Here is a 60948-nt window from a genome sequence, read left to right on the forward strand (position 1 = left end):
AGCAGTTGCAAATGCAGAAACCACTGAGGAAATGAGAGGCATAGAGTCTGCATGATTGTGAAACCATAAATATGTTAACGACAACTATGATGAAATAGGTGCAAAGAAAAAACAATATTGTGATATACAAGAATATGAATGCTCACAAGATGAAACAAATATAATATCAGCTCTAATAGCAACACTATCACCAAAAAAAAAATTAATAAGCAAAATTAAAAATATCTTACAGTGCCTCACTTGTAGAAAATTGGAAGCTAGATTTTTGTTCCCGGCAACATCTCTTGTTACATTCTCAGGCACACTAACAAAGACTAAACCATCATCTGCTAGTAACTCAACCATGTATATGTCCCGTCTTATTTCGTGGAAACTAGACAGAAAACAAAAGTTTTAAAAGAAAAGATGTCTGTCAGTAGACATTTGCCTTTCTCACAATGAATATGGAAAGAGAGATATATATTTACAAGCATACATGGACTTATTAGTGTGTTTTCATGCTATACAATATCTAAGAAACAGGTTAAATATGTTTTTAGTCCCTAAATTTTAGCATTAAATTACAATTCGTTCTTGTTTCAAACTTTGATACAGTTTAGTTCCCAAACTTTAAAAATAAAATAAATATAGTTTTTGACGTGTATGTCAAATACGTTTGAGTTGTTTACATTGTTTCGATAAGTTCCAGCTCAAATGTCAGTCTGAAACACCATTTAACAAGCCCAAAAAAAGACTATATCCATTTATTTTTTAAGTTTTTGGAGCAAAATGTATCAAAGTTTGGAACAAGAATGAATTTCAATTTTACGTCCAAGTTTAAAGACTAAAATCATATTTAACCCATTAAGAAAATGAACATCGACTAAATACTTACCTCTTTAGTAAACCCCCTGAAATTGATACGCAAGAAGAGTTGAAGCCAAAAACAGGCTTCAAAAATTTAATTAATATTTGGAGATTGTGTTCTCTTGTCCTCATGCTATATGTACTCAACATCACAGCAGGCCTCGTAGTATCTGAATTCCATATATGGCTATGTTATCAAAGAGCATTGGAATATCAAGACAAAAAGGTGTGTGAAAACAATATATGTTAATATTACTATATAAATCTAAATCCTGTTTTCTTAGTGGTTGGTGGATAGCATGTACCATAAAGGAAAGTAACTGGTGCAATTGGAGAAACTTGAGTCCCTTGTCTGGTTATTATAGACTCTGAATTGAAGTTAATTGATATTATAGCAGTAGAGGATATATTAGTAACCTGAATTAATGGCCAAAAGAAAGTGTAAGCAGAGGAAAAACACTTAGAATAAGCATAAGATATAGACAGTTAAACCTTATCATATCAATGAATTACTGACCCTGAATCCAAATCTTCTATCTCCAAGGCTTTTTGAATTATTTAGATGAAGTGAACCCTGGCTAATGTTGATAGAGTTCAAAATTTCTGTAGAAGAATTCAGAACTGGTGCTGAGAAGTACAAATATATCTTTAGCCTGTCAAAGTCATTAGTTGCCTGTACTGTTCTCGTTTCACTGTTAAGTTGAAGCAGTTCTTCTGGTACACGAGTCCTGATGTTGACAAAAACTTTTCTCCTGTCTGTGATCATGGTTGCCATAGAGGAAATCAAGTTCTGAACATTAAAAACTAACCAAATTTGTTCTATAGTATTGTTTACTTATATTTAGAATGCATAAAAATCTTCGAAGCTCCTAGCCTCTACAATACTGATACACAATAACATAATTTTCAGTTCTATTAGATTAAAATTCAAGCACCTGTAGAAAAAGACAGCACACTATCTTTGAGGCCACAAGCACCAAAATACATGAACTTTTATCCATAAAGTAATCAAACAAATGACACAATGCGCATTGCTGAGGATATATACTATGGTATGACACAGGAGCGACTTAAGGGTCTGGAAGGCCTAAAACAAATTTAAGAAAGAAGGATTTTTTTTGAGGTCTTTTTCTCTTAGAGGTCTCAAACAATTAGTACTAAAATAGTTTTTTTGAGGTATTTTTTCTGTGCCTAAACTAATTAGTAGTATTTTGTTTTAAGCCTTTTTTTCTTGGAGACTTAATGCAATGGCTTTACCTGCTTGGACCTTGAGTCGGCCCTGCTATGACATAATAAAAGATTCACTTACCAAAATGTATATAAACACTAGAATTTGGCATTCTCATAAAGTTGTTGCCAGCAAGGTCAGTGCAGAAGTTCCTATCCATTACAAGGATTGCCCGGCCATATTGAACTGTAGATGACAGACTAACGAGTAGAGAATATGTGAGATTTGGCTGTAAAACTCTAAAGGAAGATGGTATGACCTGGCCAGCACCATAGACAAGAAGCTGTACAGAAATAACAAAGCAATATGTTAAAGACTGAGGCAGTATTATAAGTGATCTTCAATAGATACATAGTAAAATAGACAACTTAACTTCAGAAATATAAGCAACCTTGGTTAGCCACCTACTTACATTGCATGCATTTACAGACTTGCATCCAAAACCTCCTCCACCTATACAGGGTTCTGTAAAAGATATGTTTACCGACACATTTAAGGAACTTGTAAAAGATGTTGAGGCAGTAACATATGCCGTTGGGGGAGTTGTATCTGAAAGAAAATAATGCAGCCATATATTAAAACCATATTTTCAAATAAGCTCAGGTTAGACATCAATGTCACTACATGAAACATGAGAGACTACGTCATATTTATGATAAAATTACATCGCATATAGGCAAAAAATACCTATTATGTTAATTAGTCAAGCAGAAAGTTCAAGCAATATTTATACTTTCCCTCCTTTCCATGATTCTGTAAACTTGTTTTTCCATGTTACTAAGATGCAAGCAAAAGGTAGTTAAGCATTGAGATAATGAGATGCATTAACTATCCTACTCAAAATGGGAAAAGAGATTTTGCTAGTCATATTTGTGGCATAAACTGTTAAGCTTGAAACATTAATGTTCTCCTATTTTATGCTACCTTATTTAGTGAAAATACTCTGGACTTAGGTTCTTTCATTAACCACACATAATCAGCAACTAAAAGGGGTAAAATCCCAGAAGTGAAAGTGAACAACTAATAACAAGCATAAGGAATTAAGTATGGTTTCTTAACCAACAGTCCAGTTATAGGTGGCACAGCCAAGTCCTTCATGTCTGGTGCAAACTTCAAAAGTATGATTTCCATCCCTCAAACTTCTGTATGAAACTTTTCCATTTTTACATACTGATGTGATCTCATCATCCAGCTGCAACATGGTATTTTAGAACAATCAGAATATATAAAACAAAATTAACACCATGAACCAGCATTTTAGTTCTAGCGCTGCATAAAAACACAACAGAGTAGTTTACTACGACATGATAATCTGTCATGTGAATCTAACCCCTTTAACCTTACAATTATTGTACGATGTGGTACCTCACATGTTTTTGTTACCGTTCAATATTCACGTCACAAATAGTTAAAAAACTGTGCTACATGTGAAGATTGGTCAAAACCATAGACATGTGATGATGTGTCAGTTGAAGATCATGCAATAATTGCTCCCTAAAAGGATTTAAGAAATTTAATGCACACGTAAGCTGTACTATGTTTCCCATGTCATCCCCCAGAAAAAGAAAGCTCTCGAATCAGAAAATTGATAAATTTGGTGATTTAATTTCTTCTTCGATCTGTATCTCATGTATAAAAACATACCCACTTTCTTTGTCATATTAATAAAGAACTACACTAAGTAATATAATCAACATTTCACAACAACAAAATGATTGAGTTGCTGGTTAAATCAGGGGATGTTTGGTTGCAAGTCAAAAAGACGTATAATTGATTTCTCAACGTAAAATATATGTTTGTTTGATTTTAAAATTAAAAGATTCACGTCCAGACAGAAGTAAATAATATCAGCTTCTGCGTCTGCTAAATCGATTCCATCAAAATCGAATTTTTTCAACGCAGGTCCAAACATACGCTTAAGCTGTTCTTAGAAGTAAAGGACTTGCCAAATTAGCACACACAAACACACAAACAAACCTTGCATCTGAGGGTGCAGTTTGAGCAATGGCCCCCACTAGAAGAGTTAAGAACTTGGAAAGCAAATGTTGCTGACTTAGAGTGAGAGAATGCATGAGGGACCTTCAAGAACTTCACATAAACATCAGAGGCACCACCTTTGGTAATGGAACAGAGCAATGGTAAAAGGCAAGAGAGTACGGAAAGAAATGAGAGTCTAAGCAGACCCATCTTAGAACAGAGTAGGAGTAGATGCCACCTAAGTGTGAAAGTGTGACATTTTCATGTTTGTCTGGTGAAAATGTTTGAAGAGAGTGAAGAAGAGCTTGGCATGCAAAAGGGTGCACAGAGATAGAGAAAGAGAGATAAGAGGAAGGTGTTGTGCACTAAGAAAGTGGCTTCAACCATGGCCATTGAAATCATTGATGATGATAATTGCATTAAGGATAAGCGAACATGAGCTTGTGCAGTACAACACTCGATGAATTTCGTGGTCTTTGTCGTTGCTGTGATAGAGACCCACGTTGTGACAGTAAAGGGTAATTATGAATTATGGTATCACTATTGAAAGACACAGAAAAGTGAAAAAAATAAAGGTACATAAGAGTACTTTTACTCAATGTTCCATCATGTTATTGTTTTTACTAAGGAAAAATAATTATTGATACTCATGTAAGAGTAAAATAGTCATAAGAAAAATAAATTTTTATATTTGAAAAAAAAAATAACGGAAATGTAGTGAAGAACAGTCTCAAATGGATGTTAAAAGGATCTGAATGTCAAAATACTATTGTTGTTCTATTAAATACCATTTTGAATTAGTGAACAGAAAAAGAAAATGTTGGTCAATTTTGTGATGGCCCTTGATGTGATGCAAGAAATGAAGACAAAATGCGAGTGGTGACCAGATCTTTCTCTATTTTTCACATAGTGACAACATGGTTTGGGTGAGATAATAAACTGTGTGCTGATCTCAACCTTATAAACGTTATCTCTCATTACATTTTAAATCTTATCATAAAGTTCTGCACTCTCATGACAAATACCCACTGCTATAACAGAATCAATGCATCAAATACTGAGAGCTACAAAACAAGAAAATGGGGTTAAAGAAAGAAAACGAAAACAAAGAATTACACACAACAGAAAGCTGCAACTCACATAATAAAACACTCCATTCCACAGTTTGTCTTTAGACCAGAAACCAGATCATATTTAACTGATTTGAAAAACATTCATCTGTTAACTAAAAAAAAACTTCATAAAATACATGTACATTAATATATATATATATATATATATATATATATATATATATATATATATATAACAGGAGTGGAAAATTGATTTGAATAATTTTTGTTGAAATGAAAAATCATACTTTTAAGTTTGAATGTTCAATTTAACTTCTTTTTTTTTATGATAGAAAAGAGTAATATTTAAAGATTATACAGGTGTTAAATATTTTTCCAATTATTACTATTATAATTTAGTTATTTAAAGTAATTTATAAAGTTTATATATTCATTTTTACAATGGCATACTATGTTATTATTTACAAAATTATATGATATTAAAATATTAATTTAATTCTACAATTAAACTCATAGCCTTGAAATTACTGTTTTCACCAATTTAATTACTTATCTAGTTTTAAAAGCATCGATTCATTCTAAATATTTGGAGTGTGTCACAATACTTTATTTTCATATCCCTGTGAGTTTCTATAACCCAAAAATAAATCCTATTATGTATAGGATCTTTAATAATTATTTTAAAAAAATAAGTTGTTTATACTTGAATTCAATATTCAAAACTATTTTTATAAAATTATCTAAATTAAAAAAATATATTAAAAATACTCTTGTAGTAAAATAATTTAAATGGATCTAAAAAATCAGTATCATAATTTTGTATATCATTTATCAAGATTGATCAGTGAGACGATTGTAGATAAATTCATGACCATGTAATAAGATAAGGTTTTGAAGTTGACGAATATCTATACTCCACGACATCTAATTCATTAATTAATTATTTAGTCGTATGAACATTATTATTAGCTAATAATCAGTTCTTATTCTTCAATTTCTACATTGACTTCTTATGAGTACTTTTAAGAAATGAACTTAAGGCCATTAATTTCTTTATGCTTTTCTGCCCTAAATTAAAAGGGACTGCCTCTTGTGAGTTGGGCCTAGGGCAGGCCTATAGGGAGCCAAACACCCTAATCTGACCTAACTCCACTCTTCTATCTCATTTTCCAGAAAACAGCAGATCTTTACCCCTTTCTTGAGCAGCCGCGAGCCTCTGCTAGGGTTTTGCTCACTGTTACGTTGAGCTAGGAGGATCCGTTGTTCCAATTCTTTAAGCTATACTCGGAGCTGTTGTGCTCGCTAAATCTGGGTTGGGAGTCTTGTACTAGCTTATTCCAGGTAAGGGAAGCTAGGGCTTGATTGTTTTTAAGTTCTAGATCCCTGTTTGGTTGATTTTATGTACTGGATGGTTGATGTGTGTTATTGGTTGTGTGAAAATGCGTGGATTGTACTGCTATAATGTTGTGGATCTGTTTCTGTGCGAGAGAGAGTGGTGAGCTCTGCTGAACTCGCCCAGGCGAGCGAGTTGGTCACTCAAAACGAAAGCTCTTGCTTAAGTGAAGAGCTCTCGCCTGAGCAAGAACAACAACAGCTCACTCCCCTCTCTGTTTCGAGGGCTCGCCTAAGCGAAGGCCACTCGTCTGAGCGAGAGTAGTCTCGCCTGAGCGAGCTGGGCTAGCTTGAGCGAGACCTCGACGTGCTCTCTATTTGCAGTCTCGCTCAGGCGAAAGGAGGTAGCTTGAGCGAGGGGTTCCTCTCGCCTGAGCGAGAGCTCTTTAGCTTGAGCGAGATTGGCAGAATTGAGTGCATATGCGTGTGTTACATGATTAGTTGATGGATGTTTTGGAATAGCTCAAGTTATGATGTTATATATATACTCCATATGTTATATTAGGGCAAAAAGTTGACGTGTTTGGCATGAGATTGGTATGATATATGCTTGGATAGTTGGTCGTTCTCATCAATATTGGCATGAGATTGATATGCATGGAAATGATATGATTGGTTGATGAAACATATACAGGGTATGAGTAGGACGTAATCTCATGACCCTTGTAGCAGGGGCTCGTGGTGGTGCCTCGTCATATGGACATAATTCCATGGGCTCTCCTAGGGGGAGTCCACGGTGGTGCCTCAACTATTGGACCTAATTCCATGAACCTCGAAGTAAGAGTTCATGGTTGTGCCTCAAGATCAGGACGTAATTCCACGAGGGAAACGTGGTGGTGCCTCAAGGCCAGGACGTAACGTGGTGGTGCCTCGTGTAAGGGTGTAATTTCGCGAAGGCCTCGTGGTGATGCCTCACTACTATGACTTAATTCCACTGTCTTGTGGTGGTGCCTCATTATGCGTATCCGGATAGTCTAGTCTTGAAGTTTTGAATGGTTTGGAATATCCTATGTGGTCTCCCGTCATTTATGCTTGACTATGTGATTGAATGTTGAGTGTTATGAAGTAAGAACCTTGTGCACTAGCTTACCCTTTTGCTTGCTTGCATGTTGTGTGTGGTTTCCTCTATTGCTTGATCATCAATTTTATTGATGTGAGCAGATGTGAGAACCACTGGCAATGGTAATGATAATAGGGATGCTGCAGCTTGATGGATTGGACGGGTAGTGGGTCCACTATGGGACCCATCGCTGAAGGATTTTATTGGTTATGATTCTCTTGTCCGTACAATACCTAGTATAATTAATTTTTACTAGTGTATTTTGTTTTAGGCCGTGTGGAGCCTCTTTTATGTAAAATGGGTATGTTTGGCGTACTGTGTATCTTCATACTCCAAACTCCGTAGTTTCTGAATATTCATATATGTGATGTTTTATTAATTTGAGGTTATCAGTTTTTGGATGTTACAACCTACATTTTTTACATTATTTAAATTTAATTTTATGAGTTAAGATATATTTGTTTTAGTGTTTAAAAAGCTCTCGATTGTTTAATGGATAAAATTAGAAGTAATTAATCAGTCGAATATTGTCATATTTCATTTTTAATATAATAAAATAAATTATATTTTTAATACAACAATTTTAATTTTTCGTAAGTTTCGTTTCAACTCGGTTAATAATTAATATAATTCAGTATAAATTTGATCTTTAATATTTATTAGTATGCTTATTGGAAAAATAAATTAAAAGGCAATTAACGTTGAAGGAATCACAAATTTTTTTAAATTTATACAATAACTAACAAATGATATAAAAGATTTTCCTTAAAATTAATGACATATTAATATTAATTTTCTTTCTAATAAACATACATGACAATTGAACTTATATTCAATTATCTCAACCATTACCAAAGTTCAAACAAAATTAACGAAATAAAATTTGTATAATAAAATTATAAATTTTTTCTTATTCTACTAAAAATAAAATATGTCGTTGAATTTAACCAACTATTTCTTCTTTTTCAAAGACAAACTTTTTAAGTGTGAACATAATATACCCATGTTTGCAAGTTTTGTTTTAAATTAATCCAACTCGGTCAATAATAAATAAAGTTTTATTAAAAATATATTTTAACAATTTAAAATAAATAATATAAGATAAATAATATTTCAAATAAAGTCAACCATAATCTTTATTAACAGTAATACTAAATTTGAAGGATTTGTGTCAAATAGGATAAGTATTATATCAAATTGTTCGGCGTGTTGATAAAATATACATATATAAATTTCTTAGTTTACCCTTCATATGTATCTTATGGCTATAAAATATTTATCATTTTACCACTTGATACTACACAATTTATTTATATAACATTCATTATAAGGAAATATTATATTTTTGATGAAATTTTGTCATTGAAAAAAAAAATATTGGTAAAATTAGGAATGACAAATTGGGACACGTCGCGGGACCGATCTGTAAGCATGCACAAACAACGTGAGGCAGATTGAGATTTTAGGTCCGCCAGCTCACATAGGTCTGGCCTGCAACTCATGTAGATCAAGGATGAGATGGGCGAGCCAGCCTGCAAATCGAATAAAAAAGAAAAATCTTACATTTGTGTACGGTTACTAATGTTACAAATTCGTTATAAAAAGTGGTTTTTTTTTTCAGTAGTGTTACAATTTATAAATATGAAAATAATAAATATATAATAGTAATATTAAAATGGCAACTTGTTTTTAAAGTTTGTGTGTATATAACATAAGAATCCATTCATTGACAAAGTTTTGTACTTGAGAGAGTAATTTAAGGAATTGTTAAATCTTACTTATCAACAAACTTTTTCACAAAAATAATTATGTTATTGGTACCAACTTTCGCCATCTTCAAATAGACATCTTGATGACAAATGAGGGGAAGGATGGTTTTGATATTCAGTTCGGGGAAGGATATTGACGTTACACTCAAGAAAGGTGAGAAGGTGAGTAATGAGACATTAGGTATGATCTCAAAGGTTACCCTAATAAGATCAAATTTGGGGTTTGAATAATGCAAAACTCCATAAAACTCTCACAAAGAGAAAACTTAATTTTCTAACAAATTCATGTGTATCAAAATATTACAAAGTGCATCCTTAAATAAGTCTAATTAGGTAAGATCCTACATATTTCACATTAATTCTCAATAACTAATATTTACTACCCATTAATAATGCATTTAATCTCCATTATATGAACCATTATTTTCTATATTTAATTAAAAGTTCAAAAGACTTCTTAGGATCATATCATCCCCTCCTTCTTCATGTACATTGTCCTCAAGTGTTATCAATACACTTCTTCCAAGAAAAACACGATGATATCAAAGATTTGACTTTTATTGCTTTTCCATTTTCCATTTCAGAACTAGAATAGAATCCTTGCAAAAACAATTGATTGATTGAAACTTGATTTGATGCCAAATGATGCATTGTTGTTGAGACATCTCATAAAATACTCTTCCCTGCGTTGTTGATAGATAAGATGACCATAAAATTTGCATAGTCATAAAAGATATTATCTTTATTATCATTTTTTTTCTTCCTTTTCATTGGTCACTTTTTTCTCACTCATTTCTTCTTGTCCCTTTTCTTCTATATTTCTTTTTTCTTGAATCTCTTTTTCTAACTCTTTATTTTCTTTTTCTCTAATCTCATCGTCTTTATTTTCTTTTTCTCTCAATACATCCTCTTTATTTTCTATTTCTCTCAACTCATCCTCTTTATTTTCTTTTTCATTCAACACCTCATCTTTTATCTCTTTTTCACTCAACACCTCAACTTTTATTTATTTTTCTTCACTAATTTTCTTCCACCTCTCTTTCCTTCATCATAGTATGAGCATGTCTTTTTTAATATTCATCAAACATGTTCTCTTTATCTTTAAACCTTAGCTCTCTTTTTTCTCTCCTTTTTCTCTCCTCAAAATTCTCTTTCAATTTCCTTTCCATTTGTGAAACAAACTCATCAACAAATAATTTGTGATAGTCATTCAATTTGTGATAGTCATTGAGTTGAGAGGCACTTTTACCACCAGTACATGCCACAAGTCTAAAAAATTACAAATAATATATATATATATATATATATATATATAGATATATATATATAGATATATATATATATATATATATATATATATATATCTATATATCTATATATATATATATATATATATAAACTCATTGAATATCAATAGTCGAAGTTTTGATACCAAATGATGAGGATTATTCTTAGCCTCAATGAATTTTGGACCTAACTAAGGTTTGGAAGTCACTTATAATATCAATAATGATATATGAAGAAATATGAGATTTAGAGAATGATATTATCAAGGATTGATCCTAGCACTTGAAGAATTGAGAAATATAAATTCTAACCTGTAGAATAGATAATAGAAGAAAAAGACATAAAAATAGGTGCCACAAACAATGAGGTTTGATAAGCCTTGAAGATCGCCACAAGAAATACAAATTCTTGATAAGATCAAAATGGTTTAGGGAAGGACCATAGCAGATAATTTCTATCACTTCAAATAAAACTAAAACATTCTCCTATTCCCTTCTTTCACAAAATTATTTATACCTTTTTTTACAAAATAAAAACAAAACAACATAAATAAGTTTTTGGGTTTTTTATTCAAAGTCTAACAATTGGGCCTTCTATTTTCATTCCAAAAAAATAATACATGTGAGTAACACCTTCACATGTTGGGCCTCATCATGTAATTACACCTCCATTAGATTACCCACCATATTTTGCAAAGTTTGTTAAGCCAATTTCTTGCTCTTGTCATAGGCCCTCTTAAGCCTTGCATTGGGTCTTTGGCTTCCCTTTGATCTTGACTATGGACTTCATGATTGTTAAGAATTTCAACATTGTCAATGATGTCCACATCATCCCCCATTTCTTGAAAAGGATTTGTCTTCAAATCTAATAAATCATCACCTATATCAAAATAAGAGAGATCAACCACATTAAAAGTATTACTTACACATTATCATTTATCTTGGCCAATACTTGAAAAGAACCCTCCCCTCTTAGCATAAGCTTAGACTTCTTTTGTGTTGGGAATCACTCTTTTTAGAAATGCACCCATATTTTGCTTGAGCTTAGACCCAATTCAATTGTAACTTTTTTTCCCTTGGTTGGCATATTTTGCATACCTTTCCATTTTCTTCTCAATTTTGGGCCTAGGCTTTCTCATGCAACTTCTTGACATATTCTGCTTTATCTAGTCCAGACTTATCCTTATATTGAGAATTGTTAGGTAATGGTAACAAATCCAAAGGAGTTAAAGGATTAAAACCATGAACAATTTCAAATGGTTACAATTGAGTAGTACTGTCTATAACCCTGTTGTAAGCAAATTCAACATGTAGTAAACACTCTTCCCATGTTCTAAGATTTTTATTAATTTTAGATCTAAGAAGAGTAGAAAGGATTTTTTTAACCACCTTAGTTTGTCCATATGCCTAAGTGTGACAAGTTGTTGAAAACAACAACTTAGTTCCAATCTTACCTCACAAAGTCCTCCAGAATTGACTAAGAAATTTAAAATCTTTGTCACGTACAATACTTTTAGGAAAGTCATTCAATCTTACCACTTATTTGAGAAATAAGTCAGCAACATGACATGTATCATCTACTTTGTTGCAAGGTATAAAAAGAACCATCTTAGAAAATCTATCAACCACCAGAAAAAATGAATCTTTTCCTCCCTTAGATCGAGGAAATCCTAAAACTGAGTCCATACAAAATCGATCCAAGGATGTTCAGGAACATATAGTGGACTATACAAACAATGTGGCATGACTTTAGATTTAGCTTTCTCATAAACAATAACTTATCACAAAATCTATGCACATCATGTTTCATATGAAGCCAATAAAAATGATCAGGCACGATCATATGTCTTGAGCACCCCAAAATGACCCATCAATCCCCCTTCATATGCCTTTTTAACAAGAATTCTTCTAATTGAACCCTTAAGAATGCAAAGTCTCTTGTCCTTAATCAAATATCCATCATGTTTAAAATATACCTTCGATGGAGTACGAGGACACATATGATAGATATGAGAGAAATCGTCATCATGTTTATAAAATTCATTAATGCACTCAATGCCAAGGAATTTATTTTCAAGAGTAGATAGTAAAACATACCTGTGTGATAAAGCATCAGCAACGACATTGGACTTACCCTCGTATGCTTGATGACACATGGAAATTGTTCAAGGAACTCCACCCACTTGACATGTCTCTTGTTCAATTTACCTTGTCCTTTCAAACACTTTGAAGATTCATTATCACTATGAATGACAAGTTCTTTAGGTAAAAGGTAATGTTGTCATGTTTGTAATGTTCCAACAAATGCATACAACTCCTTGTCATATGTTGGGTAGTTAAGGGCGACATCATTTAGTTTTTCACTAAAATAAGTAATTGGGTGTTCATCTCGCTTTAACACAATTCATATTCCCACAATAGATGCATCACATTCAAGTTCAAATGTTTTAAAAAAATTAGATAAAACAAGAACGAGTGCATCTGGCAACTTTTTTCAAGGTAATGAAAGTTGCCCTTATTTCTCTCCCTAATTAAATTGTGCATGCTTTTTTACTAGTTCAGTTAGAGATGTCAGATTGGTACTAAAGTCCTTAACAAACCTCCTATAACAACTAGCAAGCCCATGAAGCTTCTTAATTCATTCACATTTTTAAGAGTTGGCCATTCTTGGATTGCTTTTATTTTCTCTTTATCTACTTGCACTCCTCTAGAATTAACCATTAATCCTAAGAATGTAACGTGATCTTTATAGAACATGATCGTTTCTAAATTAGCATACAACCTTTCGTTTCTAAGCACGTGCAAAACAAATTTCAAGTGATGCAAATGCTCATCCAAATTTTTTCTATGTACAAAATTCATCAAAGTAAACAACCATAAATTTTCCTAAGAACTCTTTCAAAATGTGATTCATTAGTTTTATGAAAGTACCAAAACATTTATCAAACCAAATGGCATGTACTAATCATATTTCAGACCAACATGTTAATTCTTACATTGTTTTTATATATGGTTAAGTTCACTTGACTAATTTACACCATACACAAGACTTAAAAAGATAATTTTAGTATAACGCATAGTTTTTTTCATCCTTCTAAAATCTTTTTTAAAATAATCACTGTAAAATATCTTCTTTCTAATTTGGTCGCTATTATATTATGTCATTTCTTATCATATACTAATTTTTTTTTTTGTCCTTAATTTGTTTTAGTCAAGCCACTCCTTAAAGGGACCATTTCTAAATAAATAGGAGTTAAAGCAAAAAATAATATATTAAACATATATAAATTGATTAAAATGAATAATAGATTGTATATAAAGACTACTTAAATAAATATTTCTATGGTTTATTTTGTCATTCCAGTATAATTTCTAAAAATAAATTACAAAATTTGCAAATAGAAAAAAAAGTAAGTCATGGTTAGTATTCACAACTATTAAAAAATTACAATAATGTGTAAGGTCATATTTGGTTGAAGACTAATCTTGTAGCACCCGGATTAGTAGAATGACTCTACTAATTTCAAGTATTTCAAATTTGATATTAAGTATAACAACTATATAGTATATGACCTATGTATTACAATATTTCTCATAAGTTACATAATACAATTTTTCCTAAACATAAATGTATTCTAACTTTAGAGGAAATATGTAAAACATAAAAGAAACAATGCATATGATAAAGGATAAGCTAATGATAATTTTAAACATGCATAATTAGAAATTTCTATAATAATATAATTCTTATTAACTTGCAACCAACACATGCACATTTATCTTAAACAAACAAGCCACATACATGATATACTATTCTAGACTCAATATCCAAATTTATGCTTTGACTTGAGCCACACCCTTAATCCATCCATAAGAATCACCTTCAACTCTCACCGTCTATACTACATTACTCTATGTGAGTTTGTAAGTCTAGTAGAGTTTAGGATTACTTCAGGCCAACACGTATCCCTAGTCAATGCATAACACTAAATTATTAAGGATTTAAACTTTCCATTTAGAAGCACTAACCCTATACAAATATACAATTTAATAATCTCCATCTTTCCATCTCATTCCCTCACTTTCATAGTCATAACAACATCAATCTTCCATAAAACCATCAACAATGGGAACTCATTATTCCATTTTCATTCATGCGATCACATAATATTCAATGATAATATTTCCATGGAATAATGCTTTGTCATTATATTCTCAACAATATCAAACCACAAATAGGTATTTGACAACAAGCCAACATATCAAAGTAACAATGCTCATCAAAATTGAGAAACTGAAACATAAGATATAAAGTAATCATTAATATTGATTGGTTTAACTACAGACACCCAAATAACAGATACCAATGGTCAAAGTAAAGATTCATATGTCTAGGACTAGTTGTCAATATGTCAACTCAATCCAAGTGTTAACGAAACGGGAATCCCAATTTTTTCAAGATGACTCAAAACATGAAAACACAACTCACCCAGCAAGAGGTTGGATCGTCCAACAAGCAAGCCTCCAATACCACTTTGCCATACTCAATTTTAGCACTCACTCAGCAAGTAGTTGGCTCGCCTAACGAGTCTCATAACGCAGACACATAAATTTGAACAAAAGATAGTTCCTTTGACTCTAACGAGTATTTTTATCCTTTATCCAAATCAAAAGAAGGACCAATTTATTCAAAATGACTCCTTAGAAGCCAAGAATGTCAGTCCTCATATCCAACCCCAAATTCACAACCTAGAGACCATTTAACAATTTACAACACAAGGTACTAATTTATCAACTTTTCCCCAAATCAAAAGTAATACACCAATTTAACATTCAATTCAAAGTAACAAACAATCAATTAACACCATACAAATGATATGTTCAATGATTAAAATTAGATTCTCTTACCTTGGTTAAACTGCCTTTTTTTTTCTCACAGGTTCTCCTTAGATCCCTATTTATTATAGGATAACCTAACTAGACAAAGAAAATTCTAGTGAGAAATCTAAACATATCACCATGACCACAAAGTAATAGAGATTCACTTTAAGAACATTTGACTCACATGCCTTAAAGTATAACACACATACAAATCAAAGTGCCAAAACCACCTAAAAGGGGTAAATAGTGAACTTACTCTATTATTTATTTTGATCAGGTGGATGTGTAGAGCTCTTCACGAGGAGCAATCTTATGCTCTTGATCTTCAAAAGAATGAAGATTGAAGTTAAAAATCTAGAGAGAATGTAGAGAAGAAGTTTAGAGGAAAGTCTACACAGATGGTGATTTCTATAAAATTGAACTTTCATTAATAGAAAACCTATTTATAACCTTACCTTTTATCATTAAAATATTTTAGTGTCATCTTTTAGACCATTTTCACTACTCTTAGACCATTTTCTAGGTTCTCACAAATAGAGTGTTGTTGAGATTGTTAAACATTTGAAGAAGACCCAACATGTTGATAAAGAGGTTGTGATTGAGTTTGTTAAGTATCCATGTCGTATTATTGAAAACATAATCGATAATTTTGAATAAATAAAAATAGATTGATTGTACCATTACAAGTAGTGGTAGTTTCAAGCAAATAGCTATTTACATTAAACTTGATTCCTTGAATTAGATGGTTATGTTGGTCATTCCATATTGTTATCCATTTTTCATATTATTGTAGTTGATATCTATTTATTTTTCCTTTCATATCTTATTTGTGAAGTTGATTAATGTTTAATGGATCAATTGGAGTACTTTGTCCAAAAACCTAAATTGACACAAACTAATTTGCTTGATGAAATTCTACTATGTCAAAACAAATATGAGGAACAACAACTCGACTTACAAGATATTAAGGTAATGGTTTAAGCTTTACTAATTTTTATAAAATTGATTCAGTAAAGTGTGGTTTGCTCCCATATAAGTACTATAATTTGGTCTTATCTCTAGTTGATGTCAGATCTTACACTCACCCCCTCACATTGAGGACATCATGTGCTTATACCAAGGACATCAAGCATGAGAATTGATGGGAGCCTAATAGCAAATGACATGATAGTCACAAATCTTGACTATGATAGACTTTTGTGACTTTAATGTCATACTATATTTGTATGTATTATGATCCTCTTTTTAGTGTCCATATTTATTTTCCAATTTTATCCTTTAATGTTTTTTAAATAAGAATAATTATTTTATCAACATTACTTTTTAAGTGAGCATTTGTTTAAATTTAAGGGTTCTTCAAATTTCACTTTTTTTAAACTTAACTATTTTTTAAAAATTAAAAATTACCTACAAAATAAATAAAAATTACTTAAAATCGAATATTAAAATTTATTTATATTTAATTTTATAATTACAGTAATAGTAATAGTAATAGTAATAATTTTATTATTTTTTATTACCATTAAAAAATAACACACATATGTACTTTTATTTTATTTCATATATATATATATATATATATATAGTTATATAGTTATATTATTATCATTGTTTTTTATTTTATTCTTAATAATATTGTGAAGTTCCGGTATAAATAAAGATCTCAATACAAATATTTTTATTTATCGTATAATCAATGATAAGATTGACGTTGTTTTGCTATCCTTATTTTTATATAATAAAAAAAAGTATATAAAATAAAAAATAGAAAAGATATATTTTTATTTAAATAAAAGCAATAAAACAATATAATGAAAAGGGTGTGCTTTCTCTTTGATCTTATTTCGATCTCATTTATTTACATTTATCTCTTTTTCATTCTTTTTCTATCGTCTATCTATTCATGCATTTTAAACATAAAGTGTACCGCAATCATTTCCATTTAAATATAATCCACTCTCTTCTTTCACCTAATACCCTTTTATGGAGTTTATATTTGATTTGACGTGACTCATTCCATTTCAATTCCTGCTTTATCACAAACTAGAATACAACACTTTGCAAATCACACCTATAATGAAGTGGCCAAGTGCAGCCAAAAGATTGATTAATTAATTAACTATTGATCAATGAAAAAGGAGTCAAAATATGATACATTTGAAGAAAAGAAAACAAAAGATGATTATTATTCTTTATCTAAATGCCACCTTTAGAGGACATGAAAGAACATACATGATTTCAACAGCAAGAGACACAAACTCGTGGAGCATCTGTTTTTATTCTTAAAAGGTATACCTAGGCTTTGTTTTTATCACATTTCTGAACAATGATTTGGCAGTGTTATTAGTTTATTAAAGTACTCTTCTCCAACATCGCAAGTGTATAATATAATATTGTATTTATGTATGTGCCATCTTTATGTGATCATATTCCATACCTTTACAAATGAAACACTCTTGAAAACATTGAACGAGAATAAAATTATCATATTCATTGATTTTTTTTTTCGACAATAAACCCATTTAAAGAAAATCGCAATTAAATCTGTCTAATATTATTTATCAGAATCAACCTGTTTAATGTTCACTTTGAGAATTTGATCCCTAAATAACTGAATTCGATTATGAGGGAGTCAAATTCTTAACGGTAAACAGTGTCGCTAGACACCAAAAACCAACTTCAAGTTCGGTCTTTAGTAAGTTAAAATCCCAATTGTCAATAATGTCATCAAACTAAGGAAATGTAACGACCAAATACTAATTTTGTTATATTAAGCAAACTAGATTATATATATATATATATATATATATATATATATATATATATATATATATATATATATTTTGAGTTTTTCAAAATAAAGGAGGGAGTTTAGATCCACGTCAAAAGAGGACCTAAGTTATACAAAATATATATAATATACTAGAAATCATTGTTTTCTAAACATAACACTCACTTCTATTTGTTCTATACTATTAGATTGGTGCATTCATCGGCTCATACATATCATCCAATCATAGAGAAGGAAAACACAATCAACAAAAAAAAGAAGAAGATAAATTAATGAATTTTAACAATTGAAAATCTAAATGACTCACCAAATCAATCATCCAGAATTCAACATAATATCATTCAAATCAAATTAATCATTCATTAAGACACTAGAATAAATTAGACTCAATATCAAAATAACAAGTGTTGAGCCGAATACGCATGAAGTCCTGCTGTCAATTTTCTTTATAGTGGATTTGAGCAAAAATAAATATTGTGGCTCCACGGACACACATATACCTAGACATGGTTAATTCTCTATAACATTTCCAAAATAGTTCTCTTTAAAACCAAATTCTAGTATAGATCCTCCTCCAATTCTCACCACCTAAACTTCATTCTCTATATGAGTTGGTGAGTTTAAAAGAGTTAGGATGACTTCAAAATCAGGACTCCCACTCAATACATACACTACATTATTCAACATGACATTTCTCCTTAGAAATGACCATATTCAAACAATTCATACAACTTATATAATTATTTCCCATGTTTCACTATATATTAACATTTAATCCATAACTTATTCAATTAGTATCATATTCTCATATTTTCTAACTTGTTTCTCATATTTCTAAACTTGGCATATCTCCCGATCATCATAGACTCGCTCATCGAATCTTGATTTAGCTTAGTGACACCCTTAGAGGTATGCTTGCCCCCTTAGCAATTCTAACTCTAGAGTTGAATTCTTGGAAATTTGCTAGTGAAGTTAGACTCGCTTATCGACCAAACCTCCCATGCCTCTAGATAATTTTTAAAATTTTTTTTAGCCTAATAACCATTCCACTCGCTCAACGGCTAAGCCACTACGAGCTTGTTTTATCAAGCTCGCCAACGAGTTTTGACTCACCTAATGAGTGGAAGGATTTGAAGCTCTTTGTAATTTCATTTTTCACTTTCGCCTAACGAGAGTTTGGCTCGCTCAACAAGTCTACATAAAACTGTAATCTAGAATATGCTACGAATAAGTCAATTTGGTCTCTCTAAGCATTCTTACTCCTTCCTTAGTTCATAAAAACATAATTAGGAGTTCAAAATGTCTTAGATAGGCCAATTTGACCAATATGTTGCACTTCAAAGAGTTCATTTAAACCACAATTTGCAAGCACATCACATATTACAATCAATTCAACCAAGGACAAAGTATCCATATCACAAATTTTAATCCCAATCAACCAAAAATCACAAATCAACTATTTATGAGTTGCATAAAATTACTACTAGCTCCCTTATTTAGTGTAAAAAAATCTTAACTCAAAACTATTCTTAAAGCTCTAGTCCACAAGATGCTCTAAGTAGACAAAGAAATCCCAATTAGAGATATAAGCACATCATTAAGATCATAGGCAAACAAATATTCACTTTAAACTATTTTGAGCCGCATGCATTAAACCACAAGCCATATGCATTTCATAAAGCTAACTGGCCTAAAAAATAAACAAAAAGTGAACTCACTTTGTTCCTAACTTTGTGATCTATTACATATGTAGAGTTCTCCGAAATGATCACTCTTACGGTCTTTAATCTTCAAATAAATGAATAATGAAATTGAAAATCTATAGGAAAGGTGAGACAAATTTGAAAAAAGAGTTCTAAAGAGATGGTGACTTTTATAAAGTGAAACTCAATTTATAGAAATTGTATTATATAATTTTGATCTTTTTTTTAATAAAATAATCAAGTGTGATCTTTTAAAATTACTACTACTCTTAAACTATTTCCTAAGTTCTTACAAGAAACACACCAAAACATTCGATTTAGGAAGCTAAAATCTAGAAGTTTTTCAATTTTTTTCAAAATTAAAGAAAATGATATAAAGAATCTAAAAAAAAAAATTATCAAAATTCAGTTCTCCAAAAATAGAATTCTGAGTAATTTTCTAGTACTAGTAAAGTTATTTTTATATTGAAGATTTAATGCTTTGAGAATAAAATTCTTAATATGAATACTGAATTAATTTATCCTAATAAATAATATCGACAAATTCATTTATGATTATCTTTTGAATAGGATTATTGCGAAAAAGAAAATCTGTATTCAGAAAGTACTTGCTATAAATTTGTATATGAGAATGATGAAAGGAGGATGTAACGGCGGAGGAAGCAGATATTCTGGAGGAAGTGCAAAAAGGAAACTAAAGGAAGGAAAAGATTCTTAAGATTTAAAAAAAAAAAATTGACCACACTTTATTATTGTTTTCAATTTCACATCTAATTAATCTCCTTTTATTTTATTGGGTTTACTTATTTTGAGATAAAGTAACATCTTTAACCATGACTTCATTATAATAAACTAAATATCGAATTTTTAGATCTTGATTAATAAACTCTTCAAACTTTTTATGGAAGATTTGGATTATGAATCTACCTAAATAAACTATCCACAAAAGCATTGTTTTCAAAACATTGTTATGTACAAATGGAGAACCAAAATATCACCATACTTTGATTTGTGCTTTTCATATTTTCCTTCAAAATATTATAATTTTTTTTTTTGTCTCGATCGTCTTCTTTTCTCTCGTATTCAAAATTACTTATTCTTTATTCATCTTCTTTTATGTCACATTCAAAATGTCCTATTTATTATTACTTATACTTCTTTCTTAGTGTTTCCTTTCTTCACCAAACTTTCTCCACAGTTGTCTAACAACTTTGAACTCTATATATAATATTGTTAACATACATATTAGTCATTTCTTTTATAAGCATACACATATTTGTTGTTAAAATATTATTCTACAAGTATATTATAATAGGAAATATACAAGGAGACATATGTTAATGTTCCTATAATGTTCGTAGTGATTCTTTTTATTGGTCATATGTTTATCAAATAACATTATAATTTTAATTTCTTTTTACAAGAAAAAAAATAAAAGAAAATTTTCAAAAAAAAAAAATAGAAGAAGTTTACTATTTTTTATATAAAAAAATTAACTTTTGCATATCAATTGCAATCATAACTATGTAAAATATATATTTTTAACATCAATTTACTTATAAAAAATAAATAAAATTATATATATATATATATATATATATATATATATAATGCACCTTTTACGTGATTGTAAAAGATAAATAAAATAATTAATATATAAAGTATGATATAGGATTATATGCTCAAACTTTCCAATTATTTGTAATATAATACATATGCATATACCAATTTTTATGTTTGTCATTCACTAATTTTATCACTAACATATTCATTCCTCCTAATTTTAAAATATTACATGTATATGTTATTATTATTATTATTATTAGCATCATGACTATTTATTTATAAGGTTTTGATATAAACATTCATATAAATTCATTTTGCTTCGATAACTATTTTTGTCAACTACTACTTCTTTATCACAACTTTTTATTTATTTATTTGTTTATTTGTTAAAGCTTGTTCTTCCTCATAAGCTACTTTTTCTATATAACGGACTTTCAAACCCATTCATATCTTCTAATGATTCTATTCAAGCAACTCACCATTATTTTCCTAATATATCTTTTATTTATTTATTCATTTTAAATTTCTCATATATATATATATATATATATATATATATATAAGTGTGTTTAATTTAATTAATTTATAAAGTATTTTAATTTTGGTTACTTACGACACAACTTAACAATTAACATGATAGTTTTCGTTGGTATAAACTATTATATTTGCAAGCATACATCTATATATTATATATAAATTCTTTAGGTTAGAAAAAATTCTATTATAATATTTTCTCGCATATATTTTAGTTCTTCTATATTTTTTAATTTTAAATCATATAAAATTAAATGAATATTTTAGTCTTTAAAAACATTTCACTGATAAAGCACATTGATTTATTTGAAAACCATTATTAATTGGTGCTACCTCTATAAGAGTGAAAAAGGGTGTGAGAAAAGAATTATCCATAGGTTGTTCTTCCCATTATTGAGTTTGCAATGAAGTGATACAAAATTATGCATACTCTGTTTTTTTATTTTGTTTATTAAGGTTTATGGTTAACATAATATATCCAGGGTTTATATAAATGATATATTTTGTTTTATTGAAGACTTAAGTTTAAGTTTGGTTCTTATTGGTATCAGAGTCACTCTATTGATTGATCGTCCGTAATTTTTTCTTTTCGGTTAATCTTTTCATTACAGTATTTTACATATTTGTAACACGTGTTCAATTAAAATATAATCATATGTATGTATTTTGTGAATATTACAGTTAGCAGAAAAAAAGATAATGATGATTAGATTAATGATTTTATTTTATTTTAAATATATTTTGATATAAAACAGTTATATTTAAGTATCTTGTCGATTTATATGTATATCTTTCAATTAAAATATAAGGAATATGATAAAAATCAATTACTAATCATGATTATATGTTATATCTTAGTGTTATTTTTTATTTATATATTTTGATATTAATTAATAGAATCAATATGTAACCAAAGTAATCTCTCTTGTGTAAACTAATTTATTTTAAAATATAAAAAAATTATGAACTTTAGATGTGTTTATTAGTTTGTTCAAAGGAAGGTTAATATCGCATATGAATTGGTAGTGTTAACTATGCAATATGATTCATGTTATTTATTTGTGTCAATATATGTAACTATTGATGGATTTAGCTATGATAAATGAAGCAAAGACCTGCATGTTAATATGATGATTGCACTCAATTGATGAAAGATACATTTGGTAAAATATATAATTTACAAAGTTAGATATATAATCCAAGTGGAAGATTGTTGGTTCTTAATCCATCTTTGATCTTATATATGAATAACTATATATATTAATGATATTAAAGACACTTACTGTTACTATTAAATGATCAAATAATATTAAAGTATGTTGTCACTTATGTATATGAAAGGTTGAGACCTTTAACATGTGGTAATTAAAGAATAATTCTTTTTTGTAATGGATAAATATGGAAATACCAAAAAGGACAATCTCATATGTTCATAGGCTAAATTCCACATCATACTATGTTGTTTTCTATTTTAACATCTCATAGGGAGATAGCTAAAAGATTTCTCAAGAGAGTACATGCTATCTAGAGGACTAAACAATTCAGGTGTACTTTCACCTTAAGTTTAAATTTGGTTCTTACATTTCTTAGCAATTTCTGATGAGCAAAGAACAAACTATTTTCCTCATAAATTTTGCTTTACATTTTATATTTTTTCTTTGCTTTCATTGATCCACACCATCATTACATGTTTCATTTTAGGTTTTCTACATTTTCTTCTACTTATTTCGTTTTCACTACTTTTTTCTTTTTGTATATTTATATGTGTTTATGATTTTTCAAGGATTTTTATTTTATGCAAATGATTTATCGATTTATTATTTAAAATAAACTATATGTATTACCTATTAATCAACTTTCATGTTTCACTAAGACACTTGATACTAACCAATTTCATTGTTGTGCATTTAGAATTTTTCATGTTCCAACTTGAAGAAGATTATACTTCGCCTTCGAATCTAATATGATATGAATATTTCAAATTTAAACAAGATATAATTGTAAAAATATTTAACAACGTTATATGTTATATTTTAAGATAATGCATATATATATATATATATATATATATATATATATATATATATATATATAATGAAGGAATAAAATTTTATATTATATTTTATAATAAATTAATTGTACTATATGGGCTATACGTCCTTTATAGGACTAGTCGGTAGAAGTAAGTGAGAGTCGAGTGGCGAACCATGCATTACGTGAGACCTCTCCCAATTGCTTTGGACTATTCACAAGATTTCACGTGAGTCTTTTATATCAATTATGTGGTCCAATGGGCTGCACGGTGAACTGCGTGTCATGATAGACATCTCCCAGTTGACGTTAGTTTGATTGTCTACAGGATTTCACGTGAGTCCTTTATACAAATTGTGGTGTAACAGGCCGTGTTGTGACCTACGCGTCATGAGAAACTTCTCTCAGTTGTCGTCAATTGGAGTCTCCACAAGATTCCTTCTGAGCGACACAACCAAGACTCAGTTAAGTAACTTCATTAACATAAACAAGTCAATAATCAGGATTAAAAGACAATTGGACCATGATTAAGCCAACCTTAATCAAGGACTCGTAACAAAAACTATAAATATAGGGTTAATTGAATGAGCTATGCTCACTTTAGCATCAGAGCACCTTTGATAGGTACATTTGATCCGTTTACGTACAGACACACTGAAAAGAGATGATGAAAGACTTAAAAGACCTTGAAAATTGTTTGAATTGATGTTTGACCTCTACTCTCGAAACAAGAATTAAATTAGTATTGTTGTAGATAATATTTTTAGGAATAATATAAGTTTTTTTATTGGTGAAAAAAATTAAAATAAATAAGCTGGACTTGAGATGTCGTACACTTGCAAAACAATATTAAATGCTAGTAGAGAATACCTACAAATCCAATTATAGCCTCTAATTAAATATAGTTAAGTGCAGAATAATATGATATAAAAATATTGCATCATTAAGGTATATTTTTTATTTCAAGATATTAAAATCATATTTAACATACTTAATTAATTAACTTATATTGTTAGGAAAAAAGAATACAAAAATAATAACCTGCAATCATTATTTATAATATACAGAGTATTCATTTCTCATCTCCTCTTCCACACTCTACCTCTAAATATATATGCTCAGGCACTGGCTTTGTCACAAGCCAATGCATCCAATTCTCTTATGAGCTTGGTTTTTCCTTTTGAGAAATAAAAAGAAATGGAGAACAGCCTCCACAACTTTTACTATTCAGCAACTTACTCAGACCAGTCAACAACAATGGCTCCACCTCCGCCGACTAAGGTTGTCTTTGGAAAGGAAGAGGATGTTTCAAAAGCACTTCGTAATAAAGTTGCTTCTCACCCTCTATTTCCTCACCTCCTCCATGCCTTCATCGATTGCCACAAGGTTATATACACACATACATAAATATAAACTGTGAATATGCTTCCAACAATTTTCAATCTATCACCAAAAAGATTAATTAGTGAGTGCTTTAGGCAATTAAAAACCCCTCTTTGAAACTATATCATTAATCATCACTAATCAGTTCTAGTGTTGTTTTTACCAATGTTATTCCTGTTTATGAGTAATTTTGTGTTTCAAATTTCAGGTAGGAGCACCACAAGATATTGCAGACCTATTTGAAGGAATCAAAGAAGAGCATAGTGGGTTGTGTCAGATATCTGAATCTAAATCTTATCATGGCTTCTTGGGTGCTGATCCCGAACTTGATGATTTCATGGTCTCTTTCTCTTCTTTTTTTTCAATATATATATGAATAGTTTCTTCTTGAAATACTCAAGAAGTAAATCACAAACCCTAATTATGTTTCTTCAGCTTATTAGCTTATTGTTATGTTTGTTGCTGCATATTGAAGGGAACGTTTTACGATTTATTGGTGAAGTACAAATCAGATCTTTCAAGACCCTTTAACGAGGCAACCATGTTCCTCACGCATATGGAAACTCAGCTTCACTCCATCTGCAACGATCTTGCAGTCTCAGACAACACTGTTCCTCAACCTGCAGGTTTTTCTCTTTTCTTTTCGATAAATTCAATGATTCACTGGATTATACCATGCTCTTGTTTCGATAAGTTCAAAAGGTTTACACCAAATAAAAGATACGGGAGATTATTCATTAACATTTATAGGAGATTAGTACACGGATATAAAGTAATTCACTAATCATTTTTTGTGTTTTTATCTCTTATTCATCCATAAGAAACGATTTGTTTACAAAAAATGTTTGAACAAATTCTCTTCATAAAATATTAAGAGATTAAGGTTCATGTTAGTTAAAAAGGTCCTAAAGCATGTTTGAGTAACTGGCTGAGTCACATGGAGCCACTGTAGTCATGTGGGTTTGTTTTGCTTTGATAGCCATTTTAACTATACATACATATTACTGCTTCAAAAATAATGGTAAGTTAAATATCACACATTTTGTAGTCCATTTTTCCACATCTTAATTATATTAAAAGGGTCTAAAGCAGCAAAAATAATGATAATTATAGTGATATATGTCATCACACAAAGTTGAAGTCCTTTCTGTATTATCATTTCTTCATTCAACCAATTTGAGTGAAGGAGGAATTCATAATGTCTGAATCATCATTTGTTAATTTGTTTCCATAAATACTTGGTACAAAAACCAGTGTCTAATGGTACACTTTTAAAAAGAAAAAAAAAAGACTTCTAATGAAGTATAAACACATGCACTTGTAATATTACTTTATAAAGTTATGTATAAACTATTTTGTTTAAGTTTTTTTTTTTTCAATTTCATTATGCATTTATACATTTTTCATGTTTACCATTGAGTTAAAAACTATCACCTCAAATTTTCAATTATAAAATTTCAAATACTATTAAAATGAAATTTAATTAATGTTTCTACCTTTCACCCTTCAAAATATTTTTTTAAAGACAAAATCATGACAACTCATGGGATTACTAGTCATGAACTCTTGTTATTAATGAGTCTCTTTATTGATAAAAAATATTTCAAATAAATAAATGGTTTTTTAATTTGGTAAGAATAAAGGATAATAGTTAAATTAGTTCTAAGCAGTAAATTTAAATTTAATTTACTTTTATAAAATTTGTAAGACGAAAATTATCCTTTTTTTTTATTTGATATATGATTTTCAACATATCATTCTACGTCAAGACATGTAACGTGAGACTATAAACTAAATATTACATTTATTTGACGAAAAATATTTCTATCTTATAATTCAATAATAGAATTTTATGTCTTCTGTATGGTGCTGCTTATTTTCTTTTATGAATGATCAAGTAAACCCCTTCTTATAACATCACAAGCTAGTTTGGTCAAAATATAAATACAGAAAGACTTCATTCTCGGAAAAACGGAGCAATTATATTAGTGAAGTTCCTACTATTGGAACAAAAAATGCATGCATTAAGCTTAAAGATTTGTATGAACATATATTTTATTACCAACAAGAAAGAATATATATGTAAGATGAGAATATTTGAAGTATATCTAATCTATATATAAACTGTGTTTACAAAAACTAAAACAAATGATGGTATCCTTTCTCAGAAGTTCCTTAATAGAACCAACCTTATGTCCATACTAAAAAAAATTCACAAGGTATCAAATTTAATTTGAGCAGACAAAAATAACAATGAATGAAGTGTTATGAAAGAATGATAAATATGTGATAAATTTGTTGAGAAGTGAACTTTAAATCTAATTAAAACTTATAAAAGTTGTTACAATGTGATAATGGTAGAATAATAGACTCAACAAATAATAAATTTTTTTATAATAGATTCTAACTTATAATTATAATATCATGTTAAAAAATAAACTTTAAACATAACTCGACTTTAAAAAATAGATTATAAATTAAGATTTGTACTCACTTAAATGATTAAATTATTAAATTTATTTTTTTTTTGATAAAAAATTTATATAATTAAATTGAATTTATCTCTAATTAATTTACGACTTCCAATAAAATCAATGTGCATTATATATTGGATAAATGCAAGTCTCACATGAATCAAATTCTTTAACAGTGATGTATATATATAATAGTCTCAGATCACAACTCATAGATTCTTAATGATTGTGATCCTATATTACTCCATATGGATAAGAATTTAAGTTTAATGCAACTTTATAATGCAGGTTTATTAAGGTAAAATTTGACTTATAAGTTGATATAAAATACAACTTTATGAGATGACCATTCATTACTTTATTATTTGATTCTCACTGTCTTTGGCTTAGGAAAATCCATGACCCGCTCCTCCTAGGATGATCTGCATCTAACTTTTCTCTAAAAGATTTTGTAAATCTTTCACAGTGTTTAAACTAGAATGAAAGGAAATGAAGGAAAAGGCTTTTTTTTTTATAGTTTTTCCCCCTTTTCATTTTTTTTTTATACTTGGAAATAGAGAAGAAAATGAGGAAACCAATCTGTATTCCTTCTCATGCTTTGTCTGTACTTTAAAATATTATTATTAGAGAACTTTATCCAAAGGAAAAAGCGATTTATAATATTTAAACCTACATTTTTCTCTTTTCTCACATTAACATAAATTGCATCCTGATATCAAAAAAGGGTTTTGATATACTGTTATTCAGAAACTCATTCTCCTCTTTTTCTCCAATTATCACTTTTTCCAACTGTATTTGACTCAGCAAATAATTATAAATACGAAAACCCTTAGCTTTCTCAAATAAAGTAGTGTGTAACAAGTTAGAAATTCTCAAAGACATGTATAACTGTTGTTGTTCCTTTTCCTATATATCCCTGGCTTTGGTCAAACAATATTATTTGATGAAAAAGAAGTTTTAAAATACTGAACATGAAAAACAGTTTGGAGGCAACTTGAAAGAGGTATAATTATTATGGATATGGTGTGTCTTGTCTTTGATGTTTATGATGAAGATTCTGTCCCAAGTAGTGGTGTGATTGCACGTGTCACATACACTTATTTCATCGTTTCCTTAGAAATCCACTCCTTTGGGAAAACCCTTTTGTTTTCTTTAATCACCTCTGCTTTTGATGCTATCCATTATAACCCTATTTCAAATTGTTGTGAACTGAGCCTTTTGTACTTGAACCCTTTCGGGTTGTCCCAGATTTTATTATAGTAATGCCTTCACAGAACGAGGATTCATAGTACTTTATACGACATGTGTTCATTCATTGGCTATTTTGAGTAAACCAGTTATAGTTCTGGATAAAGTTGCTTTCTTTTGTTTGTGCATTGTGCTGGATCTGATAAGAGTGTGGATTTGGATGAAAATAAACCACACAAACATGGAAAGTGTTTGTTATATATATCTGTTAATGCCTTTATACATATGTGCTTTTATCAGATGTATGCATGCCTTGTCTATTGCTTATTTAAATATTCATACATCAATATATATCTGTTAATGCCTTTATGCATATGGTATTCACAGAACTGTGAAGTTTTAACTACTGCCAACCATATAGTATTGTCATTTTAGGGTAATGGTTTCTACCAGAATGAATGATGTACATCAAAAAGGTTGATCAACATTTAATGTATATTTAGATAATTAAAGTGATAGGTTTATAAAATATATAATGTGATAAAAAATTATTAATAAGAGGAAAAAATTAGTATATAACAATATAAACAAAAGTGTATATATTTATCATTGTTCAGGAAAAAAGAGAAGAGAAAAACTCAAGCCACCATGAATAATATCTGAGTGCATACATTCTATGAGAAAGTCTAATTTTGTTAGAGATTGAAATATAGAGTTAGAATTTCTATAATAAGTGAGATGAACTATATATATATATATATATATATATATATATATATATATATATATATATATATATATATAGCAAACATATTAACTTAATCTTTTAGATTCTCTTTAATATTAAGAACAAAAAAAACTAACACCCTCTTTTCAAAATAGAAAAATAATATTAAGGAAAACTATTTATTACTTGTGCACTTGAATTTAAATAATTTTTTTCATCCTTTGTTGGAAGTTATGCTTAAAGGAAGGATGTGAGTGTTCATAGTTGATGGGGACAATATTTTTAGAATTTATCTCTATGATTAGAAAAGTTTATGGTGTTTTCACAGAAATTACTAAAATTTATTATTTATTTATAAGGATCATAGCATGTGTATAACCAACTAACTCTTAATAGTAATTAAAGTGTGATTCTTCTTTAATGGCTCTTTTAGTAGCTCCTTATTCTCTGATCAGTTAGCACTTCCACAAATGGCTTTTTTGTTTGTTTCATTTAGAGTTATTTAGTGATTTTACCGCTAAAAATAAAAAATAAAAATATCAAAGTTTCTAAATCTATTATGTCGGTAAAACCCTACTAAAACTTTTTAAAGCAGTTTTTGACCAATTTTCAGCTACATAGAAGTGGTTAGAGATAGGGATGATAATGGGTCGGGTCGGGCACAGATATGTCTACCCGCAACCCGACCCGCAAAAAAAAATTCGTCTGTTTACTCGTCGAGTATTTGCTTAAAAATTATTCGCGGATATTTTTAAAATATGTATTTTATAAATTTTTTAATATAAAATTATAAAAATAAAATATAAATAAAATTAAATTATAATTATAATTATAATTAAATTTGACATAATAAAATATACTATTACTTCTAATTTTAATTAAATTTAACTTAATAAAATATAAATTAAATTTTAATTTTAATTTTTTGCGGGTAACGGGTACCCGCAGGTACGGATAGTATGATACCCGTGCCCGACTCGTTTATAAGCGAGTATTAAAATACCCGTTATCCGCTATTCGCGAGTAATAAATACCCACGGGTAGTAACTATCCGTCGCGGATTTTATCCGCGGATATCCACGGGCACGGGTATTTTTGTCATCCCTAGTTAGAGAGCTATTGAAGTTTAGTATAGGGAGAAAAGGAATGTTCATTAAAACTTATTGTGAGGAATTTTGGTTTGAAAAGCATTCGAAATTCACTTGAAATATTAAATCACAACGATATTAAAGTAAATTGATTTCAAATTCCTCTTTTTACTATGAACTAAATAAGAAAGGAATTTCTTTTGTTTATAAAGACTCTCCTAATTATTCGTAATGTCTAATCAAAGTTCCTCTTTCTTTGTTTTCCTTTTCCTTTTCCCTCTTTTGCACCAAACAAAATTTATGTAAAGGAATAAAAAATAAAGAAATGGAAAAAATGAAAACGAGTTTCTTATTTAATACCCTGTCTTAATATAAATAGAAAGAAAAAAAAATCATCTCTTTAATTTATGTTCAAATGAACTCCAATCTTTTGTCTTCAAGTAGAGGATGGGAGCAATAATAAATTTAAATAAAATTTAAAAACAGACTTTATTCTTTTCTAATCTAAAATGAAAAACCTTCAAATAAGGTGATAGAATTCCTTTTCAATCATTTATTAATATCTTCAAAACAAAGAAAATATAACGTTGGCCAAAATCATCTCTCATATGCTTGCTGCCATTAACTTCATATGTATTTACTATGTCATGCTAGTAATCAACACATGCATAAAGAAACTATTAGTTATTTTTTGATGGGTTGAATATGTTTTTGCTCCTTCAACAAAAATTAGAATTAGTCCCTCTTGAAAATTTTGAACCAATTTAATCTCTTATCTTTATAAATGCATATGAATGTAGTTCTTTTAACTAAATTTTATTAAATTTATTTGACATTTCAAACACATTTCATTATAGTATTTTAGTTTGTTTACACCGTGTGATACATGTTTGCTTTAATGTTAACTAAGAAACGCGTTTGAAACGTAAAGAAAAATTTTACAAAATTTGATTAGAAGGACTAAATTCACGCATTTCTAAAGATAAAAGGACTAAATTGGTTCAAAGTTTTCAAGAAAGACTAATTCCAATTTTCACTAAATTTTGAAGAACAAAAAATATATTTAACCTTTTTTTTATTAGTAATATGACATTTTATAATTATAATATTTGGAAAAATCCATTCCATTTACAAAAAATATATATAAATACAATAATAATTAAAAAAACCATTACTATTACATTGTAAAATTTCATCTTTATTCTATAAATATACTTTTCTATGTATACATTGAGTCCTACATTAGTTGTCCACATTTACATATACTATATAAGTAGTGACTGCATTATTTATACTCGTCATTATATAAACGTTGGTCATGGAAATTTTCTTCAAGCATATTTCTTCCTATCTTCAACCAGGTGTGTAATAAGTTATAGAACTGTGTTCCTTAAGCCATGTTTTTCTTAACTCAACATCTTAAATGAGATACCTAATGGAATGTCACATCTTTTCGTATATATATCAGAAGTCAAAGGCACCAACACCACCAAAATAATATGTTTTTACAATTATTGTTATTACACTAGCTACATAAGTTAAGTGTGAAGAGTTTGAATTTACATATATAAGTTATAAGTTTAAATTTATTGCTCCCACGATTTTTTTAGTGTTATCCGTGATTACATTGGACAATGGTTTCATTTGTTTGTACGGTCTTAGTTTTCAAGAGGTTTGTGTTGGAAGTTTCACATCGACTAATGATAAGACCAATTCACAATATATAAATGGGCGTAATCCTCACACCTTACATGTTGATTTTGTGGGGTTAAGTTAAGCTTAAACTCCACTCCTAACGTAACAGTTTGTGTCACCAAAAATTATGCATAATGTACACAAATAATATATTTATTATCTAACCTCTCATTTCCTTTAATTAATGAATTAATTTGTTTGTTTGTTTGTTTAAAATACAGAAAATGTTGTTTTTTTGTAGTAATAATTTATATAATTTTTTTTATGTCACAGGTGACTTTGGTGGATCACGTGGGAAAGATAGTATGGAGGGGATTAAGAGAATTGAAAGCAAGAAGACAAATGAAGTTGAAGAGCTGAAGGATAATCTTCTAAGTAGATATAGTGGTTACATTACTAATCTGAAGCATGAATTTTCCAGAAAGAAGAAGAAAGAAAAGCTACCAAAAGAAGCAAAGAAAATCTTACTTGCATGGTGGAATATTCACTTTAAATGGCCATACCCAACGGTAATTAAATATCTTTTCTCTTAAACATAATGTTTAATTTGCTTTCAAAATATGCATTTGGAGCAAAGAGGAGTGATACTAGCAAAACACCCATCAACAAACATATCCTATTGAAAACTATATCTAAAATAAGAAAACTCATTAAATAAAAAGCAAAAGTCAAGAAATTATACGATTTTTAATAAATTTTAATTAATAGTAACAAGTATAAGAGTTTTTGTTTGGGAGTAGTTTTGTTTTTTTTAAGTTTTGGAAGTCTTCAAAATTAAGGATGTTGATTCAAATGCTAATAAATTTATTTGTGTAAAAGCAAGATTTGGGTGAGTTATGTTTTTGACATTTAAAGTATATGAATGGCGAAGGATGCTGATAAGGTAGCCCTAGCTGAATGGAGTGGTTTGGAGCAGAAGCAAGTAAATAATTGGTTTATAAACCAAAGGAAACGCCATTGGAAAGCATCAGAAGAAATGCAGGTTGCAATTTTGGATGAACTCTATGGACCCTTGCACGAGTGAGAGTCACAAGGCTGCACCACTATTTTTGCTTTGTTCACCATAAAATTACAGTGTTGGTTGATCAGAAAATGTTGAGTTTTGTGCTCATGAACCACTTCTGCTTTATTTTGCTTTTCGAACAAGATGGAATCAGAACCGGAGTAATTGTCCTCTTCCTTGAATCATACTATAATATTATAAGCTAAAATAGTCTTTTTATTATAAATGAAAATTATAATTAGTTTATAAAATAGAGTTTAAATAAGTTTATAATATTAATTACAGTTTTAGTTATTTATTATTATTAATTTTAAGTTAGAGATTAATTTCGATATTAATTTTTTGATAGCTAAAGTCTTAAAGATAGATTTGGACTTTAATTTACAAATTAAGTATAATTTTTTATTTATAATAAAAATTATTTTACATATTAATAAATTTTAGTTTATAAAGTAGTATATATATAAATTAGTTAATATAGTTATTAATTATCTTTTATTTTTAAATTTATTCTTATGTAATGATTTTTTTTAATGCTAAATGCATTTGTAAAGTTAAATACTCCTTTATTGAGATTAAGTCCACAGATATTCACTGGACATATTTGTAATTTGCAATGAGATAAGTGGAAGTAAAAGTAGAATTAGTGAAAGTGAAAGTAGTATTATAATGAAGTTGATGTGTGTGATAAATGGTAAAACATACTAGTTTGTTTCGTTTTGATCCATAAAAAAAAAAAAAGTCAAGCAGGTTTTAAATATTTATATTTTAATCATAAATATTTTTGAAGTCTTAATTGGTTATTGGATAAAGTAAGATGATTTATAACTATTAAATTAGAATGAATAGCTGAAACTAAATTTGTATGTTTTTATTATTTAAATCAATATTCTTGTATATTTATATCATTAAATAGTAAACTCAAAGTATAGTAAATAAATGAAAACTGTATTTTATTCTTATTTTAGTTCATGGTTTTTAAATTGTTGTCACCCCAACGATGTTTAAACTATAAATTGTTATACTAATTTCAAGTGAAATATGGATAATTTTCTAAAGTGTATAAAATATTTCTAGTAGTAATAACAAACTCAAAATATATTTTTTCCTTAAGACCTCAAAAATTTTAAATACGGCCATGATGTATTAAACTTATAATTTATTATAAATTTTCTTTTGGAAGACAAACACAAATAAATAAAAGTTCATTCGAAAAAAGTAAAATAGTACGGTGAACTGACGTGGTTCCTTCTTCCTGTTTTTAAATTATATGGTTTCTTCGTGTATTTTGTGTTCGAAAATTTTAAATTATTTAAGAGTTATATTAAAATATTATTATTATGATTATTAATTACTGTTGATGTAGTCATCATATTAGAAAATATATTTTTAGTTGAATTATGGATATGTTAAGTAGTTGTAAATAATTATAGCATGTTTAGTGGTCTTAATATTTGTAATGGTGAAATATGATATGTATTTAGATTGTTGATTGATGAAAAGAGGAGTTTTTTATTTATTTATTTTAAGTTAAATATGTTTTTTAGTTTTTAAATTTTGACATAAAATTGAAATTCGTCTTTATTTTAAATGATGATGCAATTTGGCTTAAATTTTAAAAATGAATAAATATAATTCAATTATGTTAAATTTTTTGTGTCGAATAACTTTTTAGACTGATATTTAAATTGTTTATACTATTTGACAAGTTCCAATTCAAATGTCAACCTAGAACGTTATTTATCACTTTAAAAAAAATTAACATCATTGAATTAAAAGAACTATATATTTATTCGTTTTTAAAATTTAAAACCAAAATATATCAAAATTTAGAACATAGACGAATTTCAATTTCATCTCCAAGTTTAAAAATTACAAACATATTTAATTCTTTTTTTTTATTAGCAAAGAATATATATATATATATATATATATATATATATATATATATATATATATTATTTTACTCTAACCCTTTTATAGAATATTTACGTATAATAATCTTCACTAATTTTAGTTCTAAACAATTTTAACAAAGATGACATTGTACCTGCGAAGTAACATACTCCTCAAAAACATTCCTACATATAAATGACCTAGAAAGTATCCATTTATAAGGCATACCAAAATAAAGCAATAATCTTTTGTCGTTATAGTTAATTCAATATAAAATAATTATGGCCCAATTGTTGTAGTACTACCAAAGGACTATTATGTTTGATCTAACTAAGCTTGTGATGTTCCTTTTTCTTGGTTAGGTACTTATACTAGTTGTGTCTTTGTATTATTTTAGCCTCTCCAAGATGTTGCAATTGTCCAGTTCAGTTATTCCTTTTTAGTTGTATCAGCCTTCATAGTTGTGTTGTAAATAATTGATAAATCACGAACAAAAAGAGTACTTCCTGAGGCGTGTAAATTCACTGTCCTTAAGGACTTATCTGCGGTGTGTGCACAAGCCCCCCAGGATACAACATGAACTTCTCGGATCTTCCGAGAATCTCAGAACTAGCAAGAAAGTATTCTTGAAAGAGTATTTAACCCATATAGTAGAAGAAAGAAATATGAGAGAGAAGAGTGTTAGGAATCCAAGTGTGAGTCTAAGTCCCACATTGACCAGAAATGAGAAAGTAGAGCACTATATAAAAATCAAGACCCATAAACCCATTGCCTTAAGGTTTTAGGTTGAGAGTGGTGTCAGTGTCTTATGTGGTTCGGCTCAGATCTCATTGGTGTTGTATCTCTCCAATGAAACCCCCTCTGTAAAACCTAACAAGTGGTATCAGAGCCGATGGTTAAAACCGGCTCAGACGAGTGCAGTATGGTCCTAGTATCGAAAGTCTTCCTGGCAAGGGTTCTAGGTAAGCGTGTCCCGTTAAGAAAAGAACGGCGGTACAGAAAAGGGCAGAAAAGGAGTACTCGTGGTTGGGCAGCTTCCGCTGGAGGGGGAGTGTACCAATGTGGTTGAAGGAACTCACCCTTGAGGGGGAGATTGTTAGGAATCCAAGTGTGAGTCTAAGTCCCACATTGACCAGAAATGAGAAAGTAGAGCACTATATAAGAATCAAGACCCATAAACCCATTGCCTTAAGGTTTTGGGTTGAGAGTGGTGTCAATGCCTTATGTGGTTGGACTCAAGTCTCATTGGTGTTGTTCTCCCCAATGAAACCCCCTCTGTAAAACCTAACAAAGAGAGCTTGAAGAATGAAGGAGAAGATTAAGAGATGGTGTGTTTTGGAGCACCAAAACCACCTATTTATAAGTGTGAGTGATGAATGGTGAAGGACTGAAATTTATAGCATTTATAGAGAAAAATCAATGCATGGCAACGGTAAAAACAATTTCCCTGCAACATACAAAACTAGCAGCCAAGCTTTCAAGTTTAAAAATCAAAACGGATGCACCTTTCTCATAAAACTTGAAATTGTAGCATTTATAATTATGGCATGCAACGTTTAGAATCTTTTGTAATAAAAAGATTATTTTATAACAAGTTGACACCTATAAAAGAAAACAACCACCATGCAGCCCCACATATATCATTTATATTATGCATATATTTTGTATATATATACTTGCTGCTATGTTCAATCTCTTGGAACAACCATTTTAGCTACATTCAACACCCTCCTAACTAATGTAGAAGCTTCTAAAACTTTAGCCTAACTTTCCACTCATTTCTAAGACACCTAATCATCCCAACCAAACCCAAGTGTGTACGTAACCTTTGTTATCTTTCTTATTTTCTTCTTCACAAAGTTTTTGAACATTCGATAAAACAATGGTACCAATTTGTGTATTAAAATGTTATTGTGGATATTTTGTATTTGATCACAAGCAAAAATTCATTTGTCCCAAACTCAAAATCTCCTCTCCATCTACCTTCTAAATAATACATCATTTCTATGGTTCCATATTATCCAAATAATTGTTATTCATACTACCTTCTAAACTTTGATTTGCTTTTCATTTAGATTCAATAGGTAGAATTGTTGGAAGTTTGTCTGTAGTTGGTTATGATGCACTGAGCTTAAACTTATCATATTGATCCCAAATTGACTTAGATATAGGAAAACCATAGAATAAGTGCATTGCGTTGTCTTTAGTTTTCTTATATAACTCACATGAGGTACTACTTATATCTACACCTTTGTATGCTAAATTATCCTTTGTTGGTACCTTATTTAATAGGACTCTCCACACAAAATGTTGTGCATTTGAGAGAGATTTCAAACTCCAAAAGGCATTAAAAAATTGAGTGTTCTCCGCTCTAGAAGCGTTTTGTAGTAAATTATATGTAGACCTTATGTGAACACTCCCTCCTCATCCTTTCCAAATTCAAGTGTCCTCAATTTCACTATCAAATTTTTTGTTTATTATAAAAAGCCTTTACTTTAAATTAGATTGACCAACTAATCAGCATGCAATCACTAATACAATACACATTTTCAATCGATCGAAAATAGAGTTAACAAATTGATTTCACTTAACAAACAGTCAGACAGATAAACTAGTACAATTCAACATATTAAAACATCTATTCAACATATTGAAATATTGAGAAAATTATGTAGAAAAAAAAATTCATGATAAACAAAAAAATAACTTGCACAACCAATCAAGATTGATACCAATCAATAGAACAAACACAGTTGCAACTTTAGATTACGCCAATTCACTAAAATATCATAAAAAGATTAATTAAACTAGATTTCTTGAAACTCGTATCAAAGAACAAATAAGGAGAGGAAGATTAGACAAGTGCACACATAATTTTTATACCAGTTCACTTAAAATTGATCTACATCCAGTATGTTAAGGCAACCTTAGCTTGATACATCATTATATTAAAATTTTTACAAAATCCACCAAGATTACACATTTGAAAACGTGAAACTAAACCAAGACCCTTTAATCTCATAAGAATCTCAACAAAAACCAACAAGACTCCCAATTGCAGATTTGGAATCACACTAGACAACACCTAGAAACTTGAGAAAGACCAAACATTGGCAATGAATCTCCCTAGCCAACCAAACCTCTTTCTCCAAGTCTCTTCCACCAAGCAAAATGATTCAAGATTGCAAAGAACACCTCATGAACAACTGCAAGTCTATAAAAAACCAGACTTTATAATTTATCTGTTAACATATTCAACAGGTTGATTTATCTGTTCAATCTATTGATTACACTTGAGTTAAGTGAAATCAGGTAATTGAATAATAATTCAGTTGATTGAAAGTGTTAATGACAAAACTTAGCAACCAGGCAACTAATTTGTTAAATACCCATTTAACAAACTAAAAGATTACAACCCAGACATAAGGAACCTAATATATGTCAAATAGTATTCATATTAAGCTCCACCCTTCAAGCTTCAAGATCTTCATATGATAGCCTCCTCCTCAAGCTGGGTTGGACCAAAGCTTGAAATGGTAACTATGGTGGAGCTCTAAGAGAGGTTAGGCCAACTCTAGAGAAAGGGGTGCTAGAGGAACCTCTTGGGATGCTCTAACAAATGACTAAGAGAAGAAGTATGGCTCAAAAATAATTTTGGCAACATAACATTATCATTCTTAAAGTGAGAAATACATGGGGGAGAAACCTCTATTTATAGAGTAAATTGTATCCAAAATGGTTAAAACCCTATAATGCTAACTACACCAAAACACTAAAAATGCTATCTTGGTAAAGGATAGTTTGGCATGTGGCAATCCTCACTCTCACAAAACAAACCACTCATGTGTTGCCATGTGAAAAGCTACTTTATGAAAAGCCTTTCCAATAAGATAATGACACATGGCCACTACCTATGTAAGAGAACTCTCCATTAAAGAGCTTGCCATGTGGCACATGTGGGATGCTCTTCCGAAGCTAGCTTGATTAACATAATTAAACATCAAAGATTTGCTTAAGTAGACACATATGATGCTCCCTACATAAGCAAGATTGTTTTTAAAACCTTACACTACTTAGCCTTTAATACAAGGCCTAGAAGAAACCTACACTACTTGGCCCTTAATACAAGACCTAGATATTCATAATCTACTAAAGATACTCTATTGTGGCCTAAAAGAAAAGAGCTTTGTTTCACCTTGCAAAGATGACTCTCTCTTCATGAAAGTGTTTGGCCATGCTAGAGGGTGTGCCATCATCCCCTCCCTCTTGAAAAAGATTTGTCCTTAAATCTTCAAATTGTTAAGTTCTCATCCTTCCTTCTCTTGGAGATGTTTGGCTTTTTTCCCATCAGGGTCAAATATCCTTCTACGAAAAAAAGAGACAACGGAAGTGTAATAATCATCTAAAATATGTAGCTCCCAAATATTATTCACCATGATCCAATGAATGACCAAGGGTTTGGAGTTGGGGAGCCTTTCTCTTTAACTCTTGTGTGCCTTGTGCGAAATCCATGTGTTTTTGAAGTAACTTCCTTTTCCAACACAAGGTCTTATTTGGTCTTGTCTTTCCATTCTACTAAAGGAAGGTGGAAAGAAGACCTTTTTTGAATCTTCACACAAGTCTTTGGCCCTTAACATGAACACTATTTTGTTGGGGCACTCTTTGGTTGGCCATGCTAGGGTTATGCCATCATCATATGATAATCATATTAAGCACAGATTAAGCTTGATCAACACACCATTTCTTCAAGTCTTCATCAACCTGCCTCAACTCTTCATATCCTTATTAAGTCACTATACAATATATTCATCAAATCTCAATGCACCAAAGTCATTTGGGTTAACATTTTCAAGTTGCCCTTCCCCACACACTTTGCATACGTCAATCTAATATAATGATTGATGTTTTGTTGTATTATTCTCATTTATGTTCCTTTAAAAAATATTTTTTAACATCACTCACTAGGCAAATCCTCTCGCCTAGTGACCATATGGTCAGACATTTTCATTCGCTATGCAAATCTGCTCGCCCAACGACTACTTGGCCACACATTTTTATTCACTAGGCAAGTCTGCTAGCCCAGCGAATGCATTGATGCTCGCTCAACGAATATTTTCTAGTTTGTGTCTGAACATGCTTAATTATTAAATTTTCTTTGAACTTATTCATATCATGTGCTCAAAATATATGAATTGAATGTTTGGATGGTTAGGTGAGTTAGAATATGTTTGAGCAATGATTTTCTTGTCTCAGAATTGTGCATATTGTTGAGATAACTTGTGATATACATTGATTGTAAGATAATTTGATATGTTTATATTTAGTCAGTCCTTGATCAGTGTGAGAGTATCACCATAATTTTTTAGCGTTGAAAGCATATGAGTGTTGTCAGATTTAGAGTAGAGAGTTGTAAGGAAAATAATTATTCTCATGAAAATGATTTTGGCCTAATTCTTATTAATATAATCACAAAATTGGTTAGAAAGGATAAAGGTAATTGCTTGATATGTTTAAGCTACTTAGCCAAATAGTCAACCCTGATATATGTTAATTGTTTGTTGTTACCCTTTTTTTAGCCTAATTGTTTCATTCTTTTACCCTTAACCTTTAAAGAAAATATATCTTGTCTCTCACCTTAGTCAAAGAGAATAAGTACATGTTAGGTATTAAGGCATGAGATTATATCAATTTAGGGTAGGGTATAAACACCCTAATAGGGTATGAGATTGAATAAATTTAGGATAGAATTTTGTAAAAATCCTACCTCAGGTAAAAGAAAAGAAAAAGAAGAGAAAAGACAATAGATCCTATGTGATAAAAATGGTTGTGTTATGAGAAGTATATGAAAAAATTTAGGAAAATGATTTTGTAAAGAATACCAAGATACCAAGAATTATTTACATTTAGTTTTTCTCTTCAACTTAATGGTGTTTTTGAATTCCTAAAAACCTGTATTTCTTCTAGCCAAGCCTTATTACAATCTTTGAAAGACCTTTTGATCTAACTAAATGTGTGCATTATGTAAATTAGATGATGGGCAAAAGTTAATGGAGTGGTTTTATAACATGTTGATTATTAGTGATCATCTATAAATATTTGTGAACAAAGTGAAACACAAATTTTTGTGAGTTTTTTTATTCAATAGTCTGGTTATTATCTCTTACACTATTTTTAGGATTAGAGTGACTAAACAAAATCATGTCATTTTATCTTAAGTTTTTTTAAAGCCACAAGTGAAATTCTTTTTTGTTGCATGACTAGGATTGATAAAGAAATCATTTGTTCTTATAATATTCTAATGATATTCTTATGATATTCTTTTAATGCCACAAGTGACATGATTTTTTCTTACTTTATAGTTCTAAGCTTTCATAAGGACATGAAGACAAAGTTAATTAGGTGTCAAGCCTGCAAATTTTCCAATCAAACATCGTAAGCTACATTGGCTTCTAGTACACCTCTTGAAGATCTGAAAGCCTATCAAAAATTGATTGGGCAGTTAATCTATCTATTTGTGACTAAACCTTATCTTACTTACTTTATACACATTTTATCTTAATTTATGCAAAAAAAAAAACTCATGAAGAGCATTAGGAGGTAGCCTTAAAGGTTATTAGATATTTGAAGAAACATCTAAGACAATGTATTTTACTTTGGTCTAATAGTAAATTGGAACTACAAATGTGATTCATATCGGGTGGATTGCCTACTTACAATATATTCTTTGATCGATTAGGTGGTGCTTCTTGGTTATTTTCCAATATCGTGGAAGACTAAGAAACAATCAGCAATCTCTTACTCTCCTACAGAGGCTGAATATCGCTATGTAATGATTACACATGAGTTAGAATGACTCAAAAAGATACTTAGTGATTAGCTCAAAATCCAATATTTCATGAAAGAATGAAACATATTGAGGTTGGTTGTTATTTTGTTCATAATGGGGTGACAATCAACATCATTTGTTCCTCATAACTTCTTACCATAGTACAACTAGCAGATATATTTACAATTGAAAAAAAAAACACAATTTGAATCTCTTCACCGGTTAGACATTCAAATTTTCATATTTTAACATAAAGTGATATTGAGATTATTGAGATATTATTATTATAGTTATTTATTATTACCGTCATTAATCATTATATTTAGAAGATATATTTTTTACCTAAATGTGGACATATTTAGTGCTGCAATTTAGTAAATTATGGACATATTTAGTTCCCTTAATATTTGAAACAAGTGAACTATGATATGTATTCATATTGTTGTTTGATAAATTAAAAAACATGATGTTGTTAGTAAAATATCATATTAGGTTAAATTTGTTATATTATGTAATTTGAAAATGTATTTTAGATAGTAGAATTTAGAAATATATTTTATATTGTGTATTATTAAAATGTAGTACAAATTGCATAATGCATTTTTAATTTTTGGATTATGTAATGTAAAATACATATACAAATATCACAATGTATTATGAATTTCCAATTACATAACCTAAAATACATTTCCAAATTCAAAAATCAGAAATATGTTTTGAATTACATTATTTAAGATTGAAAATTTTAAAATATATTTTTAGGTTATATAATTAAAAAAAGTATATAGATTTCTAAATTACACCATTCAAAATACATTTTCCGATCCAAAATATTTTGGATCTATAAATAATGTCATCCTTTTTTCTAAGACTATACAAGTTCAAGATGAAACTATTAGGTGGTGTAAAGAGGCGTGGTGGTGTGGTCAAGTCACAACATGGTCCGTTTAAGCTGTTAAGTGGACCCGGGCCTTATCCTCTGGTGCGAGCCCACCAAATACCGTTGTGTGGCGCGCGCATTTTCTCCTCTAACGAACTTGCAATTGCAATTGCAAGTGGATGAATCATCATCACAGCGACAACTAGACACCGAAAACCCAAGTTTTGCTTTCTTCTTCAAGTTTCCAAAACCAAGTGGACTCTTCAGTTCTTTGAGATCAGAATGAGATTGCGTGCGACGTTGTCGTTTTAGCACCATCCATGGCTTACTACGATTCTGCGCCTTCTGTCCCTCTCCTATGGAACTTCTCTCAAGTACTCGGCCAACAACTACCCAACGAGCCTCTCCAGAACGGTTAGTCGTAACTCGAAACTGCTAACTATGCGTTTTCTCCCGTTCGATTGCTGTTCACTGTTCGTTTCGTTTATCTTGTTCAGACGACATCATAACCACCATTGCTTTCGATAAGCGCGGCGATCATCTCGCCGTTGGCGATCGAGGTGGACGCGTTGTAATATTCGGAAGAGACGATCGAAAAAAGAATGTGAGTATCACGCGATTCTCGCCACCATACACTGTCTTTGCTTCCGTATTCGAAACGCCGTTTGTCTGAAATATGTTGTGTGTTTCATCGTTAGGTTTCGAGTAATCGAAGAAGGGATTTGGAGCAGCGGGATTTCGCCTCGCAGCCTCCCGAATTTCGTTACAAGACAGAATTTCAGAGCCACGAACCCGAGGCACGTTTGTCGTTACTATATTCTATTTGTTGATGATATTTTGAGTTTTTTGTAAGAGCTTAATTTCTACTACTTTCATTGTAAGAAAAATTTTAGGCTGTGAATCAACAGATATGATTTTTAAATTATTTATTGTAACAGTTAGCCAAGATAACCTACATGGCAAATACATGATTCAATGACTTTGTATCATCAAGGCATAAATTATTAATTCTGAGATATGCTACCTCACCTTTTATTATGAAAACAAAGTTACATGTATACTTCGAATGTAAACGGCACTCAAATAATATCACAAAAAGATATAGATATTTTAAATGACTAGCTGTATTAAAATATTATACTTTTAAAAATAAAAATTATGTTGTTATTTTTTGGTTGAGAGATTGTGGAATTGTATATCTTGTTGAATAATAGAAAAAATAATATGATTTAGTTAAATAAATGCTAAAATAGTATAATTAAAAGTGACACTAAAATTAGTTAAAAAAAAACCACTATCTATAATGATATATATGATTATATATATATATATATATATATATATATATATATATATATATATATATAGAGAGAGAGAGAGAGAGAGAGACTATAGATGTTTAAAAACAAAAATTATGTATTATTTTTAATTAAAGTTTGTTAAATAAATTATCAAAGTATTATCCTCTTTCCTAAGTAATCTCTAAAAGTAATGTATTATGAATAATTTCTGAAATATTATGCAAAGATTGATAATTTCGATCATCAATTATTTGATTATTGGTATATTTGCAGTTTGATTACCTAAAGAGTGTGGAAATTGAAGAGAAGATTAACAAAGTAAGGTGGTGGATGACCCACGACAGTTTGCAATTTATTCTTTCAACCAACGATAAAACAATTAAATTGTGGAAGGTTTGGACATACCTTCTAATTTCTAATTCTACTTATTTCGTCATACTGCTTTCTAAGCTGTACAATTGCCAATTTACTGCTCTGTACAATTGCCAATTTGAATAAGGTGATTCTAAACTATTTCACCTTATGCATCTTCCAAATTTGAATAATATCTTACAGCTTTCATTTTGTGTTCTGTGGTGTTTATGGGGCAGGTTAAGGAGCATAAGGTGAAACAAGTTAAAGAAATGGCCCCTCCTTTGTGCTCAGAAAATATGTTTTTGGCTGGAAAAAGTTTCGTACCAGGGCTAGAAACCAAGTCTGCTGCTAATGGCTATCGCTTGGAATGGATAGAGAAGACGCCTAAGAATCATTTGCCGCCTCAGGACGTTGATAGCGAGGTTGGTTCTTGTGGAAATAACAATGCTTGAGTTTTGTCACTACCATCTCCTGTTTGAAAGAAAATTTGGGCACACATACATGACCGTTGGTTGATATTTTTCGTTATCAGATTGGTGGAATGGAAGACCCTTTTCACGCAAAGTGCCAAAAGGTGTATGCTTATGCTCACAGTTTCAAAATTAACTCCATCTCAAATAATAGGTGCATTTGGCTTCCCTTTTCCTTGGATGCTTAATATTCTGTTTCTGTCAATAGTGAAAACATAATAGGAATACGTCTTTATTTTATTTGCATTGTTAGTTACAAAATTAAAAACAAAAAGTGGCGTCATGATACCTCCACAGTGATTATGAGACCTTTGTCTCGGCAGACGACCTTAGAATCAATTTGTGGAATCTTGAGGTCAGTGATCAGTGTTTCAACATTATTGACATGAAGCCATCAAACATGGAGGACCTTACCGGTAGCTCTATTTATCCATGACTCCTTGCATATTCTAATTCTTGTATGCTCTCATTCATATTTCATCACTACATCCTAATCCTGTCTAATTATTCAACCAGGTAGAATTAAATATTTTAGATTCTTTAGAAATAAAAAACTTAAAATATACTATCACAGGAAGCAAGGTTGCCTAATTTGATTATTTTATTCCTGTTCCTAAACTTAGTTATACTCTTTTCATGCTTCTTCTCACTACTATTGTTGGAAGGCCTAGAATCTGGAAAAAAAGTTTTTATACTTGCAATTCTTTGTTCACCCATGTTTAGTCCAACCCTTGAAAACCAAGTGCCTCATCAAGTGGGTTTGAAGAGTAAATAGATTGAAATTGATGATAAATTGATAATTATTATTAATTAATTGAAGATACAGAAGACTATATAAATAGGTGGGCTTGATTATAGATTCTCTAATCAATCAATCTGATTACAGTTCAAACCAGTAGATAAGGGGAAAGTAAATCATGACATAAGGCCTACATCAGATCAGATCTTATTCTATGTTTCTGAAAGAATTATTTTAAGGAAAGAATCCTAACAACTTTGAAGGAAATATCATTTAACAAACCGGTATGAAAAATCATATAATCCAACCAGATAGTTGCCTGAACATATTAGATAAGAACCCTACCTACCAACATTAGCCCTTTGTTTTTATTTTGTAATCTAAACTTGTATTCTAAATCAGTTCTACGGTTTTAACCTATTGCCACTCAGTTTTTCTAAACACTTACTGACTTTGTTATATATTGCACAGGCACCTGTTGTCCTTTATCCCTTTTAGCTTTTGCCATCTCCAATAAAACTTTACCTATTTCACTTTCCAAAACTGAATATAGATATTATTGGGAAGTTTCATATTGCCCACCTCAATTCTTGTTGTAAGACTTCTATATTTGTTGGACAACTTTATTCAATGTCAATTGATTTTGAGATGAAATCTAACATTCTATGAAAGCCTGTAGCCTATCTTGGTAAATCAACAGTTCTCATAGGCAACCTATTTTGTTAGACATTTGGAGGTTGGTTTTGAGATGAAATCTGACATAGTATTAAAGTCTATTACTCATGTTGGTAAGAGATGAATGCTGCGAAGCCCCACATTGCTTACTTCTGTTCTTAGGGTGTGGATAGGACATTTTTTGGTTCTTCTTAATTATTTTGTCCATTAAAGCAACAATATTTGTTTGCTGCAATTCTTCATGTTTTCCTTTCTGGTTATTTGCCAATGAAAATTATTCTTCTGGTCTTCTCTGACTCTCAATTTTGGAGGATCTCTTCTTCTACCCTAGAAGCACTTTTTCTAAAGATGAAAACCAAGCCTATCTAGTTCTATACATAAGCTACATCTTGAATCCATCAGAATAATCCACTATACTGCTTTGTATCTGTAACTTGTCAACCTACGCCAGTTTTGAAGTCATTATTAAATGAGATCTATGTCATGTGCAATATGCATCATATGTGCATGCCATGTTATTTCTGCTCTCATTTTGACCTTTTAACTGATTTACCCTATTTTGTTTAGAGGTCATAACATCAGCTGAATTTCATCCTTTACATTGTAACCTCCTTGCATATAGCAGCTCACAAGGTTTAATTCGTCTATCTGATTTGCGACATTCAGCAATATGTGACCATGCTTCAAGAATGTAAAATACAACTCAATTCCTTCAAATTTAGGCATAGTTAATTTTCTTGGATTTTACTGTTGTCTCGGCTATTCGAATGTTCTGATACTTCTCATTCAGCTTAATTATACAGATTTCAACATGGAGAGAGTTATGGATCAAAGTCATTTTTTACAGAAATCACTTCTTCCATCTCAGACATAAAGTTTTTAAATGATGGCCAGCATCTTCTAAGTCGCAATTACATGAATATGAAGGTTTTCCTTTTATTACTGCAGTCATTTAAATTATGATTTCAAAATTGTATTCCGGAGCCTATCTTGTGCCATAGTTTTTTTCTTCAAGCAGTGGTGATTTGGAGAGGTGCTCGGTTGCTCTAATAATTTTTTCAATAAATCTAATTTGACGAGCTGTTCATTGGCCTTTGAAATTTGGATATTCTTTAGGTAGAAAATGTTTCCTTTTGAATGAATCCAACATTGTTTTTAACAAAACGGAAAACTAACAAATGTCATTTACGTCCCAGCATTTAGTATTGTGATTTTGTGGACTAAACTAAACTGACTCGGATTTGCTAAGTTGCAATGAACAGACAGAATAGACGATCAATTTTAGTTACGCGATAACGCAAAATGTAATGAAAAATGTACTAAATACTTTGATTTCTGTTAGCATTAGAAGTATGCTCTTAAGGGATTTATATAGTTTCACTTTTTATTTTAGCTTTGGGACATGCGTAGGGAGTCATCTCCAGTCGCAATATTCAAAATTCACGAGCATCTGCGTCCTAAGGTTTGTTGTAAAAATTTGAATTTTGAGGATTGTATTCACTTTATAATGAAAAGCATAATTGTTGTGGGTAACTAACTTTCTTCTATTATCAGTTTTGCATTTATCTATTCCAATCTTGACTATAGGGGCAACAGAACTTTTTAGGCATTCGTTGTCCTCCTTCATAAAGTGTTGTCACTCAATAATCAACAGTCATCCCTCTGCGGTGAGTGAGAGAGTAAACTCTCTAGGCTTTGTGCCACAGTAGAATACCTGCGCATTTGTGAAGTAGAATAGATTTGAAACATCCTGTGCGTGCCCCCTCCCTATTCTTTTTTCCTCATGAAGTTCTAAGATATTTTTTTCCTAATTTGAAAAGGCTTTTGTTTTTGTGAAATTATTTTTGCCCAGTTTTGTACTACATATGTAACAGACATGGATTATGTTCCCTCGTAATTGTGTACCCAGTTTTACTTGAAAACTTTAGAGACTACGAAATTTTGGCTGTGCTGCCTATATTTCTAGGATTTAATTACTTGAATTTAGAGGGAAATGTATCAAAGAATGCTTTAATAGTTATTTATATTCTCAACATAAAACATCAAAAAGCCTTTTCCAATTAAGTGGATTGTCGGCGCCTCTATATTCTGAAAGATGTTTATCGTAATTTTCTCACATTAGACGTGACCAAATCATCTTAGGCAAGACTAAGCCGTCTTTCCTTCAATAGCTTCTAATCTTAGTATCTCTATTGCGTTTATTCCTGATCTTACGTGATCTTTTATGTTCACTCATCCACTGTACAACATCTTCATCCATGCAAAACTCAGCTTATGCACTTTATGAACCCAACATTCGGTACTATAAAGCATTATGGATCTTAGAGATGTATAGTAAATAATTTCTTAACGCTTGAGAGGCAACCTTTTTATCACAAATGTATTATTAGAATGCCATTGTACTTCTACTTCTACGCTTTTACCATTTAATCCTTCTATTGTCACTACCATTATCATATGCAAGGAGAATGCATTGTGGAACTAGCTTGAGGATGTGCCTTTGAACATATAAAAGTGATGAGTCTATGTTTTTAGAGGGGTTTCATTAGAGAGAGATTATATATATGTGACTTGAGTCCAATCCACATAAGGGATTGACACCATTTCTAATCTAAAACCTCGAGACATTGGATTTATAGGTGACAAACCATCGGCTCTGATCTCACTTATGAGTCTATTTTTTGAGAGTATTCATTTGGGAGAGATTATATATATGTGAGTTGGACACTACTCCTATCCCAAAACCTCGATGCATTGGGTTTATAGGTCTTTTTTCTTATATGATTTATTTCTATCCAATATGGAACTTAGATTTACACTTGAATTATTCTCAACAAGGAGGAATCATAAACCAAGATAAGGAAGACAACAATGCAAAATTGACCCCTTTAGCCATAGGGAAAGAGTGGCTCCATCATGTGTTTGCGGTTTCCTATAACGTCATGTATACAAGGAGATTTGCCTATAACTATAATCCTATAACTTCAAGCATTTTTCCGTCAATCTTCATTGTAGGTATTTTACTTCCACTGTTGGCCGGCAGCATAAAATTGAATAGGTTCTCTATAACATAAGATATTCTTTATTCTTTATACAATCAACCTTTCCCATAGGTTCCTGCCATGGATTATTCCCTCTATGGTTAAAGTGATTCCACATATCTTACTTGTTCTCGTAAATTAGATATAAAGCATTAAAATAATTTTCTCTAGCAATCTTGATTGAACTTTCTGCTTTAGATTATAAATTTCTCTGAAGATCCTCTAACTTTTTCCTTTGGGGTGGGGAGAAGCACCATAGAGTTTGCTAAATTTTGTTTCTTCGCATGGTTGACTGCTTCTGGTCCTATTTTTTAATGCAGTTGCCAGAGCTATATAATAATGACTGCATATTTGATAAATTTGAGTGCTGCTTTAGTGGTGATGGACTCCATTTTGCAACTGGTTCTTATAGGTTTGTCTCCTTTAACCCAAATGCAATATATGTTATGAGTTATGTTATTGTGGATCAGTTTTGTGTTTTCCTAACCTCAAACGTTATCACTAAAACATTGCCTATTTTTGTTATAGCAATATCTTGCGGATATTCTCCCCAGGTTCTGGAAGGGAGGAAGGGATTAAACTAGAAATTAGAGGAAATTCTGATAGGTAACTCCCTTAGACTATATACGAACTCAAACTTTATTAAATTTGACTGCATATTTCTCATCAAGAGAAACCATTTAATGAGAATCTTTAACATTAGACAAGGAATTTTCCGATAACTATACAAAAAAATTTTGCGTATCACATCACTAATTACATTTATTCAAATATGCCAATTAATGAAATAAAGCAGGAAGTAAATCAATTGCTCAAATTTGTGCAAATTAATATGTTCAAGTAAATATCGTAAAAAAATTTAGAGAAATTGTTCCGACCTGAACTATGGAGCAAGTCTAGGTCAAGAACATTTATTGTTTCTCTTATCTAGTTAATTCTCTCCCTCCCTTTATCAGCCGCTTGCTATTCCTTAAATACTATTTTGTGAGTTTACCCATGTTGCCCCACTAGGATACGTGACCTCTAAGTGGAAAATCGCCCCGCATTATTCGGCATTTCCCTAGGGAGCGTAAATATAGGATAACATGGCGATTTTTTGAACATGGCCTATGACGTGGTCTTTTAATCTAACATCCTCCTCAATCCGAGATCTAGGCAAGTGATCCTCTTACAACCGAGGTCAACCTAGGTTGTTTACAAAGACATCTTCCCTCAACCGATCCTAACTCCTTCCTTCTAACAGATTTACAGATTGACCTCCAAGAGACATATATATCACTGGCCCCTGAGGTCTAAGCTTGTACTTATGCTAAGCATAAGACTCGGTGATAAGATGATATTGTTGTATATCCTAAGATTGACAACTCGAACTCTGATAGATCTATAAATCAGCCTCCAGGAGACACATAGATCACTAGCTCTCGAGGCCTAAGCTTGTACTTATGCCAAGCATAAGGCCTAGAGGATAAGATGATCTCGTTGTGTATCCTAAGATTAACACTTCAGCTTTTGATAGATCTACAAATCGGACTCAAGGAGACATATAGATCACTAGCCCCTGAGACCTAGCTTGCACTTATGCCAAGCATGAGGCCTGGTGATAAGATGATTTTGTTGTATATCCTAAGATTGACACCTCGACCTCTAATAGATCTACAGATTAGCCTCAAGGAGACATACAGACCGCTTGCCCTTGAGGCCTAAGCTTGCACTTATGCCAACCGTAAGGCCTAGAGATAAGATGATCTCGTTGTGTATCCACTTGAAGAGATTTTAGAGAAATGAAACAATGAAATCTTGTCACTGTTACTGTTTTACCACTGTTTATATAAGAAAATAGCAGGTAGAATACAAAGAGTCAAGACCTAGTCCTAATCCTAACTCTAAAGAAGGGATCCCATACATGATAATAAAAAACATTACATTTCAACTCTCGCCCTCAAGTTGGAGCATATAGATCATATGCTCCAAGCTTGGAACATATAAATTGAATTCTAGGCCCTCTTAAAGATTTAGTTAGAATGTCTGCAAGTTGTTCATTAGAGCTAACAAACTCAGTAATCAGATCCTTGGATAGTAATTTCTCTCTAACAAAATGACAATCAATTTCTATATGCTTTGTTCTCTCATGAAACACCGGATTGGAGGCAATGTGAAGGGCTGCTTGGTTGTCACAATCTAACTTCATCTACTCATTTTCACAAAATTTCAACTTTTGAAGGAGTTGTTTAATCCACACTAGTTCACATGTAGCAAGAGCTATAAATCGATATTTTACCTCTGCACTAGATCGAGCAACAACACTTTGTTTCTTACTTTTCCAAGATACAAGGTTCCCTCCAAGGAATACACAGTACCCTGTGGTAGATCTTTTATCAATTGGACAACCAGCCCAATTTGCATCACAATACGCTTTAACTTGAGTACTTCCCTTGTTCTCATACAACAATCCTTGTCCTAGGTTCCCTTTTACATATCTGAGAATGTGAATCATAGCATTCCAATGATCAATGTGAGGATTTTGCATAGATTGACTTACAACTAGTGTTATTGAATTTCGGCCATGGCGGTGCCATGGCGGAAGCCAGTAGCGGTTTCCCGGCCTGCCGCCACAATAAGGCGGAGGCAAATCGGATTTCCCGTGGCGGTCCATGGTGGCCGCTTTAGACATGGCGGGTGACGGTGGCGTAAAAATCGGGTTGAAAAGAGGAAAAAGCCAAGAACTTGAACATAAAAAGAAGAAATGGTAGATGGAAGTGCAGCAGCGGCGTGAGAGAAAGTGGGAGAAAGAAGGGCATCGAAGAAAGTGAAAGAAAGTAGGATACAGAGAAAACCCTAATTGCATTGGTGTTCTGAGGCTTTAAAAATGGGCTAGGCCCACTAAAACTTTCTTTAATTAACCTTACCTACTCTTCCACTTTTATTTTCTTTTTTTACCCCAAGTTACTGCAGCAGTAAAATTCTCTTAACTTAAAACACATTCTTTTACCCAAAGTTACTACAAAAGTAAATCTCATTTTAACCTTTCCCTTCTTAACATTACTTTCCAACATCAAGTATCAATTCTTGTAACTGCCAACCACCATTGCCAACCGCTGCCGCCACCAAACACCGCCAGCAGCTGCCACCACTTGCCACCGCCAATTCTTTTTCTTTTTTCAATATTTTTTTCTACTTCTCTATTTTCACTATAATTATTTTGCAAAAAAAAAAAACATACCAATTTTCCAACAAAACTAATTGCCAATGATCATAATACTTCAATATCATTATTTTTGTATTAAAATTATATGTGGGGGTATTATATTTTCTTTACTGCATTATTTCCGCTATAACCCGATATGCTTTCCGTTATAACTTTATAAAGGTTATTGGGGTCACCGATATGATCTGCTATTTGATATCAATAACAGTGCTTACAACTCCCACTGGATAAGAAAGATCAGGTCTTGTTATAGTAAGGTATATGAGTTTTCAACCAACCTTCTATATCTCTCTGGATCTGAGAAAAGTTCACTTTGGTCTCTTGTTAACTTTTGATTTGAGTCCATAGGGCTATCAATGGGCTTGTAATTTGCCATGCCTGTGTCCTCCAAAATATCAAGAGCATACTTTCTCTGTGCAATGATAACACCATCTTTTGATTGTGTCACTTCAATACCAAGAAAATATTTAAGACAACCCAGATCTTTGGTCTGAAAGTGGCTAAACAAATGGTTCTTCAATTGAGCAATTCTAGTGATATCATTTCCTGTGATAACAATATCATCAACATAAACCATAAGATAAACACATTTTTCAGGAGAAGTATGACCATAAAATACTGAATGATTCGCTTCACAACGTTTCAATCCAAAATTCTGCACAACACGACGAAATTTACCAAACTAAGCTCGAGGAGATTGCTTCAAGCCATAGAAAGGCATTTTTAATGTCCAACTAATACAGAGGCCATTGGCGAATGACAACCATAGCAAGGAAAAGACGAATAGAACTGGTTTTAGCCATAGGAGAAAAAGTATCACAATAGTCAAGGCTATAAACCTAAGTATACCCCTTAGCTACAAGACGGGCTTTGAGTCGATCTACAGCACCAGTAGGACCAACCTTAATAGCATAGACCCATCTACAGCCCACAGGCTTCTTACCAAGAGGAAGAGAGACAAGTTCCCAAGTCCCATTGTGTTCAAGTGCCTGCATTTCATCAATCATGGTTTGTCGCCATCTAGGATGACCAAGTGCCTCATCAACATTCTTAGGAACCTTAATGGTAGACAAGGAGGAAACAAAAGAGAAATATGGAGGAGACAAACAATGATAACTCAAAAAATTATAAATAGGATGTGAATTACGAGTAGAGCGAATACCTTTTCGAAGGGCAATAGGCCAAGTATGATCAGAGTCAAGAGAAGACGAAGAGGATGAAGGATCCATGATTCGAGAATCTATTCGAGAAGGATTTGAGTCCCAGGGGTCTTCAGGCAAGGAAGGAGTCATTGGAGTGTGACGCTGATATGTGAGAAGAGGTGGTTGAACAATGTCATTGGCATTTTGAGTGGGAGGTTGAGTTTCAGGAATAACCAAGGGATCACGGGATGGTAAAGGAATGACTTGTTGAACAGATGAACTCTCCTCCATGGAGGACAAGAAAAAATATGTGTCCTCAAAGAATGTAACATTAGTAGACATATAATACCTTTTAGTTGAGGGAGAATAACATTTATACCCTTTCTGAAGGCAAGAATATCCCAAAAAGACACACTTAATAGCCTTTGTAGAAAGTTTATCAAGACCTGGAGAGACATTATGAACAAAACAAGTACATCCAAACACATGTGGAGAGACACGATATAAAGGATCATTTGGAAAAATTATCGAGTAAGGAACTTTATTTTCAATAGAAGAAGAAGACATCATATTGCTTGAAAACAAGCAGTGAGGACTGCATCTCCCCAATGATGAACAAGAACATTAGTATTCAACATTAGAGAGCGTGCAGTTTCGATAAGGTGTCTATTCTTTCTTTCGGCTATGCCATTTTGTTGTGGAGTATGAAGACATGTTGACTTATGTAAAATTCCTTAGGAAGATAAAAATGAGGAAAACACAGCAGAAAAATATTCCTTATCATTATCACTTCTGAGAATTTTAATTATCTTCCCAAATTGGTTCTTAATTTCATTAAAGAAGGACACAAATATGAATAAAAGTTCAGATCTTTCTTTCATTAGATAAACCCAAGTACATCGAGAGAATTCATCAATGAACGTTACAAAATAGTTAAAACGAAAAGAAGTGACACAACTTGGTCCCCAAACATCAGAATGAACAGTAGAAAAAGCAAAAGTACATCGTGTCTCAGACTTTTTAGGGAAGGAAGATCTAACATGCTTCCTAACTGACACGATTCACAATCTAAGGCTTAAATGTGTTTGAGACTTGGAACCATCATCTTCAACTTGAATAAACTCGGGTGACCCAAAAGATCATGCACAAGTTTTGGGGATGAATTTGCAAAACAGGATACAGAGGAGCTTGGTTTTAGGAAATAAAGTCCATGTAACTCATGTCCTTCTCCAATCAGACGACTCGTACCATGTTCCTGTATACCAAAGGAATTAGCAGTAAAGGTTACAGAACAATTTAAGGAACGAGTCAATTGACTCAAAGAAATTAAACTGTAAGGACAATGAGGCATGTACAAAACAGAGTTTAAATTTAGTGATAGAGATAAAGAAACTTTGCCAATTCCTTGAGATGCCACTTTGGATCCACTTGTAACAATAATCAAATGAGGAATTTTGGGAGAGGAAATGGAGGAAAATGAGGAAATGTTACCATAGACATGATTTGAGGAACCTGAATCAAGAATCTATGGACTAAGACCTTCCACAGATTGAGAGATACATGCAGTTGACAATGAAGAGGATGGGCCAGGATTGTTGGATTTCTCAGATTTGTACCTCAAAAATTCTTGGTACTCTTCATCAGAAATTCTAGATTCTAAATGATCAAACTTGGACACATGAGCAGCTTTATCAGGAAAACCATGTAAGGAATAAAACTTGTCTTGGATATGGCCCATTCTATTACAATATGAGCATTGAGGATGCCCACTCGACCACCACTTGCTCCACAGTTGCTCTGACCTCCTCCTCTTCCCCGTGGTGCTACCATTGCTGATGTTTCAAAAATATTAGTTGAACTTTCATCTTTGACCAATGTAGGTACACGAAGAAGTCTAGTAACTAAGTTATCCATCGAAGGGATTTGATCACTAGCTAAAACTTGATCACATACATGATCAAAAGTCGAGTGCAAGCTCCTCAAAATTAAGACCATGTAAAACTTATCAAGTTTTTTGTTGATATCTTCTAATGAATCAGTCACAAAAAAACTCTTCAATTCTTCTACTGCAGCCTTAGCCTTTCCTATATGAGAGACCATATCATGATTGATTATTTTGAGTGAGGCTACTCTTTGAGTTGCATCAAAGATAGGGATGGCAAAATGGGCCCGGCCCGATGGGCCGGCCCGCCAGCCCGACTGAAAAAGTATGGGTCGGGCCACGAATTTCAGCCCGCCAGCCCATGACAGCCCGGCCCGTCAAGCCTGCTGGCCCGTCGGGCCAGCCCGCGGGCCAAAACGGGCCAGCCCGCGGGCCGTAAGACAAAAACAGGCGGAATAAGTAAATTAATATTTTATTTTCTTTGGGTATTTTTAATTTTTATTTTCATGTTGGTGTTTGAAATGCAAAGATAAAACGGTAAAGGCATTGGGTTCTGCACACACACACACTCTCACTTGACAATTCACAATTTCAAATGTTTCCTTTTGTGTTGACTTTTCACTGTTGTAACTTGTATCTTTGGTTGTGTTACATAACAAACCACCCTGACTATTATTATAGTCACTGCGCAGGTTATTATTGTATTAATGCATATGTAGTACTATTACATTTATATACAAATTAATGTAGTCAACTAAATTTGAAATGAAAAGATTTAAAATCTGATTTTGGGCCACAAAATGAACATATCAGGAAAAGGATGGCGGGCCAGCCCGCCGGCCCGCCACCCCACGGGCCGGGCCCAAAAAAACAACCCGTTTTGCCTTGTCGGGCCAGCCCGGCCCGGCCCATTTAAAACGGGCCAAAAACGGGCCGGGCCAAAACGGGCCGGGCTGGCCCGTTTTGACACCCCTAATCAAAGAGGCATTGAATGTCATTGGCAAAAATGTCATGTGCCCTTTTCCAAAAAGAGAAGCATGTCTTGTAAGGTCTGAAAATGTCTAAGACCCACTTGCTCAACCGATTGCCATAAAACAACACAACTGAAAATCCAATTTCTGTCACTTAGGTTTCTCTTCCTCTGAAATAGTAGAGACCTCTTTTTCAAGATGATCATGATAGCCTTGACCAAGAAATCACAACTCCACCGAAGCTGACCAAGAGGAGTAATTTTTCCAGTTTAGTTTTGCAGAGGTAATAATAGGAGTAGTTGATAGAGAGGGAGACATTCCACCCATAGAAGCCATTTAAAAAAAAACTTAACTCTTGAGAAGAAACCCTAGGTTCAAGCTATGGCCACTAAAACACAGAAACAAGAGCATAAATAAGCCTAGGAGGCTTCGGCGAGACGAACGACGATGGCAGGGCGCGATTCCGGCACGTGGTGAACACGCGCTTGAAGGTCGTCGGAGAGTGGCGGCGCGTGTAGAGGTTTCCAGGGGCATGACTTGTGGGGATGGGTTGCGCTCCTCGAGGCGCACCTAACCCTGACTTTGCCATAGTAGACACGCCGACGACGACGACGACGGACAGCACGGCGGATGGTGGCGAAAGACAACAGACAAGCAGCAGACAACAACAACCACTATGACAAACAGTGAAGATGAACTAAAGAAGATGTTCTGGCTCTGATACCAACTTGAAGAGATTTTAGAAAAATGAAACAATGAAATTTTGTCACTGTTATTGTGTTACCACTGTTTATATAAGAAAATAATAGGCATAATACAAAGAGTCAAGGCCCGATCCTAATCCTAACCCTAACTCTAAAAAAGGGATCCCATACATGATAATAAAAAACATTACATTTCAACATATCCTAAAATTAACGCCTCAACCTTTGATAGATCTACAAATCAGCTTTCAGGAGACATACAAATCACTAGTCCCTGAGGCCTAAACTTGCACTTATGCAACTCCCATTAGTAATTTGAATATATTGGGGATCACTATAACTCTAGATATTTGGTAACAATTCAGATTTGCCAGTAATATGATTCCAAGTTTCTGAATCAAAAATCCAAGCATGTTCGCCAAACTTTTTTCTTTCTTCACCATTCCACGAGAACACCACGGACTCAAATTTGTCTAAATTCTCATTTGTTGGATTTTGGGGACGAGCATGACAGCAATTTTATCACCTAGTAAAGCTAAGATGTTCAATGGCCTCATCAATTGATTTCACAAAACCAACACCACTAAAATTAATTTCTACATGAGAAGATTGTGAAAACTCAAAGGGTGAGATTTCTTCTACTTTAGTTTGAGACACTAGAGCGATATGCATATGACCTGTGTGACTTGTGTGGTTTCTACTACTAGATCCAGTAGTGTGGGTGTGAAAAGGGAATTGGAGAAGAAGATGAAAATGGAGATGTATAACTGGTGCCTGCAGGAGTAAAACGGGAATAAAATATTTTATGGGGTTGCAAGTGAAGAAAAAAAGAGAGGTGCACTAAGAAGCCACCCTTTCTATTTTGAGGTCTATTGGGCCATTCTTTAATTACCTGTCCTCATTTGGGTGGTGCATCTTGCATCCAATCATTTTTCTCCTGCACCCTATCAATTTATTTAATTTCTGTCCCTTATTTTAAAATTACTTTCGGAAAGTGTAATCCAGAAACAAAAAATATATTCCGGAATTCTGTTTCCAAAAAAGAAAAATGTTTCCGGAAAATGTTTTTTCTCTTTCGGAATTATTTTCTGGACAGTATTTTTCTCCTTCCAAAATCCATTTTCCGGTCTGTCACGTATCCCTTTCGAAATCCATTATCCGGACCACATTACCTTTCCAAACGCTTCAAATAAAACTCCGAATGACAAAAACAGAATTAAATAAAATGATAGGGCAGGAAGCAATTCCCTCCTTATTTCTTACAATAATTACAACATGGATTTTGATAATTGATTGCACTCCAACTTGACCAAAATCCCGTAGACTATATGGACTCCTCTTTCCCGTGCCGCGTAAGCAACATTGATTACTCATGAATTCACTCGATTTTAACCCATTCCAACCTGGGTTCTTCTCACAACACAGCAACATAAATATGATTAACTTAGAGGAACACAGTCCCACCAAACAAGATTTCAAGAATATGAGCATTAAACAAGTACCAAAGAAAAAATTGGGTTGAAAAGGGAAAAAGCAATTGTTTCATAGCTGAAGTTCTAGAATAAAATCAAAATTGACTGAATGTTCCTCATGATTGAGAAAATCCCATTTAATAAAAACATTTTTTAACGATATACAAGATATATTTAGGTTTTAGAGCTGAAGTTCCTGAACCGTATCAAAATTAACTGAATCTTTCTCATCATTGAGAGGATCCCTTGAATAAGAATATTTAACATTATACAAACAAACTTTTGCGTATAGCCTATACAAGGAAACTTTGTCCAATGAACTAAAATCGCTAGTAAAATCAGTTCTTCAAATCTACGCAAATTTTTGGTTAAGTAAATACTGTAGCGAAATCATAGATGAATCAACAAGGAATATCCATGATTTAGCTAATCCCATAGACAAACTTGATCAACCCTCCACATAAAATTAAAAAAAAAAAAAAAAAAAAAACTCATTAACCCTTTTCTTTGTTTTAGATTTTGCAGGTGTTTGTTATCTTTTAACTCCATTGTCACGGATTTTTGTTTGATATTTGAGAGTCTCCTCTCCCCCACCCCAATACTAATTTTGCCACCTTCTGCCAACAGCTGCATCACAATTCTATTGTATCCGTGTTATTTTTCTTCTAATTTTGAGATTGCAAAGTGCAAACATTCTCATCCCTAAAAGATTTAACATAAAAAGTTATGCTCCTTTCAACGAGACCAACAAACATAATTCAGTTCCCGTGTTTTGCGAAGTCATGTCTGTATAACTTGATGAATGTGAAACTAAACCGGCATTGCATATTTTGAATTACCTATTCAAATACAGTTATTTTTTTATTGGTATTTTACCATTATCAGGAAGGCTATTCACCAAGCCAAGTCAAGGGCTAGAAGGCCTTCTCTAAGCAACATAATGCCTCGTGGAATTTACCACCACGGTTGGCGTTTCCTACATATGTTTTCACTATTTTTTTTTATCTAATTTTGGCCTTTATCTTTTGTTTCGCTCTTAATTATGTCAACCTTTTTCCCCTTTCTGTTTTGCAGCTCACGTTGATTCGGAGTCTAGCAGCATTGACTCTCTTTGTAATTTAAGCTCCAGGCTGCTACAAGTAGCTTGGCATCCTACATGCAATCTAGTTGCATGTGCTGCTGAAAGTAGCCTAGTCTTGTACTATGCATAACTTGTGCTTTGTACATTTTATTTGTAAAATTAATTCCATACTCCATTCAAGTGGGTATTTCATGATGTATTGCACTATAAACCCCGCTAAGTATGTTATGTTATCCGCAGTTTAACTTTCTCAAGGTAAACCCCGCATAGTTAATAGATTATTGACAGATTTAAGTAACTCCTAGAAAAACATAATTTTCCTGTGGTTTCATAACTAATAAATTATCGACGGTTACAAACCTCTATTTCATATCTCTCAGTGGTTTCAAAACCTCGGTACTTTCTAGGGGTTTCAAACCCCTATATGTGTGTCATTATATTTAGTATTTTTTTCTTAGGATTTCAAACTCCCATTAATTTCATCAATTGTTTTTTTTATGCATGTTAATTGCTTTTTTCTTAATGCACTTAAATACCTGAGACAATAAAAAATGACAAAAGATAAATATTCTAAAATGATGGTATTCTCCTTAATATAACATTCATTAAAGGAA

General features: G+C 31.6%; 3 protein-coding genes across 6 annotated transcripts in view; 2 read left to right on the forward strand and 1 right to left on the reverse strand.

The window, feature by feature from the left end:
* Positions 1 to 4454, reverse strand: part of LOC114163770 (uncharacterized) — an 8025-nt gene extending 3571 nt beyond the window's left edge. The window contains exons 1-9 of one of the 2 annotated variants that reach the window (XM_028048079.2): positions 4052 to 4454; positions 3134 to 3266; positions 2487 to 2623; positions 2156 to 2357; positions 1364 to 1602; positions 1152 to 1263; positions 875 to 1016; positions 231 to 373; positions 1 to 47 (exon numbers count right to left, since the gene is read on the reverse strand). The exon at positions 1 to 47 is cut by the window's left edge and continues 123 nt beyond it. In XM_028048079.2, coding sequence (XP_027903880.1) covers positions 1 to 47; positions 231 to 373; positions 875 to 1016; positions 1152 to 1263; positions 1364 to 1602; positions 2156 to 2357; positions 2487 to 2623; positions 3134 to 3266; positions 4052 to 4261 — 1365 coding nt within the window. In that variant the 5' untranslated portion in view covers positions 4262 to 4454. The remainder of the gene's footprint in view (positions 48 to 230; positions 374 to 874; positions 1017 to 1151; positions 1264 to 1363; positions 1603 to 2155; positions 2358 to 2486; positions 2624 to 3133; positions 3267 to 4051) is intronic. The other variant, XM_028048080.2, reaches the window with a different exon arrangement.
* Positions 4455 to 25239: 20785 nt separating this feature from the next.
* LOC114164479 (homeobox protein knotted-1-like 6) lies at positions 25240 to 33927 on the forward strand. Its single transcript, XM_028049172.2, has 5 exons — positions 25240 to 25523; positions 25729 to 25860; positions 25996 to 26146; positions 32966 to 33201; positions 33564 to 33927. Exons 1-5 carry the CDS (start codon positions 25335 to 25337, stop codon positions 33714 to 33716), a joined length of 861 nt encoding a protein of 286 aa, XP_027904973.1. The 5' UTR covers positions 25240 to 25334; the 3' UTR covers positions 33717 to 33927.
* A 9462-nt stretch (positions 33928 to 43389) lies between these two features.
* On the forward strand, positions 43390 to 60708 carry LOC114196298 (serine/threonine protein phosphatase 2A 55 kDa regulatory subunit B beta isoform-like). Of its 3 annotated transcripts, XM_028086897.2 has the most exons (14): positions 43396 to 43711; positions 43795 to 43901; positions 43996 to 44094; positions 44872 to 44991; positions 45189 to 45374; positions 45485 to 45576; positions 45720 to 45838; positions 47404 to 47527; positions 47640 to 47763; positions 48230 to 48298; positions 50198 to 50289; positions 50406 to 50483; positions 60139 to 60218; positions 60328 to 60708. In XM_028086897.2, the coding sequence occupies exons 1-14, from the start codon at positions 43618 to 43620 to the stop codon at positions 60462 to 60464; spliced, it is 1521 nt and encodes a 506-aa protein (XP_027942698.1). In that variant the 5' UTR covers positions 43396 to 43617; the 3' UTR covers positions 60465 to 60708. The 3 variants fall into 3 exon arrangements, with proteins under 3 accessions (XP_085522538.1, XP_027942699.1, XP_027942698.1); XM_085666412.1 differs by lacking the exon at positions 48230 to 48298 and having other exon boundaries at positions 43390 to 43711; XM_028086898.2 differs by lacking the exon at positions 60139 to 60218 and having other exon boundaries at positions 43391 to 43711; positions 60328 to 60545.
* The last annotated feature ends 240 nt before the right edge of the window (positions 60709 to 60948 follow it).

This window comes from Vigna unguiculata, chromosome 9, assembly GCF_037176805.1.
Source record: "Vigna unguiculata cultivar grain cowpea cultivar isolate G323 ecotype 2 chromosome 9, ASM3717680v1, whole genome shotgun sequence".
Classification (NCBI taxonomy): Eukaryota; Viridiplantae; Streptophyta; class Magnoliopsida; order Fabales; family Fabaceae; genus Vigna; species Vigna unguiculata.

What these genes read in the sequence shown, in the direction of transcription:
- LOC114164479 (XM_028049172.2), top strand. Translation starts at nt 25,335, where the DNA reads ATGGAGAACAGCCTCCACAACTTTTACTATTCAGCAACTTACTCAGAC. An exon ending in CCTTCATCGATTGCCACAAG is followed by an intron (nt 25,524 to 25,728) that starts GTTATATACACA and finishes TTCAAATTTCAG; the next exon opens with GTAGGAGCACCACAAGATAT. An exon ending in TTAAATGGCCATACCCAACG is followed by an intron (nt 33,202 to 33,563) that starts GTAATTAAATAT and finishes TGAATGGCGAAG; the next exon opens with GATGCTGATAAGGTAGCCCT.
- LOC114196298 (XM_028086897.2), top strand. Translation starts at nt 43,618, where the DNA reads ATGGCTTACTACGATTCTGCGCCTTCTGTCCCTCTCCTATGGAACTTC. An exon ending in CTCAGGACGTTGATAGCGAG is followed by an intron (nt 45,375 to 45,484) that starts GTTGGTTCTTGT and finishes TTTCGTTATCAG; the next exon opens with ATTGGTGGAATGGAAGACCC. An exon ending in ACGAGCATCTGCGTCCTAAG is followed by an intron (nt 48,299 to 50,197) that starts GTTTGTTGTAAA and finishes TTTTTAATGCAG; the next exon opens with TTGCCAGAGCTATATAATAA.